The sequence below is a fragment of the Oncorhynchus nerka genome, linkage group LG5 (genome assembly GCF_034236695.1).
Source record: "Oncorhynchus nerka isolate Pitt River linkage group LG5, Oner_Uvic_2.0, whole genome shotgun sequence".
NCBI classification, from domain to species: Eukaryota; Metazoa; Chordata; class Actinopteri; order Salmoniformes; family Salmonidae; genus Oncorhynchus; species Oncorhynchus nerka.
Window position 1 is genome coordinate 31,460,368 of NC_088400.1, and position 72,089 is coordinate 31,532,456.

The following is a 72,089-nucleotide window of genomic DNA, read 5'->3' on the forward strand; positions in this document are numbered from 1 at the left end:
TAGCTTATTACTGAGATGGTAGCTCATTACTGTATTACTGAGATGGGAGCTCATTACTGTATTACTGAGATGGTAACTCATTACTGCATTACTATTACTGTATTACTGAGATGGTAGTTCATTACAGTATTACTGAGATGGTAGCTTATTACTGAGATGGTAGCTCATTACTGTATTACTGAGATGGGAGCTCATTACTGTATTACTGAGATGGTAGCTTATTACTGAGATGGTAGTTCATTACTGAGATGGTAGCTTATTACTGTATTACTGAGATGGTAGCTTATTACTGAGATGGTAGCTCATTACTGTATTACTGAGATGGTAACTCATTACTGTATTACTATTACTGTATTACTGAGATGGTAGTTCATTACTGTATTACTGAGATGGTAGCTTATTACTGTATTACTGAGATGGTAGCTCATTACTGTATTACTGAGATGGTAGCTCATTACTGTATTACTGAGATGGTAGCTTATTGCTGAGATGGTAGCTCATTACTGTATTACTGAGATGGTAGCTCATTACTGTATTACTGAGATGGTAGCTTATTACTGAGATGGTAGCTCATTACTGTATTACTGAGTGTTCCAAGATGGCGTAGCAGTCGGACGTGTGTTTTGTCTTGTCCCGTCCTGTATAGTGTAAATATAGTTTTTTCCTCGTTTTTTTTCTGTATATATTTCGTACATATTTTAATCTCACTTTCCAACTACAGGCTGAATATACTCTCCTGCAACCCGCATCACCCAATGTGGTACGGATCTGCTTTTTCTATACTTTAGAATCGGAACCCTCATCAGAAGCTAGCCAGCTAACTAGCTACTAGCTAGTAGCTAGCCACTGCTAGCGGTCTTCAACGCTAACTAGGACACCAGCGCGACATCTACCCAAAGCATATCAGACTGCTTTTTCTCTACCACATCTCCGGATTCCTACCGCAAGCTCTGAACCTTTACACCGGATCATCGCAACTAGCTAGCTGCAATCTGAGTGGCTACTCCTGGCTAACGTCTCTGTCCCAGAGCAAGCACCAGTTAGCCTGGAGCTAGCCTCGAGCTAAGCCCATCTCCCGACTAGCCGAAGAGGTCCAACAATACCTATTTTGCCAATTGGCCTGGACCCTCTACTGCCGACACGGAGCCCCGCCGATCCATCACGACTGGTCCGCCGACATAATCGTCCGAGGGGTTTCAACAGGCTTTTCCACTGCGACATCGCCAAAGATCCATCTGCTGGCCAAGGCCCGCGAGCTTTCTGAATCGCTGTATCTCCAGCTCACCGCATGAAGAGGAATAAACAGACTCACCCCATCGCGACGTCCCCAAAGGTTAACTCTCTAGCCCTCGCTATCTCCCTGCTTGCTAATTCGGCCTGCTAACGGCTAGCTTGTCAAGCTCCGGTCCGCTAACTGCTACCTTGTCTAGCTCGGGCCTACGAACTGTTAGCTTGTTAGCACAGGCCTGCTAACCGTCTGAACCACCGCGTCCCAATCACTCTCTGACCCCATTTACTTTCTATCTCTTTTTGATTTTTAATTTGTTTATACCTTCCGGAAACCTGCCTCACCCAATGTGATACGGAATCGCTATTACTTTTACTCTTATTTTTATTTTTATGACACACTCAAGAACCTCCAGACGCTAACCAGCTAACTAGCTACAAGCTATTTAGTCATTGTTAGTTTTTTAAAACCTGGATAACACTCGCCAGCCCAGCCTCCCTGCCCATCCACCGCTGCCCCTGGACACTGATCTCTTGGCTACATAGCTGACGCACGCTGGACTGTCCATTAATCACGGTACTCCTTTCTGCTTGTTTGTCTTACCTGTCGGCCCCGTTGCCTAATCAACGCCATTTTACCTGCTGTTTGTTGTGCTAGCGGATTAGCCTCGCCTACTGTTTTTAGCTAGCTTTCCAAATTCAACACCTGTGATTACTGTATGCCTCGCTGTATGTCTCTCTCAGATGTCAATATGCCTTGTATACTGTTGTTCAGGTTAGTTATCATTGTTTTAGTTCACAATGGAGCCCCTAGACCCACTCTGCATACCCCTGTTACCTCCTTTGTCCCACCTCCCACACATGCGGTGACCTCACCCATTACAACCAGCATGTCCAGAGATACAACCTCTCTCATCATCACCCAGTGCCTGGGCCTACCTCCGCTGTACCCGCACCCCACCATACCCCTGTCTGCGCATTATGCCCTGAATATATTCTACCATGCCCAGAAACCTGCTCCTCTTATCCTCTGCCCCCAACGCTCTAGGCGACCAGTTTTGATAGCCTTTAGCCGCACCCTCATACTACTCCTTCTCTGTTCCGCGGGTGATGTGGAGGTAAACCCAGGCCCTGCATGTCCCCAGGTACCCTCATTTGTTGACTTCTGTGATCGAAAAAGCCTTGGTTTTATGCATGTCAACATCAGAAGCCTCCTCCCTAAGTTTGTTTTACTCACTGCTTTAGCACACTCTGCTAACCCTGATGTCCTTGCCGTGTCTGAATCCTGGCTCAGGAAGGCCACCAAAAATTCAGAGATTTTCATACCCAACTATAACATCTTCCGTCAAGATAGAACTGCCAAAGGGGCGGAGTTGCAGTCTACTGCAGAGATAGCCTGCAAAGTAATGTCATACTTTCCAGGTCCATACCCAAACAGTTCGAACTACTAATTTTGAAAATTACCCTCTCCAGAAATAAGTCTCTCACTGTTGCCGCCTGCTACCGACCACCCTCAGCTCCCAGCTGTGCCCTGGACACCATTTGTGAATTGATTGCCCCCATCTAGCTTCAGAGTTTGTTCTGTTAGGTGACCTAAACTGGGATATGCTTAACACCCGGCAGTCCTACAATGTAAGCTAGATGCCCTCAATCTCACTCAAATCATCAAGGAACCCACCAGGTACAACCCTAACTCTGTAAACAAGGGCACCCTCATAGACGTCATCCTGACCAACTGGCCCTCCAAATACACCTCCGCTGTCTTCAACCAGGATCTCAGCGATCACTGCCTCATTGCCTGTATCCGCCACGGAGCCGCAGTCAAACGACCACCCCTCATCACTGTCAAACGCTCCCTAAAACACTTCTGTGAGCAGGCCTTTCTAATCGACCTGGCCGGGTATCCTGGAAGGACATTGACCTCATCCCGTCAGTTGAGGATGCCTGGTCATTCTTTAAAAGTAACTTCCTCACCATTTTAGATAAGCATGCTCCGTTCAAAAATGCAGAACCAAGAACAGATACAGCCCTTGGTTCACTCCAGACCTGACTGCCCTCGACCAGCACAAAAACATCCTGTGGCGGACTGCAATAGCATCGAAGAGTCCCCGTGATATGCAACTGTTCAGGGAAGTCAGGAACCAATACACGCAGTCAGTCAGGAAAGCTAAGGCCAGCTTCTTCAGACAGAAGTTTGCATCCTGTAGCTCCAACTCCAAAAGTTCTGGGACACTGTGAAGTCCATGGAGAACAAGAGCACCTCCTCCCAGCTGCCCACTGCACTGAGGCTAGGTAACACGGTCACCACCGATAAATCCATGATTATCGAAAACTTCAATAAGCATTTCTCAACGGCTGGCCATGCCTTCCGCCTGGCTTCTCCAACCTCGGCCAACAGCCCCGCCCCCCCGCAGCTCCTCGCCCAAGCCTCTCCAGGTTCTCCTTTACCCAAATCCAGATAGCAGATGTTCTGAAAGAGCTGCAAAACCTAGACCCGTACAAATCAGCTGGGCTTGACAATCTGGACTCTCTATTTCTGAAACTATCTGCCGCCATTGTTGCAACCCCTATTACCAGCCTGTTCAACCTCTCTTTCATATCGTCTGAGATCCCCAAGGATTGAAAGCTGCCGCAGTCATCCCCCTCTTCAAAGGGGAGACACCCTGGACCCAAACTGCTATAGACCTATATCCATCCTGCCCTGCCTATCTAAGGTCTTGAAAGCCAAGTCAACAAACAGGTCACTGACCATCTCGAATCCCACCGTACCTTCTCCGCTGTGCAATCTGGTTTCCGAGCCGGTCACGGGTGCACCTCAGCCACGCTCAAGGTACTAAACGATATCATAACCGCCATCGATAAAAGACAGTACTGTGCAGCCGTCTTCATCGACCTCGCCAAGGCTTTCGACTCTGTCAATCACCATATTCTTATCGGCAGACTCAATAGCCTCGGTTTCTCGGATGACTGCCTTGCCTGGTTCACCAATTACTTTGCAGACAGCGTTCAGTGTGTCAAATCGGAGGGCATGCTGTCCGGTCCTCTGGCAGTCTCTATGGGGGTGCCACAGGGTTCAATTCTCGGGCCGACTCTTTTCTCTGTATATATCAATGATGTTGCTTTTGCTGCGGGCGATTCCCTGATCCACCTCTACGCAGACGACACCATTCTATATACTTTCGGCCCGTCATTGGACACTGTGCTATCTAACCTCCAAACGAGCTTCAATGCCATACAGCACTCCTTCCGTGGCCTCCAACTGCTCTTAAACGCGAGTAAAACCAAATGCATGCTTTTCAACCGATCGCTGCCTGCACCCGCATGCCCGACTAGCATCACCACCCTGGATGGTTCCGACCTTGAATATGTGGACATCTATAAGTACCTAGGTGTCTGGCTAGACTGCAAACTCTCCTTCCAGACTCACATCAAACATCTCCAATCGAAAATCAAATCAAGAGTCGGCTTTCTATTCCGCAACAAAGCCTCCTTCACTCACGCCGCCAAGCTTACCCTAGTAAAACTGACTATCCTACCGATCCTCGACTTCGGCGATGTCATCTACAAAATGGCTTCCAACACTCTACTCAGCAAACTGGATGCAGTCTATCACAGTGCCATCCGTTTTGTCACCAAAGCACCTTATACCACCCACCACTGCGACTTGTATGCTCTAGTCGGCTGGCCCTCGCTACATATTCGTCGCCAGACCCACTGGCTCCAGGTCATCTACAAGTCCATGCTAGGTAAAGCTCCGCCTTATCTCAGTTCACTGGTCACGATGGCAACACCCATCCGTAGCACGCGCTCCAGCAGGTGTATCTCACTGATCATCCTAAAGCCAACACCTCATTTGGCCGCCTTTCGTTCCAGTACTCTGCTGCCTGTGACTGGAACGAACTGCAAAAATCGCTGAAGTTGGAGACTTTTATCTCCCTCACCAACTTCAAACATCAGCTATCCGAGCAGCTAACCGATCGCTGCAGCTGTACATAGTCTATTGGTAAATAGCCCACCCATTTTCACCTACCTCATTCCCATACTGTTTTTATACTGTTTTTTTATTTTTTATTTATTTACTTTTCTGCTCTTTTGCACACCAATATCTCTACCTGTACATGACCATCTGATCATTTATCACTCCAGTGTTAATCTGCAAAATTGTATTATTCGCCTACCTCCTCATGCCTTTTGCACACATTGTATATAGACTGCCCATTTTTTTTCTACTGTGTTATTGACTTGTTAATTGTTTACTCCATGTGTAACTCTGTGTTGTCTGTTCACACTGCTATGCTTTATCTTGGCCAGGTCGCAGTTGCAAATGAGAACTTGTTCTCAACTAGCCTACCTGGTTAAATAAAGGTGAAATAAATAAAAAATTTAAAAAAGATGGTAGCTCATTACTGTATTACTGAGATGGTAACTCATTACTGTATTACTGAGATAGTTGCTCATTACTTTATTACTGAGATGGTAACTTGTGACTGTATTACTGAGATGGTAGCTCATTACTGTATTACTGAGATGGTAGCTTATTACTGAGATGGTAGCTCATTACTGTATTACTGAGATGGTAGCTCATTACTGTATTACTGAGATGGTAGCTCATTACTGTATTACTGAGATGGTAGCTTATTACTGAGATGGTAGCTCATTACTGTATTACTGAGATGGTAGCTCATTACTGTATTACTGAGATGGTAGCTCATTACTGTATTACTGAGATGGTAACTCATTCCTTTATTACTGAGATAGTAGCTCATTTCTTTATTACTGAGATGGTAACTTGTGACTGTATTACTGAGATGGTAGCTCATTACTGTATTACTGAGATGGTAGCTCATTACTGTATTACTGAGATGGTAGCTCATTACTGTATTACTGAGATGGTAGCTTATTACTGAGATGGTAGCTCATTACTGTATTACTGAGATGGTAGCTCATTACTGTATTACTGAGATGGTAGCTCATTACTGTATTACTGAGATGGTAACTCATTACTTTATTACTGAGATAGTAGCTCATTTCTTTATTACTGAGATGGTAACTTGTGACTGTATTACTGACATGGTAGCTCATTACTGTATTACTGAGATGGTAGCTCATTACTGTATTACTGAGATGGTAGCTCATTACTGTATTACTGAGATGGTAGCTTATTACTGAGATGGTAGCTCATTACTGTATTACTGAGATGGTAGCTCATTACTGTATTACTGAGATGGTAGCTTATTACTGAGATGGTAGCTCATTACTGTATTTCTGAGATGGTAGCTCATTACTGTATTACTGAGATGGTAACTCATTACTTTATTACTGAGATGGTAACTTGTGACTGTATTACTGAGATGGTAGCTCATTACTTTATTACTGAGATGGTAACTTGTGACTGTATTACTGAGATGGTAGCTCATTACTGTATTACTGAGATGGTAGCTCATTACTGTATTACTGAGATGGTAGGTTATTACTCAGATGGTAGCTCATTACTGTATTACTGAGATGGTAGCTCATTACTGTATTACTGCGATGGTAGCTCATTACTCTATTACTGAGATGGTAGCTCATTACTGTAAGGAGACCAGCCATTCCCAACAGTCCCATTATATAAATTGTGGGCCTTGAGGATGATTATTGCATGTAGTAAATATGTAATGGATATGGTGAAATTATACTTTTGGATAACTATGTGAATGTTTCTGGTTCATTATTTTCATCTTCCAGATCTATGTCATAGACAGCGCAGACAAACAGCCATTTGAGGAGACGGGACTGGTAAGGATGGCACACCTCAGATCTATAATAGATGTCTGTAATAGCAGTCTGTAATAGCTATCAGTAGTAGCTGTCTATAATAGATGTTTGTAATAGCTGTCTGTAATAGCTGTCTATAATAGCCATCTGTAATAACTGTCTAGCAGATTTGATGACATTCATTGTCTTATCATGTCTAATTGCTATCATTACCTACTGTCAATAATCTGCATCTGTACGTCTCTGTCTCTCTTTCGCTCTCTATTTTGTCTCTATCTCTATCTCTCTCCCACTCTCTCTCCCTCTCTGTCTCTGTCTCTGTCTCTGTCTCTCTCTCTCTCTCTCTCTCTCTGTCTCTCTCTCTCTCTGTCTCTCTCTCTCTCTCTCTCTCTCTCTGTCTCTCTCTCTCTCTCTTTCTTTTCTCTCTCTTCCTCTCTTTTGGAGCTGGAATATCTGATTGATGAGCAGAATCTAAAGGGCGTGCCAGTGCTCATCTTTGCCAATAAACAGGACCTGGTCACTGCTTCGCCCACTGAAGGACTCAACCTGCACACGTATCAGGACCGCCAGTGGCAGATCCAGGCCTGCTCAGCAGTGTCCGGGGAAGGAGTACAGGTCAGTGTTAATCACACAGTATAAATGGAATTAGACCGAGTTATTGACTGGTTGATTACAGTGCATTAAGGTGCGCTTAAGCCAGAATCAGGAAATCAATGCATTCTTCAGGAAGGATTGTGTAACACAAATGAGTTTTACATTAGGATGAGGATACATATGTAAGGTAGAACACCTAAAATGCAATATCATTGTGAAGAACTTCCTGGTTGATAATATTTGAATTTGAACCTATTTCCTTTTACTCTCTCTCTCTTTCTCTCTCTCTCGCTCTCTGTATCTCTCTCTCTCCCATCTCTCCCTCTCCCTCTGTCTCTCTCTCCTCCTCTCCCTGTCCATCACAATAGCATGACATGAACTGGATTTGCAATAACATTGTAAAGAAGAAATAAACCAGCCCTACTGTACCAATCCTCTTTTTCACCAGAAAGAAACACACCCACCTCTTTTATTTTTTTACATTGACTGTTTTATTACTGCACTGTGTGTGAGATACCTTATTTTAAAGAGTGCTCCAATGAAAGATTTTGGCCTTAAAATTTGAACGAATGGTTTGTTTTTATATTTACAAATAGGCCCTATATTTGATTATACTGTAATGAAATGATCTACTTGCCTTAAGTTGGCTTTGTTCTCCATTTATGTGCATATCCTTTCTGTTTTACCCTATATCTGGAAGCTTCCAAACACAAGGCGAGAACTGACATAAAGTCATATTGTTTGAGTCAGTCAGGTAAACACCAGAGTAATGTGTATGTATAAAGTCTGTATGAAGACATTTTTTACATTTAAAGCGCTAGTTATATTTTCTTCTCAGTCTGTTTGGTTTTAAATCCTCTGTCAAGTGGTAAAAGTGTCAATCTTTTTCACTCCTGCTCATGGAACACCTCAGAGTTTTTAATGATGAATAGCCCGTCTCTCCGATATACTGGTACACAATATCGTGGACGGAGGTCTTCACACCCCACTCTCATGGAGGAATTTGGCTATGTCACACACCTTCTTGTTGACTATACTATACGACTATACACCCCTCGTTTGCCCATCACAGTCGCCAGGGCAACCATGAGAGATAAACTCTCGCTATGTTTGGTTCTGAGGTCAACGAATATGATCTCTTTCTCAGTGCCTGTCATATGGTCTGGTACCATTGCCACCTTCCGGCCTCCAACGGTGACCACCTCCTGCAGGAGACTTCCTCTGTCTTTACCCACCACAGCCTTCACTTCCTATGGACAGATGGCTGCCAGGATACCCCCAGGCTTGGAGGCCCAAAAGGCCTTGTTGTCATACAGGCCCATGATGGCTATGTCCTGCACAAACTAGACCCACCACTCCCTCCACTCTGTTAATGAATTGTTTAATGATAGTTGTTTTGACTGTTCAGCTGTATATGGCTGTGTTGTGTTGACCAGCTACGCTAAGTACAAGGCAAATCTTAATTGCTAGCAAAATGGCTAATTATGTGTTACCATAGCAATATAATATTTGATAAAGGAATTTCCATAGCAACCTGTATGCCGATTTGATTAGCCTACCGCTTATAAAAGATAACCTTCTGTGTCTGACTAATAATATCTATTCTTGCAACATCCTGCTTGGTCACATGATATTGAAGTGAACCTGTGTTACCTACAGATGGCAGTATTGTAGTGGCTGAAAATAAAGTCATGCCATCACAACCTGTGATGTGACCAATTGAAATGCAGGGAGAATGTGGTTGTGACACATCACAAACAGAAACATCACAAGATTAGCCTGTTGAATCACACATGAATCTTGGCAAGCCTTCGTGGTGATGACTCAGAGAAAAGCTACATTTCTTAAACCTAATCCCATATCTCACATATAATGACCCCGGAGGAGATGGCTGTCGTTTTACAGGCTCCTAACCAATTGTGCTATTGTGTGTTTTTTTGCATCCTTTGTAACTTATTTTGTACGTAATGTTTCTACCACCGTCTCTTATGACCGATATGAGATGACTCAACTCGTACTGGACGAAAATATTTTCTTTAACAATTCATACGCTAGGATGAACTGCAGATAATGGGCAAGGCCAAAATCCCCGTCATTCGCATGAAGAAGAGACAGAGATTTCGGGGACGTAGGCCGGGGTGGGTAATCCGCCTCTACCATCAGTCCTATTAGCCAACGTGCAATCATTGTTAAATAAACTGGATGATCTCCGATCAAGACTATCCTACCAACGGGACATTAAAAACTGTAATATCTTATCTTTCACAGTATCGTAGCTGAACAATGCCATGGATAACATATAGGTAGTTGGGTTTTCCGTGCATCGGCAAGATAGAACAGCTGCCTCTTGTAAGACAAGAGGTGGTGGTCTGTGTCTATTTGTCAATAACAGCTGGTGCACAAAATCAAATATTAAGGAAGTCGCTAGGTTTTGCTTGCCTGAGGTAGAGAATCTCACGATAAGCTGTAGACCACACCAAAGTTGTTATCTATATTTTTCGCAGCTGTCTATTTACCACCACAAACTGATGCTGGCACTAAGCTGTATAAGGCCATAAGCAAACAAGAAAACACTCATCCAGAGGCGGCGCTCATAGTTGCCGCAGACTTTAATGCAGGGAAACTTACATTTGTTTTACCTCATTTCTACCAGCATGTTACATGGGGGAAAAAACTATAGACCACCGGTAGGCCACGCGTACAAAGCTCTCCCTCGTCCTCCATTTGGCAAATCTGACCATAACTCTATCCTCCTGATTCCAGCTTACAATCAAAAACTAAAGCAGGAAGTACCAGTGACTTGCTCAAAAGGGAAGTGGTCAGATGACGCAGATGCTAAGCTACAGGACTGTTTTTCTAGCACAGACTGGAATATGATCCAGGATCCTTCCGATGACATTGAGGAGTATACCACATCAGTCACTGGCTTCATCAATAAGTGCATCGAGGACATTGTCCCCACAGTGACCATAAAAACATACCCAAACCAGAAGCCATGGTTTTAATGCAGCATTTGCACTGAGCTAAAGGGTAGAGCTGCCACTTTCAAGGAACGGGACTCTAACCCGGACGCTCATAAGAAATCCTGCTATGCTATAGACAGCCTATAGGGAGGAGGTCAGAGGCCTGGCTGTGTGGTGCCAGGATAACAACCTCTTCCTCAACGTGATCAAAACAAAGGAGATGATCGTTGACTACAGGAAAAGGAGTGCCGAGCACACCACATTCTAATCGACAGGGCTGTGGTGGAGCGGGTTGAGAGCTTCAAGTTCCTTGGTGTCCACATCACCAACAAACTATCATGGCCCAAACACACCAAGACAGTTGTGAAGAGGGCACGACAACGCATATTCCCCCTCTGTAGTTTGAAAAGATTTGGCATGGGTCCTCAGATCCTCAAAAAGTTATACAGCTCCATCAAGAGCTGGTTGCATCACTGCCTGGTATGGCAACTGCTCGGCCTCCGACTGCAAGGAACTACAGAGGGTGGTGCGTACGACCTAGTTCATAACTGAGGCCAAGCTTCCTGCCATCAAGGACTTCTATACCAGGCGGTGTCAGAGGAAGGCCCTAAAAATTGCAGAAGACTCCAGCCACCCTAGTCATAGACTGTTCTCTCTGCTACCACACGACAAGCAGTACCGGAGCGCCAAGTCTAGATCCAAAAGGCTTCTTAACAGCTTCTACCCCCAAGCCATTAGACTCCTGAACAGCTAATCAAATGGCAACCTGGACTATTTGCATTTCACTGTGACACATGTGACAAATACATTTGATTTGATTTGATTGAACAGTCCAATCTACATGAATGTAGGTTTGATCAAATTGGAAGGGAAACATTATCTATAATCTGTCTTCTGCAAATGAAGGTGATTTTGTTGTGTGCAGAAGAGAGACTGCTACCTGTTGGTTTTGATTTGAAAGCTTCAGCATAATGTTGCTGTCTCTTGGCATGATCCTTTTCCACAACATGTGATTAAGTTGTGACGTCGCGCCTCGCATCGAGAAGGGGGTATCTGCATCCCAATATGGCAAGCGGAGTATTGGCGACGGGTTAGACGGTTTTGATTGAACTGTGTTTGTTTTCTTCCATTCCGTACAGCGAGAGTTTGGACTTCTGTTTCAAAGCGACAGGATAAGTCAGTCATACTTCATTGTTAGTTTTCCACAAATAATTATACATTTTCAGTTATAAAACTGACAATTGTTTATTTTTTATTACAGTACTGATGAAGGGGTGTACTGTTGCTTCATGCATTGCATGCGTGTGCTTACTGTCACCCTTATATTGACTGTTATGTAGTAGTGGGAGGCACTGTAAAGGCACTGTAGCACAGCCCAATCAGCCTTGAGGGGCAACAAATCTGCCCAATTAGTTGATTCACTTTCCATACAGCCACTCCTTTCGATACAACCACTCGCCCATACTCCGGTCACCATATTGGGCTGCAGCTACCCATACTTGGAGAGAGGAAGGGTTGTCATGGTAACCTTCCTCATTGGCCCCTTCACTTCTTCCGCCTCCTTCTTTTTATCCCACCATCCCCACCTCCCCTCATCTTCTATTTCTCTTTCGCTCCACACAGGAAAACAAAACAGTATCAGCCTCCCACACAAAGAGGCTGGACACCTCTGCAGATGAACATTGAAGTGAAGTGGACATTACTGGTAAGAACAGAGACAGAGGATGAAAGTGAAAGTGAGGGTGTTTGTGCTTTTTCTCTGTCCACCGACAAAAGTGAACCCCCTGCTAGAGGAGGGGGATGGCAGGGTGCTTCACCTACTGCAGAGATTCTTTTCTGCTTCTAGACTTAGGGCTCTACTCAGTCTGTAAAATTGAAGCGTTACAGAATCCGCATTGAAATGTAAAGGTAATTTCATATGCAGTGTTTACCTTGAATGCGGTCTCTGCTAAAGCGGGAACATTGCCTTCAAATTTCCATCACACTGTAAAGCTGAATTTCTGCGACACAGATTGAGTAGAGCCCCTAGTCTACATTAAGTGAGCAGTACAGTAGCATTATTTGCCAGAGTGCTCCTGGTGCTGATTGTGAATTGCATTAGAGATCTTCCTAAAATGGATGGCATTGATATTTGCTCATTGTCATTGTTTGTTGTAACCAATAAAGAGGTAGTCGGGAAGAGTGTAGTTCATCTGAAGTCCAGACTGTCTCACTGTTGAGATGTGTGAAGCCACGAATGCATGAAGAATTACAAACACTCTCTCCTTCAGGGACAGTGGCTGCATTATCATTGACACTGCAACTCTGACAGCCAAGACAGCAAACCAACCAGTCAGCCATGACAGCGGTCCCCTACCTTACCTCCAGCGACCCTCTGTCAGCTGCCATGACTTCTAATCCCGTCTTGACCCTGGTCATCCCCATGACCCCGACCCCTTACCCCTGGATGGAGGAGGAGCACATGCAGGTACACACCATCCTGATTGTCATCATCTTCTGTGTGGTCTGCTTCCTGCTCCTGGTAGCCTTCTTCTACGCTTTCTGCATCCGTTGCACACTGAAGCCATCCCCCAAAGACTCCCGGCCTGCCCACAGCTGCAGTCTGGAGCGTGAGGATGCCACCTTCTGCCGCAGCTCCTCCGACTGCCAGTCGGTTGGGAACGTGGTCTGAATGGAGGCGAGTACGTGAGAGAACTAGAGAGGAAGGCTGAGAAGAGAGGAAGGCTGAGAAGAGAGGAAGGCTAAGAGGAGAGGAAGGCTGAGAAGAGAGGAAGGCTGAGAAGAGAGGAAGGCTGAGACAAGAGGAAGGCTGAGAAGAGAGGAAGGCTGAGAGGAGAGGAAGGCTGAGAAGAGAGGAAGGCTGAGAAGAGAGGAATTCAGTATGTGTGTATGTCAATGAAAACAATCTCCATTAGACTCTCTCCAGTTATGCCGTCACCTTGTTTTATTTCCACACAGTGTTGACATGTTGTTCTGTTCAGTTAGTGCAGTAGGCGATGTCGTTCTGTTCAGTAGGCGATGTTGTTCTATGTTGTCTGTCAGTGTTGTGCTGTTCAGTTAGTGCAGTAGGCGATGTCGTTCTGTTCAGTAGGCAATGTTGTTCTATGTTGTCTGTCAGTGTTGTGCTGTTCAGTTAGTGCAGTAGGCGATGTTGTTCAGTTCAGTTTTATTATTTTTTATTTGCATTTTTTAAAACTCATTTCACCAGGTAACGACCTGTGGAATAGTTACAGAGGAGTAAGGATAAATGAGACAATTGTAAGCTGAGGATGATTAGGTGATTAGAGCAGTAGCCTGTTCAGTTTGTGCAGTAGGCTATTAATTGTTTTATCTTTTTATGTTCAGTTCGTGCAGTAGACTTGTTGTTTTATGTATTTTCTGTTCAGTTAGTGCAGTAGACTATATTGTTTTATAGTTTTCTGTTCAGTTAGTGCAGTAGACTTGTTGTTTTATAGTTTTCTGTTCAGTTAGTGCAGTAGACTTGTTGTTTTATAGTTTTCTGTTCAGTTAGTGTAGTATACTTGTTGTTTTATAGTTTTCTGTTCAGTTAGTGCAGTAGACTATGTTGTTTTATAGTTTTCTGTTCAGTTAGTGCAGTAGACATGTTGTTTTATAGTTTTCTGTTCATTTAGTGCAGTAGACTATGTTGTTTTATAGTTTTCTGTTCAGTTAGTGCAGTAGACATGTTGTTTTATAGTTTTCTGTTCAATTAGTGCAGTAGACTATGTTGTTTTATAGTTTTCTGTTCAGTTAGTGCAGTAGACTTGTTGTTTTATAGTTTTCTGTTCAGTTAGTGTAGTATACTTGTTGTTTTATAGTTTTCTGTTCAGTTAGTGCAGTAGACTTGTTGTTTTATAGTTTTCTGTTCAGTTAGTGCAGTAGACTATGTTGTTTTATAGTTCTGTTCAGTTAGTGCAGTAGACTATGTTGTTTTATAGTTTTCTGTTCATTTAGTGCAGTAGACTATGTTGTTTTATAGTTTTCTGTTCAGTTAGTGCAGTATACTTGTTGTTTTATAGTTTTCTGTTCAGTTAGTGCAGCAGACTATGTTGTTTTATAGTTTTCTGTTCAGTTAGTGCAGTAGACTATGTTGTTTTATAGTTTTCTGTTCAGTTAGTGCAGTAGAGTATGTTGTTTTATAGTTTTCTGTTCAGTTAGTGCAGTAGAGTATGTTGTTTTATAGTTTTCTGTTCAGTTAGTGCAGTAGAATTGTTGTTTCATCGTTTTCTGTTCAGTTAGTGCAGTAGACTATGTTGTTTTATAGTTTTCTGTTCAGTTAGTGCAGTAGACTTGTTGTTTCATAGTTTTCTGTTCAGTTAGTGCAGTAGACTTGTTGTTTTATAGTTTTCTGTTCAGTTAGTGCAGTAGACTTGTTGTTTTATAGTTTTCTGTTCAGTTAGTGCAGTAGACTTGTTGTTTTATAGTTTTCTGTTCAGTTGTGCAGTAGACATGTTGTTTTATAGTTTTCTGTTCAGTTAGTGCAGTAGACTTGTTGTTTTATAATTCTCTGTTCAGTTAGTGCAGTAGACTTGTTGTTTTATAGTTTTCTGTTCAGTTAGTGCAGTAGACTTGTTGTTTTATAGTTTTCTGTTCAGTTAGTGCAGTAGACTTGTTGTTTTATAGTTTTCTGTTCAGTTAGTGCAGTAGACTTGTTGTTTTATAGTTTTCTGTTCAGTTGTGCAGTAGACATGTTGTTTTATAGTTTTCTGTTCAGTTAGTGCAGTAGACTTGTTGTTTTATAATTCTCTGTTCAGTTAGTGCAGTCGGCTCTGCGTGAGGAAGAAGACTCAGTCATGTAGCAGGAGCTAACATTGAAAGGCAGAATACGGTTAGAGTTCAAAATGAACTAGCTACTGTGCATTCGGAAATAATTCAGACCCCTTTACTTTTCCCACATTTTGTTACATAACAGCCTTATTCTTAAACGGATTAAATAAATAAAAATCCTACTCAATCTACACACAATACCACATAAAGACAAAGCGAAAATAGGTTTTTAGAAATAAAAAAAACTGAAATACCTTATTTCCATACTTTTTCAGACACTTTGCTATGAGACTTGAAATTAAGCTCAGGTGCATCCTGTTTCCATTGATCATCCTTGACATGTTTCTAAAACACTCCACAAATTTCTTGTTAACCAACTATAGTTTCTACTTTGTGCATGACACAAATCATTATTTCCAACAATTGTTTACAGGCAGATATTTGGCTTTAGAAGCTTCTGATAGGCTAATTGACATCATTTGAGTTAATTGGAGGTGTACCTGTGGATGTATTTCAAGGCCGACCTTCAAACTCAGTGTCTTTTTGCTTGACATAATGGGAAAATCAAAAGAAATCAACCAAGACCTCAGAAAGTTGCAGGCCTCCACAAGTCTGGTTCATCCTTGGGACCAATTTCCAAATGCCTGAAGGTACCACGTTCATCTGTACAAACAATAGTACGCAAGTATAAACACCATGGGACCACACAGCCGTCATACTGCTCAGGAAGGAGACGCGTTCTGTCTCCTAGAGATGAACGTACTTTGGTGTAAAAAGTGCTAATCAATCCCAGAACAACAGCAAAGGACCTTGTGAAGATGCTGGATTCAACAGGTACTAAAGTAACTATATCCACAGTAAAACAAGTCCTATATCGACATAACCGAAAGGCCGCTCAGCAAGGAAGAAGCCACTGCTCCAAAATCGCCATAAAAAAGCCAGACTACGGATTGCAACTGCATATGGGGACGAAGATTGTACTTTTTGGAGAAATGTCCTCTGGTCTGAATAAAAAAATATATAGCTGTTTGGCCATAATGACCATTGTTTCGTTTGGAGAAAAAAGGGATAGGCTTGCAAGCTGAAGAACACCATCCCAACCGTGAAGCACGGGGTTGGCAGCATCATGTTGTGGGGTGCTTTGCTACAGGAGGGACTGGTGCACTTCACAAAATAGATGGCTTCATGAGGATGGAAAAGTATGTGTATACTGTATGTTGAAGCAACATCTCAAGACATCAGTCAGGAAGTTAAAGCTTGGTCGCAAATGGGTCTTCTAAATGGACAATGGCCACAAGCACAGCATAAGTTGTGTCAAAATGGCTTAAGGACAACAAAGTCAAGGTATTGGAGTGACCATCACAAAGCCCTGACCTCAAACCTATAGAAAATCTGTGGGCAAAACTGAAAAAGCGTGCGAGCAAGGAGGCCCACAAACCTGACTCGGTTACACCAGCTCTGTCAGGAGGAATGGGCCAAAATTCACCCAACTTATTGTGGGAAGCTTGTGGAAGGCTCCCCGAAAAGTTTGACCCAAGTTAAACAATTTAAAGCCAATGCTACCAAATACTAATTGAGTGTATGTAAACTTATGACCCACTGGGAATGTGATTAAATAAATAAAAGCTGAAATAAATCATTCTCTCTACTATTATTCTGACATTTCACATTCTTAAAATAAAGTGGTGATTCTAACTGACCTAAAACAGGGAATTTTTACTAGGATTAAATGTCAGGAATTGTGAAAAACTGAGTTTAAATGTATTTGGTTAAGGTGTATGTAAACTTCTGACTTCAACTGTGTATATATAGACAGCCTTCATTTCTCAGAACAAGAATAGACTGACGAGTTTCGGAAGAAAGTGCTTTGTTTCTAGTCATTTTGAGCCTGTAATCGAACCCACAAATGCTGAAGCTGCAGATAATCAACAAGTCTAAATAAGGCCAGTTTTATTGCTTCTTTAAACAGCAAAACTGTTTTCAGCTGTACTAACATAATTGCAGAAGGGTTTTCTAATGATCAATTAGCCTTTTAAAATGATCAACTTGGATTAGCTAACACAGCGTGCCACTGGAACACAGGAGTGATGGTTGCTGATAATGGGCCTCTGTACACCTATGTAGATATTCCATTAAAAATCTGCCGCTTCCAGCTGCAATAGTCATTTACAACATTAACAATGTCTACACAGTATTTCTGATGGACAAAAAAAACATGATTTTCTTTCAATAACAAGGACATTTCTATGTGACCCCCAAACTGTTGAACGGTTGTGTATACATTTACACAATAAATATATGGGGGATTGGAAAGTATATATTTTCCTTTATTATGTTCCCCTAAGCCTACCACACCTCCCATAATTGGAGTAAACTTCAGCTTAAATAATGGCCACAATTGATTTCAAGAATTTTTGCGTAATGTGGTTGCATCATATTTCTTTGCATACTTTCAGTTGAAGCTTGCATTGATGCATTGAGTAGTGCCTTCCGTGCTCCATTTCGAAAACTTCAATTTGGACACATACTCCGACCCTCCCGTGCTCGGAGCACAGTAGTATTCATTTTGAGAAACCCACAGACACACACACACACACACACACACACACACAGTGTGAGTAAGTGATAAGAAGTGTTGGTTTAAATGGACAGCTGGGATGTTGATCATTAAAGTTGCAGAGAGCAGACGGTCAGAGAGCCTTTGGTGAGAAGGTGAGTCACTGCTGCCACCTGATGATCGGCTAGCTGGCTCACAAACCTTTAGCAGTCATTGACTTTAGCACTTAATTTAATGCACAGACTCATAGACAGACCAGTGATGACAGTTAAAGCCCCAACTCCAAGCTAGCGTTTGTGAATGACAGTTTAGGGTGATGTTGATTAAAATAGTTCACACAATAATATATTTGTTCCCTTGTTCTCAGATTCTCTCAGAAACCTTTGCAACAAATTGGTTCAACGGCAGGGAGTATCATGTTACAAAAACATCTGATTACAGAATATAATAATGTTTTGATGGCAGTGATTTGGAAATAATGTCAATTATGATGGCCTTCGTCCTCCAGCTGTGTTGTAAGTGAGATGGCCATAAACAGAATCTCTCTCTCTCTCTGATGCAGTGTGGACTGTGTCGCCATGGAGACTGTAGCATGGCTTTTTATGACCCAATACCCCAGCCGCCACCATGTCACAGATGTTGTGGGCGTGGTCTTCTCAGGAGCCCCTGCCACCACCATGCATGCATCACCTATGGTCTCAAACTAGGAGGAGAGCAAAGGGTTAACCTATTACACACACGCACACGTAGTCCTGACCTCACAGGTGTTGACAGCAGGCTCTTCCTTGCGCAGTCTCTTGGCCACGGGTTTGGGGATCATCCCGTATAGCAGATCCTCGGTCTTCTTCGTTGCCAAGTCCAGCATCTTCATACTGTCCTCCACTTCTTCTGTTCCTCCAATCACCACATGGGGCGACAGAGAGGAGTAACAGCACTGAGTCAATCTGACCATAGACGTACCGTTGGTCGCACCCTATTCCCTTTATAGTGCCAGTACCAGGGCTCTACTGGACTCATGCATACTCAGGTCGTTGATATAGAGACCGGTTTTAAACATGGCACTCAGACTCTCCATACTGTAGAAGTACACACACAGATCCCAGAGCTATTACCTTTAGTTCAGTGAGCTAACACTGTCTAGAGATAAACATGAACATGCCTATGTTATTACCAGTATGCAGAAATGAACACCTGTAAACAGAGAGAGAGGAAAAACCAGTGTAAAGGATTGTGCATCTGCATTGCTCTGTGGAGTTTTAGGCTGGGAATCTGTAACACTTTGTGATGTTAAAAGGGCTTTATTAAATAAATGTGATTGATTGAGTGTGGGTGTATTAAGGTAACTTGATTAAGTAATGTTGTATCTTGTAATGTCACAGGAGGCTGCTGAGGGGAGGACGGCTCATAACAATGTCTGGAAAGCAGTAAATGGAATGGTATCAAACACACTGAAGCCAGGTGTTTGATGTGTTTGATACCGTTCCATTGATTCCGTTTCAGACATTACTATGAGCCCATCCACCCCAATTAAGGTGCCACCGGCCACCTGTGAATGTACTCCAGAGAAGAACAATCACTGGCCAATTAGCTGTAAAAGAACCAGACTGCCTGATTAAAACCTCATTGGCAGCTAATGATGTGCATAGTACATGATGTGTGCTCCCTCTCCGGCCTCTAGGTCACCAGGCTGCTCGTTAGGGCGCACACCTGTCACCAGCTGTACGCACATAATGACACTCACCTGGAGTCCATCACCTCCTTGATTACCTGCCCTTTATAAGTCACTCCCTGTGGTGTCTTCCCCAGTCGTCATTGTTCCTGTTTCATGTCGGTGCGCTGTTTGTGTGTCTTGTTTTGGTCATATATTTAAGTATTCACTCCCAGAACTTTCTTCCCGACTCTCAGTGTACATCGTTACAGTGTGCTATGTTGAGGTACTAATTTTGAAGCGCTGCCAATTTTGAAGAGCATCAGAAACAGAGATAATTGGTGTTGTATAAAAATTATGATTATGATTAACTAACGCTATTCAAGAGAAAAGGGGTAACCAACAATGATATTGGTAACCAACAAGATATTGGAATAAATGCATGGAAGTAACTCAATATGATTAGATTTTTGATGTGTGTAATAATAATAATTAGGTGGGTGATTATACAGTATGTGTCCTATAGTGCGTATTTATACATGAGTGAACTGGATTTGTGTTTTTTTTTTCATATCCCAACTCCTCCTGAGACACCCTGACACCCTCAGAGAGTGGGGTCACGGCCAGGGTCTGCCATTAACAAAGGCTCAATGGCATATTGACAGATTTTTCACCCTGTCGGCTCGGGGATTCGAACTAGCTACCTTTTTGGTTACTACCCCAGCGCTCTAACTGCTAGGCTACCCGCCGCCCGGTGTGTGTCTCTTACACAGGGGTTCCCAGGAAGATGATGGACTCCGACTCAGTCATGTATCTCATCTGACCCTTCGGTTTCAGACAACGGCTGCTATCACTGCATCAAAAACACACAAACACACATTAAGGCAGCCCCCCCTCACCTCTCTGATTCAGAGGGGTTGGGTTAAATGTGGAAGACACATTTCAGTTGTAGAACTGACTAGGTATCCCCCTTTCCCCAGGGTAAGGTTAGTGTTGGTGTGAGAGTGTTTCTCAATCCTGGAGCTGGGGACTCAAAGGTGTGCACATTTTTGTTTTTGCCCTAGCACTAACACAGTCAGGAAGGCATCATTGATCCTCCTCCCATCCAGGTCAGGGAAGACTGGCCATGCCAGAGCCCACGTGGTGCCCTACCATGACCTACATAGAGCACACAGAGATCAATGAAATACGCTAGCTTTTGGCATAGATAGCTAAGCTTTTAACATGGATAGCCTTAAGCATGGATAGTTACGCTTATAGAATGGATAGCTAAGCTTATAGAATGGATAGCTTTTAGCATAGATAGCTAAGCTTTTAACATGGATAGCTTTAAGCATTTATAGTTAAGCTTTTAGCATGGATAGCTTTAGTGTGGCTTTAGCACACTGATACAGTACAGTAATTGTGTGTTAATAAATATTAATTTGTTACTCAAATTACTAACAAAGTACTTTGTTCCTTTACAATGAGGCAATGCTGATGATAGCAAATATCCAGATGATATCAGAGTGGTCTTCAGGGGAGGAGAAGACTGATGGTTTACCTGTCTTAGGGGGGGGGCTGCCTAGTGCTTGCTTCATTGCCGTGACTCCCTCGCTGCTTCCACCTGTTCCCATGGGAGGTGATCCCTTCCGGCCAGGATCTCCTCCCACGTCCAGGATCCTTTGCTGTCCAGGATGTCCTCCCACGACCAGTCCTCCTGACCACGCTGCTTGGTCCGTTTGTGGTGGGATCTTCTGTAACGTCGGAAGGAGGTGCAGCATGGTAAGTGTTCATGATTCTTTATTTACTCAGAACACCAAAACAACATAAGAATAACGAACGTCACATTCTGTAGGCTTCACAGAGCTAACAAAAAACAAGATCCCACATTCACCAAAAGGAGAATGACAACTTATATGTGATCCCCAATCAGAGGCAACGATAAACAGCTGATTGGGAACCACACTCGGCAAAAAACAAAGAAATAGAAAACATAGAAATAAAGAAACTAGAATGCCCACCCTAGTCACACCCTGTCCTAACCAAAATAGAGAATAAAAGCCTCTCTATGGCCAGGGTGTGACAACATCCATCTTTAGGAGACAGTACGCGTCTCCTTCCTGAGCGGTATGACGGCTGTGTGGTCCCATGGTGTTTATACTTGCGTACTATTGTTTGTTCAGATGAACGTGGTACCTTCAGGCATTTGGAAATTGCTCGCAAGGATGAACCAGACTTGTGGAGGTCCACATTTTTGTTCTGAGGTCTTGGCTGATTTCTTTTGATTTTCCCATAATGTCAAGCAAAGAGGCACTGAGTTTGAAGGTAGGCCTTGAAATACATCCACAGGTACACCTCCTAATGACTCAAATTATGTCAATTATCCTATCAGAAGCTTCTAAAGCCATGACATAATTCTCTGGAATTTTCCAAGCTGTTTAAATGCATAGTCAACTTAGTGTATGTCAACTTCTGACCCACTGGAATTGTGATACAGTGAATTATGAGTGAAATAATCTGTCTGTAAACAATTGTTGGAAAAATGACTTATGTCAGTAGATGTCCTAACTGACTTGCCAAAACTGTAGTTTGTTAATACGAAATGTGTGGAGTGGTTGAAAAACGAGTTTTAATGACTCCAACCTAAGCGTCTGTATTTTTTACTTCAACTGTGGATGAAATCCATGATTATCAATTTTATGACTTCAGACTTACAAATCTGACATTTATGAATCTAATGCAGGTTGATTTGTTTAAAAAGTGTTTCTGACCTCATGGTGACGTGTGAGTAGTCCCCTGTTCAGACAGCACCTCCACGTGGATGTCTGTGTCGTAGAACTGTTTCTCCATCTGCCTCAACTGGCCTATGGTGTAGTGCAGGTAGCCTGTATGCTTACTCCTACAGGACACAGAGGGAAGGGGAGGGGAGGGGTGAGAGCGTCGTTGGTGAATGGTTGGTGGAGTAATACTGTTATCTCTCTCATCTCTCTCTCTTTCTCCTCTCTCTCTCTCTTCTCTCTGTCTTCTCTCTCTTCTCTCGCTCTCTCTTTGTTCTTCTCTCTGTCTCCTCTCTCCCTCTCTCTCTCCTCTCTCTGTCTCCTCTCTCTCTCCCATCTCTCTCTCCTCTCTCTTTCTCTCCTCTGTCATTTACATTTCAATTTAAGGGGAATTGTATGGGAAACATATGTTTGCATTGCCAAAGCAAGTGAAATAAATAAACAATACAAAATTAGCAGTAAACATTACAATCACAAAGACATTGTCCTATTAAGTCCACATACAGTGCTACAATGATGTGTAAATAGTTAAAGTACAAAAGGAAAATGAATTAAAAAATATATATATAACTTGTTTCTACAATGGTTTCCCTTTTCCTGTGGAAACAGATCATAAATCTTCCTGCTATGATTGCACACTGTAGTATTTCACCCAATATTATATGGGAGTTTATCAAAATTGGATTTGTTTTCAAATTCTTTGTGGGTCTGTGTAATCTGAGGGAAATATGTGTCTCTATGGTCATACATTTGGCAGGAGGTTAAAAAGTGCAGCTCAGTTTCCACCTAATTTTGTGGGTAGTGTACATATAGCCTGTCTTCTCTTCAGAGCCAGGTCTGCCTTCGGCGGCCTTTCTCAATAGCAAGGCTACACTCACTGAGTCTGTACATAGTTAAATTTCAGGTATTCTGCCACATGTACTCTCTGTTTAGGGAGAGTAAATAGCATTCTAGTTTGCTCAGTTGTTTTGTGAAGTCTTTCCAATGTAATTATCTTTTTGTTTTCTCATGATTTGGTTCGGTCTAATTGTGTTGCTGTCCTGGGGCTCTGTTTGTGTTTGTGAACAGAGCCCCAGGACCAGCTTGCTTAGGGGACTCTTCTCCAGGTTTATCTCTCTGTAGGTGATGTATTTGTTATGGAAGGTTTGGGAATCGCTTCCTTTTAGGTGGTTGTACAATTTAACGTCTCTTTTCTGGATTTTGATAATTAATGGGTATTGGCTTAATTCTACTCAGCATGCATTATTTGGTGTTTTACGTTGTACACAGAGAATATGTTTTACAGAACTCTGCATGCAGTCTCAATTTGGTGGTTGTCCCATTTTGTGAATTCTTTATTGGTGAGCAGACCCCAGACCCCACAACCACAAAGGGCAATTGGTTCTATAACTGTTTCAAGTATTTTTAGCCAGATCCTAATTGGTATGTTGAATTTTATGTTCCTTTTGATGGCATATAAGGCCCTTCTTGCCTTGTCTCTCAGATCGATCACAGATGTGTGGAAGTTACCTGATGTTTAGGCGGAGGTATGTATCGTTTTTGTGTGCTCTAGGGCAACAGCGTCTAGATGGAATTTTTATTCATGGTCCTGCTAACTGGACCTTTTTTGTAACACCATTATTTTTGTCTTACTGAGATTTACTGTCAGGGCCCAAGTCTGACAGAATCTGTGCAGAAGATCTAGGTGCTGCTGGAGGCCCTCCTTGGTTGGGGACAAAAGCATCAGATCATCAACAAACAGTAGACATTTGACTTCAGATTCTAGTAGGGTGAGGCCGGGTGCTGCAGACTGTTCTAGTGCCCTCACCAATTTGTTGATATATATGTTGAAGAGGGTGGGGCTTAAACTGCATCGCTGTCTCACCCCCGGCCTTCTGGAAAGAAATGTGGGTGTTTTTTGCCAATTTTAACTACACACTTGTTGTTTGTGTACATGGATTTTCTGTCGTATGTTTTTCCCACAACAAACTTTCCATAAATTTGTATTGAACACCCTCATGCCAAATTGAGTCTAAATCTTTTTTGAAATCAACAAAGCATGAGAAGACTTTGCCTTTGTTGTAGTTTGCTTGTTTGTCAATGTGCAGGGTGAATACGTGGTCTGTCGTACGGTAATTTGGTAAAAAGCCAATGTGACATTTGCTCAGTTCGTTGTTTTTTGCTGAGGAAATGTATGAGTCTGCTGTTAATGATAATGCAGAGGATTTTCCGAAGGTTGCTGTTGACGCATATCCCATGGTAGTTATTGGGGTCAAATTTGTCTCCACTTTTCTGAATTGGGGTGGTCAGTCCTTGGTTCCAAATATTGGAGAAGATGCCAAAGCTAAGGATGATGTTAAAGAGTTTAAGTATAGCCAATTGGAATTTGAGGTCTGTATACCATCAACCCCAAAGGCCTTTTTGGGTTGGAGGGTTTGCATTTTGTCCTGTAGTTCATTCAGTGTAATTGGAGAATCCAGTGGGTTCTGGTACTCTTTAGTAGTGGATTCTAAGATTTGTATTTGATAATGTACAGTGCCTTGCGAAAGTATTTGGCCCCCTTGAACTTTGCGACCTTTTGCCACATTTCAGGCTTCAAACATAAAGATATAAAACTGTATTTTTTTGTGAAGAATCAACAACAAGTGGGACACAATCATGAAGTGGAACGACATTTATTGGATATTTCAAACTTTTTTAACAAATCAAAAACTGAAAAATTGGGCGTGCAAAATTATTCAGCCCCTTTATATTCAGTGCAGCTAACTCTCTCCAGAAGTTCAGTGAGGATCTCTGAATGATCCAATGTTGACCTAAATGACTAATGATGATAAATACAATCCACCTGTGTGTTATCAAGTCTCCGTATAAATGCACCTGCACTGTGATAGTCTCAGAGGTCCGTTAAAAGCGCAGAGAGCGTCATGAAGAACAAGGAACACACCAGGCAGGTCCGAGATACTGTTGTGAAGAAGTTTAAAGCCGGATTTGGATACAAAAAGATTTCCCAAGCTTTAAACATCCCAAGGAGCACTGTGCAAGCGATAATATTGAAATGGAAGGAGTATCAGACCACTGCAAATCTACCAAGACCTGGCCGTCCCTCTAAACTTTCAGCTCATACAAGGAGAAGACTGATCAGAGATGCAGCCAAGAGGCCCATGATCACTCTGGATGAACTGCAGAGATCTACAGCTGAGGTGGGAGACTCTGTCCATAGGACAACAATCAGTCGTATATTGCACAAATCTGGCCTTTATGGAAGAGTGGCAAAAGAAAGACATTTCTTAAAGATATCCATAAAAAGTGTCATTTAAAGTTTGCCACAAGCCACCTGGGAGACACACCAAACATGTGGAAGAAGGTGCTCTGGTCAGATGAAACCAAAATTGAACTTTTTGGCAACAATGCAAAACGTTATGTTTGGCGTAAAAGCAACACAGCTCATCACCCTGAACACACCATCCCCACTGTCAAACATGGTGGTGGCAGCATCATGGTTTGGGCCTGCTTTTCTTCAGCAGGGACAGGGAAGATGGTTAAAATTGATGGGAAGATGGATGGAGCCAAATACAGGATCATTCTGGAAGAAAACCTGATGGAGTCTGCAAAAGACCTGAGACTGGGACGGAGATTTGTCTTCCAACAAGACAATGATCCAAAACATAAAGCAAAATCTACAATGGAATGGTTCAAAAATAAACATATCTAGGTGTTAGAATGGCCAAGTCAAAGTCCAGACCTGAAAGAACTGAAAACTGCTGTTCACAAATGCTCTCCATCCAACCTCACTGAGCTCGAGCTGTTTTGCAAGGAGGAATGGGAAAAAATTTCAGTCTCTCGATGTGCAAAACTGATAGACATACCCCAAGCGACTTACAGCTGTAATCACAGCAAAAGGTGGCGCTACAAAGTATTAACTTAAGGGGGCTGAATAATTTTGCACGCCCAATTTTTCAGTTTTGGATTTGTTAAAAAAGTTTTAAATATCCAATAAATATCGTTCCACTTCATGATTGTGTCCCACTTGTTGTTGATTCTTCACAAAAAAATACAGTTTTATATCTTTATGTTTGAAGCCTGAAATGTGGCAAAAGGTCGCAAAGTTCAAGGGGGCCGAATACTTTCGCAAGGCACTGTATATGTTTTTGCTGTTTGTTCATTGTTATAGAGCCGAAAAGATTGGAGAAGTGGTTTAACCATACATCTCTGTTTTGGATAGATAACTCTTCATGTTCTTGTTTGTTTAGAGTTTTCCAATTTTCCCAGAAGTGGTTAGATTCTATGGATTCTTCAATGACATTGAGCTGATTTCTGACATGCTGTTCCTTCTTTTCCGTAGTGTATTTCTGTATTGTTTTAGTGATTCACCGTAGTGAAGGCGTAGGCTCAGGTTTTTTGGTTGGAAAGGTTTCTCAATTTTTTTCTTAGGTTTTTGCATTCTTCATCAAGCCATTTGTCATTGTTCATTTTATTAGGTTGTCTGTGTCACGTCTAATCAGGGTGGGTGGAATCAGGCGCAGATGGCGATATGAAAGTTTATTCTCCGGTGAACAAGAAACACGGTCAACCCAATACACACAGGGTGAACAATCCAACACAGGATAAAAGACGAACCGGAGAAATAGAACACAAGATACACCGACAGACATAGATGACAAATAAACAATCCCGCACAAAACAAGGGCGGGACAACCTACTATATATACAGACACTAATAAACTAAACAACACACAGGTGAAACCAATCAGACAAAACCAACAGATACACGAAAAGGGATCGGTACTGGCTAGTAGGCCGGTGACGACGACCGCCGAGCACCGCCCGAACGGGCAGGAGAGCCAACCTCGGCGGAAGTCGTGACAGTCTGCTTGACATTTTTAGATTTGATAGGGAAGCTGAGAGGTCAAATATGCTGTTTAGGTTTTCTACTGCCAAGTTTACACCTTCACTGTTACAGTGCAACATTTCTTTGAGGAAATTGTCTAAAAGTAATTGAATTTGTTGTTGCCTAATTGTTTTTTGGTAGATTTCCACACTTTTCTGCTTCATATCTATAGCATTTCTTTATTATAGTACATTTTATTTAGTTCCTTTGGCTTTGATGCCTGTTTTGCTGTGATTTTGCTGGGATCTGATAGGGGTGTCAGTGGACTGACTGTGAACGCTCTAAGAGACTCTGGGTTGAGGTCAATGATAAAGTATTCTACAGTACTCATACCAAGAGATGAGCTATAGGTGTACCTACCATAGGAGTCCCCTCGAAGCCTAACATTGACTATGTACATACCCTGGATCCGACAGAGCTGCAGGAGTTGTGACCCGTTTTTGTTGGTTATGTTGTCGTAGTTGTGCCTAGGGGGCATATGGGGGAGGGAATGGGGTCACCTCCAGGTAGGTGTTTGTGTGTGCTGAGGGTGTCGGGTTCTTGTCCAGTTCTGGCATTTAGGTCGCCACAGACTAGTACATGTCCCTGAGACAGGAAATCTCCCCCTCTAGGAGGGAGAAGCTGTCATCGTTAAAATATGGGGATTCTAGTGGGGGAATAAAGAACATTTCTAGCCAGATGTAAAATGTTCCTGTTTTGACTAATTTAATAGAGTGGGTTAGGTCTGTTCAATCAATCAATCAAATTTATTTATATAGCCCTTCGTACATCAGCTGATATCTCAAAGTGCTGTACAGAAACCCAGCCTAAAAACCCAAACAGCAAGCAATGCAGGTGTAAAAGCACGGTGGCTAGGAAAAACTCCCTAGAAAGGCCAAAACCTAGGAAGAAACCTAGAGAGGAACCAGGCTATGTGGGGTGGCCAGTCCTCTTCTGGCTGTGCCGGGTAGAGATTATAACAGAACATGGCCAAGATGTTCAAATGTTCATAAATGACCAGCATGGTCGAATAATAATAAGGCAGAACAGTTGAAACTGGAGCAGCAGCACAGTCAGGTGGACTGGGGACAGCAAGGAGTCATCATGTCAGGTAGTCCTGGGGCACGGTCCTAGGGCTCAGGTCCTCCGAGAGAGAGAAAGAAAGAGAGAATTAGAGAGAGCATATGTGGGGTGGCCAGTCCTCTTCTGGCTGTGCCGGGTGGAGATTATAACAGAACATGGCCAAGATGTTCAAATGTTCATAAATGACCAGCATGGTCGAATAATAGTAAGGCAGAACAGTTGAAACTGGAGCAAATTAGCATACCCCTTGAGTATCTTCCCTGTTTCACAGCTGGTAGATTGGTGTGTGGGACTACCAACTCTCTGTAACATAGAGGGCAACCAGTGGGTCCGTCTCCTTCATACCATGTTTCTTGTAGGATGACAATGTCTGTATTTCAATTTCTGTGATGAAGTCTGGGTTACTGCTCTTTAGGCCAAAGTCAGATGACCTCAGACCTTGTATATTCCAGGATGAGATAGTAAAAACCTTGTGTTCCATTGTGTCTAGTGTTATTTGTGTGTGGTTTAGGCCTGGACCATCACAGTAGGTGTGAGCAGAGCATGTTGATCATCTGATACATACCTCTTAGGTCACAGGATGGGGCTTGGGCAGATGTAATCGTGGGGGTTGGACCTGTTACTCTGGTCACAGCCTGGGCATTTGTCCTGCTGTCATGATGAGGTCCTTGCCACAGGGGCGGGGGGCAAGGGGTGGGCAGAAGAGGCATAGGTCTGATATGGGGGGGGGCCTATAAGAGTTTGGCCAGGGTTTGTTTGGGGTGGTCTTAGCTGGTTGGGGTGTGGCTGGTGATGCTGTGGTCTGGGTGTAGGTCCTCTTGGCATGGGTTCTCTCAGTAAAGGTCCTTCGGGAGGATGTCGCGCTGGTCTGGGAGGGGTGTCCGTTGCTCTGTTGCTCCTGTGTGAGGTGCTGAGTCTATGGTTGAGAGTGACGTCCTTCAGGGTCCTGGCAAAAGTTGGGATTGCTGCCTTGTAGAGGTGGACCTGGTCGTAAAGGCTGTTCAAGTCCAGAGTGGTGTGGTGGGCCAGGTGTGTATATATATATATATATATATATAGGTTTTGAGGCACAGTCTCGCAAAATGCCTGGATTCACCTGCTGTATGGTGGCAGGGTGAAAGAACCACTTGTGCGTTGGGGAAAGTGGAAGAAGCTTTTTGAGTGCTGTTGTCACTCTTTCCTGCTGGGCCCTCAGGTCATTTGTGCCCGTGTGAATGATGATGCGGCTGGGGGACCCTAGTCTGTCCTCGGACAACAGCTCCAGGGCATGCCTAGTGTTTGGGCACCAGAGTTTAGCCAGTTTGTGTTTGGGAAAAAGTGTACCCTCTTGAACGTATTTGCCATTTGAGTCAATGAGGAGCACAATCTCTGGCTTTTGTGTGTCCTCAGTGGATGTGGGGGGGTTGTCAGGAGGGCTATTGGAGGAGCTGACAGGAGGGCTGGTAGAACACAACCAGTCATCACAGACACAATACAGAGATATCTAAAACCCTTCTCAACACAACAGAACACAACCACTCATCACAGACACAATACAGAGATATCTAAAACCCTTCTCAACACAACAGAACACAACCACTCATCACAGACACAATACAGAGATATCTAAAACCCTTCTCAACACAACAGAACACAACCACTCAGACACAATCAGAGATATCAGAACACAACCACTCATCACAGAGATATCTAAAAACCAACAGAACACAACCAGTTCAGAGATATCTAAAACCCTTCTCAACACACAGAACACAACCAGACACAATCAAAACCCTTCTCAACAGAACACAATACAGACACAATACAGAGATATCTAAAACCCTTCTCAACACAACAGAACACAACCACTCATCACAGACACAATACAGAGATATCTAAAACCCTTCTCAACACAACAGAACACAACCACTCATCACAGACACAATACATAGATATTATTCTGAAGAACAATCAAACCATCAATTAAAAATACATATTTTGGACAGTTTCAGTTTCAGCGCTGGGCCCACCTTGAGGATCCTGTCGTAACCGAACTTCCCAGAACCAGCTCAGAGAAACATAGTCCAGGAGGGAGAGTTTCAATAGGCCAACAGTCCTCTGACATGCACCTGCAACAGAAGATTAAATGAAGGTTAACCCAAGCTCAAAGACTGGGTTCCTTATACAGTTTGGTCCATTTGATTGATGAGTTGTTCAAAATCAAATCGTTTCCTTGTTACCAAGGTCTAAAAGCAACGTGACGTTGCTCTGTATGACTTTACACTGCATTTACAAACACTTTCCTAGGGCACTGTCTAATTTTCTTTTGTTGTCTATAGCACTACCTTCTGAAGACTTCCTCTTTCCTTCCTTTCCTCCTTGCAGCCACTGTTTCATCGACAGATCCTCTAGACAATCCGTTTAAAAGGAACCTTCATAACACAAACCTTTGAGCTTCAATGAGTATTGTACTGTTGTCAGCTGTCACTTCCTGGTGGTCCTCCAGCTGACAGCAACACCCTGTATAGGGGCCAGCACTCACTAGCAGAAGACACAAGTCAAGTGGGTTTCCGCCCCTCTATGTTTTGTGCAAAAGAGTTTGATAATGTATCACTGTCTACTGTTTCAAGAAAGATTATATTTATCTATTCAAAAACATACACTAACCAAAAGGTGTCACATTTTACGTTCAGTGGTGCTAAATTAGCAGGTACAGTGTAATTACATGGTTTTACATTGTTCCATAAACTCTAGACTATATGATTTATTTGGGCAATTTTCAGTAGTTTATGTAGTTGTCAAATTCTGTCTGGGGACTATGAGTCAGGATGACTGGGCTGTTTTCTGCCAGGACAGAGAGGGGACTGTAGAGCCTTTCTAATGGTGAGACAATCCATAAGCAATCTCATGCTTGTTATGGAGAAAACATCCAGAAAAACTCTGCCATTAATCAATGTCCCAAAACAACATTTGGATTACATTGGTTACAGCTTTAGAAAAGTAGATATTCTAAAATAATGAGTAAAAAGGTTTACATGAAAACAACAGGTAATTATTTGACGACCACCTCAAGTGATGGTGATCAGCTACGCTAGAGAAAATGAATGTCTGAGCACTTGTCGCTGACAGCAGTGAGTGGAAAAACACTACTTGTAAGTAATTCAATATGGAAGCACAAGCTCCACAATGCATCAACGGTCTTCTGTGTGTCAGGGAAAATCGCTCAGTTGTTAAAATAGAACTCTGCCAGGCACTTTGACCTTTAACCCTTGACCCGCCTATGGCCTTTCCACCCCAATGATCTCATTACTTTGACTGGCACTTCACAGATTCTGCCGTCTATTACTGTGAACCACAGGTGGGCATCTTCCTGATGTCATCCTGCGTGTGTGTGTGTGTGTGTGTGTGTGTGTGTCGACATGTTTAACTATTCTTGTGGGGACCAGAAGTCCCCACAAGGATAGTAAACAAACAAAAACTTGACCAACTGGGGACATTTTGTTAGTCCCCACAAGGTCAAATGCTATTTCATGGGGGTTTAGGTTTAACCTTAGAAATAGTGTTAGGGTTAGAATTATGTTAAGGGTTAGGGTGAGGAGCTAGGATTAGTTTTAGGGTTAGGAGCTAGGGTTAGGTTTTGGATTAAGGTTAGGGTTAGGGTTAAGGTTAGTGTAAGAGTATGGGTTAGGATTAAGGGTTCGGGGTTAGGGAAAATAGGATTTTGAATGGGACTGAATTGTGTCCCCACAAGGTTAGCTGTACAATATTGTGTGTGGTTTTGTGTGTGTGTATCTATCTGTTTGTCATGTCAAGGAGCAGCTGAATGTTTGGTCTCTGTCTCTGAGGGCTCAGTGTCACTGTCTGCACTGAGTCAGCAGCTGTTCTCTCAGCACACACACACACACACACACACACACACACACACACACACACACACACACAGAGGGGATCAGATTTTTATTATCAGGGACATAGGAGGGCAGAGATGTAGATCCTTAACCTTACCCCCTACTCCCCCTACAACCCCATCTCCTTACACCCCCCTCCCATCTAGCCCCCTCGCCCCCTGGCTCTCTCACCCCTCGCCTCTGCTAAAATAACCCAGTGAGGTAAGCACCGAGGGATCACTGGTATACAAACTGTTGCCTCGCAGATCAGAAGCGTCAGAGTGGGATAGGGAAGCATCCCTGATTCAGGAGGATAAACCACACAGTGATATACTAATCTCATATCACTTCACCTTTACTGTTGAATCTGTGAGAGGAGACAGGCGAGTCAGGTAAGACTGAATCACAGCCAGCAGGATCTGGTGTTGAGCTATGAATCCTACAAGGTTTTACTCCAACTTGGCTGTTGGCCAGCACATTGTGGGGTGAAGATCTACATACCAGGTTTTACTACTGTGTTCACACAACTCATTGGTTTTCTAGCTAGCAGCCAAGCTGAGGGGGAGCAGGTGTGGGGTTATGTCTGGAACACTCATCTCAACGTGATGTTCAGGATCCCAGAAAACAAGCTCATCTCAGTGTGATGTTCAGGATCCCAGAAAACAAGCTCATCTCAGTGTGATGTTCAGGATCCCAGAAAACAAACACATCTCAATGTGATGTTCAGGATCCCAGAAAACAAGCTAATCTCAATGTGATGTTCAGAGTTCAGGATCCCAGAAAACAAGCTCATCTCAATGTAATGTTCAGAGTTCAGGATGCCAGAAAACAAGCTCATCTCAATGTGATGTTCAGAGTTCAGGATCCCAGAAAACAAGCTCATCTCCAAGGGACTTTCTAAATAAGATGGAGATAATATAATACGCTCAAACAACATTAATGAGTTCTATTCATGTTTACATACTTGACAGATTGTTCTTTTTTTTATCTGTTCAAATGATACTATGATTCATTCATGTGTATGTGCATGTTTTTGTGTTTGAGTGACAAACTGTTGCTTAATCTACAGTAGCCTACTGATCTTGTAAAATATTTAAATGGTGTATTTGAGCGAGTGTGTTTCTGAACCAGTACCTAACCTCTCTTAATCCATCCACATCACCACCTGTCCCCCACCAGAGGAAGATAATGCAATCAGCTTATGATGACCTGGCCAAGCAGAGGATGCAGCAGTCCAGGGCTTTGTGTTCAGAGGCCGGGCCAGGTAAGAACTTAGAGATACAGTGGGGTCCAAAATGACTGACTCCTTGATAAAAATGGCCATGATAAAGAGTGACAAAGTTACATAGGGTCAAATATCATACCCCCCAAGACATGCTAACCTCTCTCCATTACTAATAACAGGGGACGTTATACATCCAAGTGTGTAGTCATTGCATGCTAGGAATATGGAACCAAATGCTAGACTTTTGACTACTTTATTCATAAAAATCTTTAGGGGTGTCAATAATTGTGACCCATACCATTTTGAGATTCATTTTGTATTTCTTGTAACAGTAAATCAGTAAATTGTCTGCAATTATATTAATATAAAATAATATAATTTCCCCATTTTTTTCAGCATACAATATAGCTAAATATTTGAATTATTTATTTTATACAGTCATTATTACTCACCTTTATCAAGGGAGTCAATCATTTGGGACCCCACTGTATATTAAATTACTATTCTATTTCATTCTATGGGACATTCAACTGATTATACTTCATTGACCTCCGGGGAGGGAAATAAGCTATGAGAACAGCGGAGTTTGAATGTCTGTCAGCCTAGAGAAGGAATTGAATACAGTTGATTGAATTCCAGAGGTGGGACATTAGGTTTGCCACCAGTAGCAAACCGTTCAGACACAGGCATAGGATATACTGTAGAATGGAAATTAATCACACGTTTTAACACTCACTTAGATATATGTTAAGAAATGATTACTCACTTAGCTACATATTTTGACATGTTATTACTCACACTTATAAGTATAGATTAGTATAGGCTGGATTGACTCTGTCATCACAGCTCTGGTCTTCATCGGTAGTATAGTAAAGCATCAAAGCATTCTCCTCAGCTAAGAGCATGTGGGGGAGTAAACCCCTGAACTCAAGAAGTATACTGTAGAACTCTGGAGTTAGAAGTCTCAGAGGGCTGAACATTCCACAGGGGGCATTCCGCCTGGGTCTGTTGCTTTTCCGATGGTCTTAGCCAGTTACAGGCATTGGCATCAGACCCATCGGACTCAGCATAATGTGATCGACCCCCGGCTGGTGGGTTTTATACAGTCCCGTCAAAAGGCAACTCCTGTCGACAACGCAACCGGCATAAGGCAGGAATTCACATAACCCTTTACTGAGAGAGTGAGAGGAAAGAGAGGGAGAGACAGAGTTCCTATAAGAGCTGCTTCTTCCAAACATCCTATTTATACACCCGACACTGCACCACAACAAACATTACACACCCTTCTACTCTCAGGGGTATTCCAAAGTTGCAATAGAGTAGTACTGTGATACATTTGGCCCATAGTAGTAAACTCAACACTAGGCTTGTGGATTAGTGATGATATGAGAGTTGGAGTTATGATTTTGGTCGGGTCAGTTGATCCTCAATGAATTGTTTGGAGCGGAGAGTAAGAATAGACCTTAATATCCCACATACAGAACACTACAGGGAGCATGAGTCCTGAGGCAACCCTTGTTGCTGGGGGAAGCCGGGTTCTCTCTCTGTTGCGTCATCCACTGGGTTTCTCTGACTGACACGGGCCAGCGGGTGGACGTGCCATTGTACCAGTCAAACGGATGAATCAGATTCTATTCTCAGATCTGAGTCTGTGTCGCTTTCAGTGTCTTAGTTTCTGTGAGCATCTGTCTGTTTGTGTCTGTCAGTTCATGTCTTCCCCTGATTGATTATTTAGTGGCAAATGGGATGAGTTACCATACAATGGAAAGCACTTTGAGACCTAGTGAAAGTCATATATAATACTCTTTATTCTGTGCTTTTGTGTGTGTACCAGGAGGTCTGAACTTGGGGAAGAAGATCAGCATACCCAAGGATGTGATGATGGAGGAGTTGAACCTTCAGTCCAACCGTGGCTCCCGCATGTTCCAGGAGAGACTGAAGAGGGTGGAGAGGTTCACTCTGGAGAACCAAGTCAATGACTTATACAGCAATGTAAGAACACACACACATAGCCCTGCATCTATCCGCTAGATGCCATGCCATTTCAATGCAGAACATAATGTTCAATCTATGTTCAAAGACATTCTATTGCTATGGAAAAACAACAAGGCCATACTGTAGAGACCAGTGGAGGCTGCTGAGGGAAGAAGGGCTCATAATAACGGCTGGAACGGAGCCAATGGAATGGCCTTAAACAATATGTTTGATGTATTTGATGCCATTCCACCTACTCCGCTCAAGCCGTTACCACAAGCCAGTCCTCCCCTAACCAAGGTGCCACCAACTTCCTGTGGTAGAGACATATCCAGTGAGATATCCTGTTAGACCCACAGACCTGTCTGCCTGACGTACAGTACAGCAGCTTGTTAGCCTGTTAGACCTGTCTGCCTGACGTGCAGTACAGCAGCTTGTTAGCCTGTAAGACCTGTCTGCCTGACGTACAGTACAGCAGCTTGTTAGCCTGTTAGACCTGTCTGCCTGACGTACAGTACAGCAGCTTGTTAGCCTGTTAGACCTGTCTGCCTGACGTACAGTACAGCAGCTTGTTAGCCTGTTAGACCTGTCTCCCTGACGTACAGTACAGCAGCTTGTTAGCCTGTTAGACCTGTCTCCCTGACGTACAGTGCAGCAGCTTGTTAGCCTGTTAGACCTGTCTGCCTGATGTACAGTACAGCAGCTTGTTAGCCTGTTAGACCTGTCTGCCTGACGTACAGTACAGCAGCTTGTTAGCCTGTTAGACCTGTCTGCCTGACGTACAGTACAGCAGCTTGTTAGCCTGTTAGACCTGTCTACCTGACGTACAGTACAGCAGCTTGTTAGCCTGTAAGACCTGTCTGCCTGACGTACAGTACAGCATCTTGTTAGCCTGTTAGACCTGTCTGCCTGACGTACAGTACAGCAGCTTGTTAGCCTGTTAGACCTGTCTGCCTGATGTACAGTACAGCAGCTTGTTAGCCTGTTAGACCTGTCTGCCTGACGTACAGTACAGCAGCTTGTTAGCCTGTTAGACCTGTCTGCCTGACGTACAGTACAGCAGCTTGTTAGCCTGTTAGACCTGTCTACCTGACGTACAGTACAGCAGCTTGTTAGCCTGTTAGACCTGTTTCCCTGACGTACAGTACAGCAGCTTGTTAGCCTGTTAGACCTGTCTGCCTGACGTATAGTACAGCAGCTTGTTAGCCTGTTGGATTTATGACTCAGCTGTGTTTGATGAGGCAGGGACACCTTGGCCTGTCCCCGCTCACGGTTCCTTAGAGGATGACAACTTGGACAAGGTTATTGGAACATTAAGAAACATTGGTCAAATGACCATTGGACAAACACTCCCATGACAATGCATCTAGTAGGTCAGCTGCTAGGCATAGACCAATAAGAGCAAGATAACTGCACAGTGTTACACCTGCCATCCATGTACAGCTTTCACACAACCTACACAACAGGAAATAGTAGAGATACAGAGTTGACATGGCACTAACACAGAAAATGATTCTGTCCCTGTCCAGGGCCTACCAGAGCCCATGCCTTCCCAGACAGTAGAAGAGCCCCAGGGGGGGAAGGAGAACCAGGCATATATGATGCCTGGCAAACACAGCCTGATCACCACCCTACAGAAAACTGTGGCCAAGAAGGGCAGCCCCAATGTCATTGCCCCAGGTAGCTGGCAACATTGGAGGGGAGAGGTTGGCAGAGGTTGACATGAGGGATTAGTTACCAGGACTAGGTCACCTCTAATTCAGAGGTTGACAGGAAGGATTAGTTACCAGGACTAGGTCACCTCTAATTCAGAGGTTGACAGGAAGGATTAGTTACCAGGACTAGGTCACCTCTAATTCAGAGGTTGACAGGAAGGTTTAGTTACCAGGACTAGGTCACCTCTAATTCAGAGGTTGACAGGAAGGATTAGTTACTAGGACTAGGTCACCTTTAATTCAGAGGTTGACAGGAAGGATTAGTTACCAGGACTAGGTCACCTCTAATTCAGAGGTTGACAGGAAGGATTAGTTACTAGGACTAGGTCACCTTTAATTCAGAGGTTGACAGGAAGGATTAGTTACCAGGACTAGATCACCTCTAATTCAGAGGTTGACAGGAAGGATTAGTTAACAGGACTAGGTCACCTCTAATTCAGAGGTTGACAGGAAGGATTAGTTAACAGGACTAGGTCACCTCTAATTCAGAGGTTGACAGGACTGATTAGTTAACAGAACAGGATCACCCCTAATTCAGAGTTCCGAATATGGGGTCAGTTTTACTTCAGATGACTTTTGAGGTATGGAAATTATAAACTATGCCTTCGGGGTGAAATATCCTTTTGAGTTTCTGTTTTACCACCCATGTGGGTATATAAGAACAACTACTATAGGAGTATGCAGGAAGGACAATGTGAGGCAACTCTTTTGATTGACAGTTTGTTTATAAAGCAGTGTTTGCGAATATCTGATAACATTCTGGCTGATAGTGTTCAGTACATCAGGGTATCCATGTCCTGACCTGACACTAGGGTAGTCAAGGTATCCATGTCCTGACCTGACACTAGGTTTGTCAGGGTATCCATGTCCTGACCTGACACTAGGTTAGTCAGGGTAACCATGTCCTGACACTAGGTTAGTCAGGGTAACTATATCTTGACCTGACACTAGGTTAGTCAGGGTAACCATGTCCTGAAACTAGGTTAGTCAGGGTAACCATGTCCTGAAACTAGGTTAGTCAGGGTAACCATGTCCTGAAACTAGGTTAGTCAGTGTAACCATGTCCTGAAACTAGGTTAGTCAGGGTAACCATGTCCTGACACTAGGTTAGTCAGTGTAACCATGTCCTGAAACTAGGTTAGTCAGGGTAACCATGTCCTGACACTAGGTTAGTCAGTGTAACCATGTCCTGTCCGGACACTAGGATAGTCAGGGTAACCATGTCCTGACACTAGGTTTGTCAGGGTAACCATGTCCTGTCTTGACACCAGGTTAGTCAGGGTAACCATGTCCTGAAACTAGATTAGTCAGATCCCCAAGGATTGGAAAGCTGCCGCAGTCATCCCCCTCTTCAAAGGGGGAGACACTCTGGACCCAAACTGCTATAGACCTATATCCATCCTGCCCTGCCTATCTAAGGTCTTCGAAAGCCAAGTCAACAAACAGGTCACTGACCATCTCGAATCCCACCGTACCTTCTCCGCTGTGCAATCTGGTTTCCGAGCCGGTCACGGGTGCACCTCAGCCACGCTCAAGGTACTAAACGATATCATAACCGCCATCGATAAAAGACAGTACTGTGCAGCCGTCTTCATCGACCTCGCCAAGGCTTTCGACTCTGTCAATCACCATATTCTTATCGGCAGACTCAATAGCCTCGGTTTCTCGGATGACTGCCTTGCCTGGTTCACCAATTACTTTGCAGACAGAGTTCAGTGTGTCAAATCGGAGGGCATGCTGTCCGGTCCTCTGGCAGTCTCTATGGGGTGCCACAGGGTTCAATTCTCGGGCCGACTCTTTTCTCTGTATATATCAATGATGTTGCTCTTGCTGCGGGCGATTCCCTGATCCACCTCTACGCAGACGACACCATTCTATATACTTTCGGCCCGTCATTGGACACTGTGGTATCTAACCTCCAAACGAGCTTCAATGCCATACAGCACTCCTTCCGTGGCCTCCAACTGCTCTTAAACGCGAGTAAAACCAAATGCATGCTTTTCAACCGATCGCTGCCTGCACCCGCATGCCCGACTAGCATCACCACCCTGGATGGTTCCGACCTTGAATATGTGGACATCTATAAGTACCTAGGTGTCTGGCTAGACTGCAAACTCTCCTTCCAGACTCACATCAAACATCTCCAATCGAAAATCAAATCAAGAGTCGGTTTTCTATTCCGCAACAAAGCCTCCTTCACTCACGCCGCCAAGCTTACCCTAGTAAAACTGACTATCCTACCGATCCTCGATTTCGGCGAAGTCATCTACAAAATGGCTTCCAACACTCTACTCAGCAAACTGGATGCAGTCTATCACAGTGCCATCCGTTTTGTCACCAAAGCACCTTATACCACCCACCACTGCGACTTGTATGCTCTAGTCGGCTGGCCCTCGCTACATATTCGTCGCCAGACCCACTGGCTCCAGGTCATCTACAAGTCCATGCTAGGTACAGCTCCGCCTTATCTCAGTTCACTGGTCACGATGGCAACACCCATCCGTAGCACACGCTCCAGCAGGTGTATCTCACTGATCATCCCTAAAGCCAACACCTCATTTGGCCGCCTTTCGTTCCAGTACTCTGCTGCCTGTGACTGGAACGAACTGCAAAAATCGCTGAAGTTGGAGACTTTTATCTCCCTCACCAACTTCAAACATCAGCTATCCGAGCAGCTAACCGATCGCTGCAGCTGTACATAGTCTATTGGTAAATAGCCCACCCATTTTCACCTACCTCATTCCCATACTGTTTTTATACTGTTTTTTTTATTTTTTTATTTACTTTTCTGCTCGTTTGCACACCAATATCTCTACCTGTACATGACCATCTGATCATTTATCACCCCAGTGTTAATCTGCAAAATGGTATTATTCGCCTACCTCCTCATGCCTTTTGCACACATTGTATATAGACTGCCCATTTTGTTTCTACTGTGTTATTGACTTGTTAATTGTTTACTCCATGTGTAACTCTGTGTTGTCTGTTCACACTGCTATGCTTTATCTTGGCCAGGTCGCAGTTGCAAATGAGAACTTGTTCTCAACTAGCCTACCTGGTTAAATAAAGGTGAAATAAAAAAATAAAATAAAAAATAACCATGTCCTGACACTAGGTTAGTCAGGGTAACTATGTCCTGACACTAGGTTAGTCAGGGTAACCATGTCCTGACACTAGGTTCGTCAGGGTAACCATGTCCTGACACTAGGTTCGTCAGGGTAACCATGTCCTGAAACTAGGTTAGTCAATGTAACCATGTCCTGAAACTAGGTTAGTCAGGGTAACCACGTCCTGACTTGACACTAGGTTAGTCAGGGTAACCACGTCCTGAAACTAGGTTAGTCAGGGTAACCATGTCCTGTCTTGACACTAGGTTAGTCAGGGTAACCATGTCCTGACCTGACACTAGGTTAGTGAGGGCAACCATGTCCTGACCTGACACTAGGTTAGTCAGGGTAACCATGACCTGTCACCAGGTTAGTTAGGGTAACCATGTCCTGACACTAGGTTAATCAGGGTAACCATGTCCTGACTTGACACTAGGTTAGTCAGGGTAACCATGTCCTGACACTAGGTTAGTCAGGGTAACCATGTCCTTACACCAGGTTAGTCAGGGTATCCATATCCTGACCTGACACTAGGTTAGTCAGAGTAACCATGTCCTGACACTAGGTTAGTCAGGGTAACCATGTCCTGTCTTGACACTAGGTTAGTCAGGGTAACCATGTCATTTAATGACACTAGGTTAGTCAGGGTAACCATGTCCTGACACTAGGTTAGTCAGGGTAACCATGTCCTGAAACTAGGTTAGTCAATGTAACCATGTCCTGAAACTAGGTTAGTCAGGGTAACCACGTCCTGACTTGACACTAGGTTAGTCAGGGTAACCACGTCCTGAAACTAGGTTAGTCAGGGTAACCATGTCCTGTCTTGACACTAGGTTAGTCAGGGTAACCATGTCCTGACCTGACACTAGGTCAGTGAGGGCAACCATGTCCTGACCTGACACTAGGTTAGTCAGGGTAACCATGACCTGTCACCAGGTTAGTTAGGGTAACCATGTCCTGCCACTAGGTTAATCAGGGTAACCATGTCCTGACTTGACACTAGGTTAGTCAGGGTAACCATGTCCTGACACTAGGTTAGTCAGGGTAACCATGTCCTTACACCAGGTTAGTCAGGGTATCCATATCCTGACCTGACACTAGGTTAGTCAGAGTAACCATGTCCTGACACTAGGTTAGTCAGGGTAACCATGTCCTGTCTTGACACTAGGTTAGTCAGGGTAACCATGTCCTTTAATGACACTAGGTTAGTCAGGGTAACCATGTCCTGAAACTAGGTTAGTCAGGGTAACCATGTCCTGACTTGACACTAGGTTAGTCAGGGTAACCATGTCCTGTCTTGATACTAGGTTAGTCAGGGTAACCATGTCCTGACTTGACACTAGGTAAGTCAGGGTAACCATCTCCTGACTTGACACTAGGTTAGTCAGGGTAACCATGTCCTGACTTGACACTAGGTTAGTCAGGGTAACCATGTCCTGACCTGAAACTAGGTTAGTCAGGGTAACCATGTCCTGACACTAGATTAGTCAGGGTAACCATGTCCTGACTTGACATTAGGTTAGTCAGGGCAACCATGTCCTGACCTGACACTAGGTTAGTCAGGGTAACCATGTCCTGTCTTGACATTAGGTTAGTCAGGGCAACCATGTCCTGACCTGACACTAGGTTAGTCAGGGTAACCATGTCCTGTCTTGACACTAGGTAAGTCAGGGTAACCATGTCCTGTCTTGACACTAGGTAAGTCAGGGTAACCATCTCCTGACACTAGGTTAGTCAGGGTAACCATGTCCTTACACCAGGTTAGTCAGGGTATCCATATCCTGACCTGACACTAGGTTAGTCAGAGTAACCATGTCCTGACACTAGGTTAGTCAGGGTAACCATGTCCTTTAATGACACTAGGTTAGTCAGGGTAACCATGTCCTGAAACTAGGTTAGTCAGGGTAACCATGTCCTGACTTGACACTAGGTTAGTCAGGGTAACCATGTCCTGTCTTGACACTAGGTTAGTCAGGGTAACCATGTCCTGACTTGACACTAGTTAAGTCAGGGTAACCATCTCCTGACTTGACACTAGGTTAGTCAGGGTAACCATGTCCTGACTTGACACTAGGTTAGTCAGGGTAACCATGTCCTGACCTGAAACTAGGTTAGTCAGGGTAACCATGTCCTGACACTAGATTGGTCAGGGTAACCATGTCCTGATTTGACATTAGGTTAGTCAGGGCAACCATGTCCTGACCTGACACTAGGTTAGTCAGGGTAACCATGTCCTGTCTTGACATTAGGTTAGTCAGGGCAACCATGTCCTGACCTGACACTAGGTTAGTCAGGGTAACCATCGCCTGTCTTGACACTAGGTAAGTCAGGGTAACCATGTCCTGTCTTGACACTAGGTAAGTCAGGGTAACCATCTCCTGACTTGACACTAGGTTAGTGAGGGTAGCCATGTCCTGAAACTAGGTTAGTCAATGTAACCATGTCCTAAAACTAGGTTAGTCAGGGTAACCATGTCCTGACTTGACACTAGGTTAGTCAGGGTAACCACGTCCTGAAACTAGGTTAGTGAGGGTAACCATGTCCTGACTTGACATTAGGTTAGGCAGGGTAACCATGTCCTGACCTGACACTAGGTTAGTCAGGGTAACCATGATCTGTCACCAGGTTAGTTAGGGTAACCATGTCCTGACACTAGGTTAATCAGGGTAACCATGTCCTGACTTGACACTAGGTTAGTCAGGGTAACCATGTCCTGACTTGACACTAGGTTAGTCAGGGTAACCATGTCCTGACACTAGGTTAGTCAGGGTAACCATGTCCTTACACCAGGTTAGTCAGGGTATCCATATCCTGACCTGACACTAGGTTAGTCAGAGTAACCATGTCCTGACACTAGGTTAGTCAGGGTAACCATGTCCTGTCTTGACACTAGGTTAGTCAGGGTAACCATGTCCTTTAATGACACTAGGTTAGTCAGGGTAACCATGTCCTGAAACTAGGTTAGTCAGGGTAACCATGTCCTGACTTGACACTAGGTTAGTCAGGGTAACCATGTCCTGTCTTGACACTAGGTTAGTCAGGGTAACCATGTCCTGACTTGACACTAGGTAAGTCAGGGTAACCATCTCCTGACTTGACACTAGGTTAGTCAGGGTAGCCATGTCCTGACTTGACACTAGGTAAGTCAGGGTAACCATCTCCTGACTTGACACTAGGTTAGTCAGGGTAACCATGTCCTGACTTGACACTAGGTTAGTCAGGGTAACCATGTCCTGACCTGAAACTAGGTTAGTCAGGGTAACCATGTCCTGACACTAGATTAGTCAGGGTAACCATGTCCTGACTTGACATTAGGTTAGTCAGGGCAACCATGTCCTGACCTGACACTAGGTTAGTCAGGGTAACCATGTCCTGTCTTGACATTAGGTTAGTCAGGGCAACCATGTCCTGACCTGACACTAGGTTAGTCAGGGTAACCATCGCCTGTCTTGACACTAGGTAAGTCAGGGTAACCATGTCCTGTCTTGACACTAGGTAAGTCAGGGTAACCATCTCCTGACTTGACACTAGGTTAGTGAGGGTAACCATGTCCTGAAACTAGGTTAGTCAATGTAACCATGTCCTGAAACTAGGTTAGTCAGGGTAACCATGTCCTGACTTGACACTAGGTTAGTCAGGGTAACCACGTCCTGAAACTAGGTTAGTGAGGGTAACCATGTCCTGACTTGACACTAGGTTAGTCAGGGTAACCATGTCCTGACTTGACACTAGGTTAGTCAGGGTAACCATGTCCTGACACTAGGTTAGTCAGGGTAACCATGTCCTTACACCAGGTTAGTCAGGGTATCCATATCCTGACCTGACACTAGGTTAGTGAGAGTAACCATGTCCTGACACTAGGTTAGTCAGGGTAACCATGTCCTGTCTTGACACTAGGTTAGTCAGGGTAACCATGTCCTTTAATGACACTAGGTTAGTCAGGGTAACCATGTCCTGAAACTAGGTTAGTCAGGGTAACCATGTCCTGACTTGACACTAGGTTAGTCAGGGTAACCATGTCCTGTCTTGACACTAGGTTAGTCAGGGTAACCATGTCCTGACTTGACACTAGGTAAGTCAGGGTAACCATCTCCTGACTTGACACTAGGTTAGTCAGGGTAACCATGTCCTGACTTGACACTAGGTTAGTCAGGGTAACCATGTCCTGACCTGAAACTAGGTTAGTCAGGGTAACCATGTCCTGACACTAGATTAGTCAGGGTAACCATGTCCTGACCTGACACTAGATTAGTCAGGGTAACCATGTCCTGACACTAGGTTAGTCAGGGCAACCATGTCCTGACCTGACACTAGATTAGTCAGGGTAACCATGTCCTGTCTTGACATTAGGTTAGTCAGGGCAACCATGTCCTGACCTGACACTAGGTTAGTCAGGGTAACCATGTCCTGACCTGACACTAGGTAAGTCAGGGTAACCATCTCCTGACTTGACACTAGGTTAGTGAGGGTAACCATGTCCTGACTTGACATTAGGTCAGTCAGGGCAACCATGTCCTGACCTGACACTAGGTTAGTCAGGGTAACCATGACCTGTCACCAGGTTAGTTAGGGTAACCATGTCCTGACACTAGGTTAATTAGGGTAACCATGTCCTGACTTGACACTAGGTTAGTCAGGGTAACCATGTCCTGACACTAGGTTAGTCAGGGTAACCATGTCCTGACACTAGGTTAGTCAGGGTAACCATGTCCTGTCCTGACACTAGGTTAGTCAGGGTAACCATGTCCTGTCTTGACACTAGGTTAGTCAGGGTAACCATGTCCTTAAATGACACTAGGTTAGTCAGGGTAACCATGTCCTGAAACTAGGTTAGTCAGGGTAACCATGTCCTGACACTAGGTTAGTCAGGGTAATCATGTCCTGACACTAGGTTAGTCAGGGTAACCATGTCCTGAAACTAGGTTAGTCAAGGTAACCATGTCCTGAAACTAGGTTAGTCAGGGTAACCATGTCCTGACTTGACACTAGGTTAGTCAGGGTAACCATGTCCTGAAACTAGGTTAGTCAGGGTAACCATGTCCTGTCTTGACACTAGGTTAGTCAGGGTAACCATCTCCTGACCTGACACTAGGTTAGTCAGGGTAACCATGTCCTGACACTAGGTTAGTCAGGGTAACCATGTCCTGACTTGACGCTAGGTTAGTCAGGGTAACCATGTCCTGAAACTAAGTTAGTCAGGGTAACCATGTCCTGATACTAGGTTGGTCAGGGTAACCATATCCTGACAATAGGTTAGTCAGGGTAACCATGTCCTGAAACTAGGTTAGTCAGGGTAACCATGTCCTGTCCTGACACTAGGTTAGTCAGGGTAACCATGTCCTGACCTGACACTAGGTTAGTCAGGGTAACCTTGTCCCGACACATAGGTTAGTCAGGGTAACCATATCCTGACACTAGTTTAGTCAGGTTAATCATGTCCTGATACTAGGTTAGTCAGGGTAACCATAACTTGACACCAGGTTAGTGAGGGTAACCATGTCCTGTCTTGACACTAGGTTAGTCAGGGTAACCATGTCCTGATACTAGGTTAGTGAGGGTAACCATGTCCTGTCCTGACACTAGGTTAGTCAGGGTAACCATGTCCTGTCCTGACACTAGGTTAGTCAGGGTAACCATGTCCTGACCTGACACTAGGTTAGTCAGGGTAACCTTGTCCCGACACATAGGTTAGTCAGGGTAACCATATCCTGACACTAGTTTAGTCAGGTTAATCATGTCCTGATACTAGGTTAGTCAGGGTAACCATAACTTGACACCAGGTTAGTGAGGGTAACCATGTCCTGTCTTGACACTAGGTTAGTCAGGGTAACCATGTCCTGATACTAGGTTAGTGAGGGTAACCATGTCCTGTCCTGACACTAGGTTAGTCAGGGTAACCATGTCCTGTCTTGACACTAGGTTAGTCAGGGTAACCATGTCCTGTCTTGACACCAGGTTAGTCAGGGTAACCATGTCCTGATACTAGGTTAGTCAGGGTAACCATGTCCTGATACTAGGTTAGTGAGGGTAACCATGTCCTGTCCTGACACTAGGTTAGTCAGGGTAACCATGTCCTGATACTAGGTTAGTCAGGGTAACCATGTCCTGACACTAGGTTAGTCAGGTTAATCATGTCCTGATACTAGGTTAGTCAGGGTAACCATGTCCTGATACTAGGTTAGTGAGGGTAACCATGTCCTGTCCTGACACTAGGTTAATCTTTGACAGCCAGCTTGTTTATTGTGCTGGATTGATACCAAGTTTAACACTTGTTATTGTAGCCAGGACCAACATCAGATCAGACAAGTTTATGTAGATGTGTAAGTCCTAAGTGCTTTCAGGGACTGTCTTGAGTCTTGTCAGATCTTTAACCTCTCACCTCAGGCTACGGGAGCCCCTTGAAGGAGATCCCCCATGAGAAGTTCAACCTGACAACCAGGTCCTACTGTTCCCCCTGGAGGGAAGCCCTGGGTGACAGTGACAGGCTCCTGTTGACTCTCAGCACCCAGCTCCCACGGGGGGCCACACTACAGCCGGCCAACTACAGGTGCTTCAACAGGTCAGTCTCACCACCTCACTAACCCACAGGGGGCCACACTACAGCCCGCCAACTAGAGATGTAACCCTGACAACAAAAGGTGCAGCCAGATCAAACGTAGAGACCCGGCCCACTAACTTGAGGTGTAACGCTGACAACAACTAGGCTAGACTAAAGGACCTCTGACGACTTCACACTTCAAAGGCAGGACAATATTATGCATTGTTTTCTTTGGAAAGACAACCAATCTCAAACCCCCATCGTCAAATAAAGCCGCAGATGACCGAAGCATGCTATCAAATTAATAACACAATTATCTCGATTTAGCTTCTCTCGGCGCCCGTCCATGTTTCCACTCCCTTTGAAAAGTAATCCCGTCTCTGGCTCGCACCTCCTTGGACTGTGACTGTCCGGCATTTGGCTATTTTAAAGCAGGCTCCAGAAAGAAGGGGAAGAGTCAGTCCCTTAAAGACCGATGGTGCACGAAGGGGCTCCTCTTACCATGGCACACACAGTGTGAGGCAACTCCCAGAATAAAGGCAACACGTCACACTTCATTAGTGCACTGCCACTCATGTGGTGCCAGTCATTCAGTAACTGAAGCACACATGGATGGATTGGTTTACTCCTTTAATTAACGAGGTATGTGGGTTTAATTGAGTATAATCTAAAGTAAGTCTGAGTCACACAAACTCTGTAGGCCACAGCGCTCCATCTATAGTCAAATGATTCCTGAATTATTTCAGACCTAAAATGTCACTAGTCCAGGCCAGGCAGGGTCATTAGAGCTGTGTGGATGACTGGGCATCACATAACAATCTAAAAGCTTCCACTTTAGATCTGACTGTTGAGTGAGAAAGATCTGGTACCCAGCGGATGTATTTGAGGTTATGTAAGGCTGGATATACCGAGTCATTCCCTTCCTCAAAGATACACTCAAACACTTACAACACATTCATCCCTCTTTCTCTCAGAGCGGCCACACCTTTTGGAGGCCCACAGCAGCAGAGTAAGAGGGTGATCCCAGTGAATGGGTTCGAACTGTTGGACTCACAGCACCTCCCTGGTACGACCCTGGACCGCATGTGTAAACGGCCCAACTTCAACAGAGCACCACGGGGATGGGGTCATGACTACTCCCCTGAATCCACCGACCTGTGATTGGCCCACTGCTCACCCACGTCCTTCAAACTTCTGGTGACATCACAGGCTAAAAGACTGAAGCATTAATCTGCTCTTATTACCCATCCTCATCCCTCTGGATTCAAAGATGACCTATCCGGATTAGGAAGAAGTTGCCCCTAAATACAGATATTTTCATCTGTTTAATAGTTAGGATAAGGGTAGATCTGTGGTTAGGGGCAACTTGTAACTCGAGTGATCCCTGTTATTGAGTCACTCCTCCTTTCTTTCATCTTAATGCCCTCTTACCCATCCTCACTCCTCCATTCACCTCACCACTTGCCTCCCTTCCCATCCCCTGTTCACTCATCCCTCCCTCTTTCAGACCCCCCCCCCCTGTTTATAAAGGACTGACAGTGTGATCTTGATTAATGTAAATGTAAATGATAGAGTACTTGTTTTAATGGCATAAGCGGACAACATACGTGAAACATTACAATAATAAAATTGTATCAAAGTGAGAAACAAATCCATAATATGAATGAGAATCTAAAAATGTTCCTCTCAAGAGATCGACTCTGCAGGATGCTTGGCACATTTCAACAACTCTTATGATGTACACTAAATACACCGATCCATGACGGGTGGGTATACAGATTACATTATGCACCACCACGCACAAAACACAGTAGCCCTTAAAACTTAAAAGAATACACTTTTGATACCAAATTCCTAGATTGAGTTGGATTTGATTTCACGCCTTTAGTTGTTTGCTGTTAACTCAAATCCACTGCTGAGTTATGGTTAAACTGAGTGAGTGGGCAGACATTTTGTAACACCCTTGTTAACCTCAAGACGTTGCCCCTGGAAGCAGATCCCAGGTCAGTTATGTGTTTTTCCCCCTAATAACTATGGCGAGGATTGGGGGAAGGTAAGCTGATCCTAGATCTGTACATAAGACAAACGTCTACCCAGAGCAATTATCTCGACCACAGTGCTGTTTGGCATAGCGAAGTACCGACATGGCAACTAGACGCAGTGGCGGGCAGCGTGGGCTCCCATGCGCTGGAGATCCTGGGAAGGGTAGTGGATGTGTCCTGGGGATCTCATACCCATGAAGGGGGAAGAGGGGGACCCATGGAACCCATGTGAAACATAGGACCACCAAAACCTGAAGGGGAGAAGAGATACGCACAACAGAATCACAGCAGGGTCAACACAGAGGTAGCTCAGTGATATAGCACAAGTATAGCCAGCAGTTTCCCCTAACCATCATAGGACAAAGGAGAGACTGGTACCTGGAGGTAGTGGGGGGCAAGGAGTTGTTCACGACATTAGGAGAGGTACTGGGGGGCAAGGAGATGTTAATGACATTAGGAGAGGTACCAGGAAGTAGGGAGAGGTTCATGACATTAGGAGAGGTATTGGGGGGCAAGGAGATGTTAATGACATTAGGAGAGGTACCGGGAGGTAAGGAGAGGTTCATGACATTAGGAGAGGTACCAGGAGGTAGGGAGAGGTTCATGACATTAGGAGAGGTATTGGGGGGCAAGGAGATGTTAATGACATTAGGAGAGGTACCGGGAGGTAAGGAGAGGTTCATGACATTAGGAGAGGTACCAGGAGGTAGGGAGAGGTTCATGACATTAGGAGAGGTATTGGGGGGCAAGGAGATGTTAATGACATTAGGAGAGGTACCGGGAGGTAAGGAGAGGTTCATGACATTAGGAGAGGTACCAGGAGGTAGGGAGAGGTTCATGACATTAGGAGAGGTACCGGGAGAGGTTCATGAAATTAGGAGAGGTACCGGGAGGTAGTGAGAGGTTCATGACATTAGGAGAGGTACTGGGGGTCAAGGAGAGGTTCATGACATTGGGAGAGGTACCGGGAGGTAGGGAGAGGTTCATGACATTGGGAGAGGTGCCGAGAGGTATGGAGAGGTTCATGACATGAGGAGAGGTACCGGGAGGTAGGGAGTGGTTCATGACATTAGGAGAGGTACCGGGAGGTAGGGAGAGGTTCATGACATTAGGAGAGGTTCATGACATTAGGAGAGGTACCGGGAGGTAGGGAGAGGTTCATGACATTAGGAGAGGTACCGGGAGGTAGGGAGAGGTTCATGACATTAGGAGAGGTACTGGGAGGTAGGGAGAGGTTCTTGACGTTAGGAGAGGTTCATGACATTAGGAGAGGTACCGGGAGTTAGGGAGAGTTTCATGACATTAGGAGAGGTACCGGGAGGTAGGGAGAGGTTCATGACATTAGGAGAGGTACCGGGAGGTAAGGAGAGTTTCATGACATTAGGAGAGGTACCGGGAGGTAGGGAGAGGTTCATGACATTAGGAGAGGTACCGGGAGGTAGGGAGAGGTTCATGACATTAGGAGAGGTACCAGGAGGTAGTAGGGAGAGGTTCATGACATTAGGAGAGGTTCATGACATTAGGAGAGGTACCGGGAGGTAGGGAGAGTTTCGTGACATTAGGAGAGGTACCGGGAGGTAGGGAGAGGTTCATGACATTAGGAGATGTTCATGACATTAGGAGAGGTACCGGGAGGTAGGGAGAGTTTTGTGACATTAGGAGAGGTACCGGGAGGTAGGGAGAGGTTCATGACATTAGGAGAGGTACCAGGAGGTAGGGAGAGGTTCATGACATTAGGAGAGGTACAGGGAGAGGTTCATGACATTAGGAGAGGTACCGGGAGGTAGGGAGAGGTTCATGACATTAGGAGAGGTTCATGACATTAGGAGAGGTACCGGGAGGTAGGGAGAGGTTCATGACATTAGGAGAGGTACCGGGAGGTAGGGAGAAGTTCATGACATTAGGAGAGGTACCAGGAGGTAGGGAGAGGTTCATGACATTAGGAGAGGTACCGGGAGGTAGGGAGAGATTCATGACATTAGGAGAGGTACCGGGAGGTAGGGAGAGGTTCATGACATTAGGAGAGGTACCGGGAGGTAGGGAGAGGTTCATGACATTAGGAGAGGTAGGGAGAGGTTCATGACATTAGGAGAGGTACCGGGAGGTAGGGAGAGATTCATGACATTAGGAGAGGTACCGGGAGGTAGGGAGAGTTTCATGACATTAGGAGAGGTACCAGGAGGTAGGGAGAGGTTCATGACATTATGAGAGGTAACAGGAGGTAGGGAGAGGTTCATGACATTATGAGAGGTACCGGGAGGTAGGGAGAGTTTCATGACATTAGGAGAGGTACCAGAAGGTAGGGAGAGGTTCATGACATTATGAGAGGTACCGGGAGGTAGGGAGAGTTTCATGACATTAGGAGAGGTACAGGGAGGTAGGGAGAGGTTCATGACATTATGAGAGGTACCGGGAGGTAGGGAGAGGTTCATGACATTATGAGAGGTACCGGGAGGTAGGGAGAGGTTCATGACATTAGGAGAGGTACCGGGAGGTAGGGAGAAGTTCATGACATTAGGAGAGGTACCGGGAGGTAGGGAGAGGTTCATGACATTATGAGAGGTACCGGGAGGTAGGGAGAGGTTCATGACATTATGAGAGGTACCGGGAGGTAGGGAGAGGTTCATGACATTAGGAGAGGTACCGGGAGGTAGGGAGAAGTTCATGACATTAGGAGAGGTACCGGGAGGTAGGGAGAGGTTCATGACATTAGGAGAGGTACTGGGGGTCAAGGAGAGGTTCATGACATTAGGAGAGGTACCGGGAGGTAGGGAGAGGTTCATGACATGAGGAGAGGTACCGGGAGGTAGGGAGTGGTTCATGACATTAGGAGAGGTACCGGGAGGTAGGGAGTGGTTCATGACATTAGGAGAGGTACCGGGAGGTAGGGAGAGGTTCATGACATTTGGAGAGGTTCATGACATTAGGAGAGGTACCGGGAGGTAGGGAGAGGTTCATGACATTAGGAGAGGTACCGGGAGGTAGGGAGAGGTTCATGACATTAGGAGAGGTACTGGGAGGTAGGGAGAGGTTCTTGACGTTAGGAGAGGTTCATGACATTAGGAGAGGTACCGGGAGTTAGGGAGAGTTTCATGACATTAGGAGAGGTACCGGGAGGTAGGGAGAGGTTCATGACATTAGGAGAGGTACCGGGAGGTAAGGAGAGTTTCATGACATTAGGAGAGGTACCGGGAGGTAGGGAGAGGTTCATGACATTAGGAGAGGTACCGGGAGGTAGCGAGAGGTTCATGACATTAGGAGAGGTACCGGGAGGTAGGGAGAGGTTCATGACATTAGGAGAGGTTCATGACATTAGGAGAGGTACCGGGAGGTAGGGAGAGTTTCGTGACATTAGGAGAGGTACCGGGAGGTAGGGAGAGGTTCATGACATTAGGAGAGGTACCGGGAGGTAGGGAGAGTTTTGTGACATTAGGAGAGGTACCGGGAGGTAGGAAGAGGTTCATGACATTAGGAGAGGTACCGGGAGGTAGGGAGAGGTTCATGACATTAGGAGAGGTACCGGGAGGTAGGGAGAGGTTCATGACATTAGGAGAGGTACAGGGAGAGGTTCATGACATTAGGAGAGGTACCGGGAGGTAAGGAGAGGTTCATGACATTAGGAGAGGTACCAGGAGGTAGGGAGAGGTTCATGACATTAGGAGAGGTATTGGGGGGCAAGGAGATGTTAATGACATTAGGAGAGGTACCGGGAGGTAAGGAGAGGTTCATGACATTAGGAGGTACCAGGAGGTAGGGAGAGGTTCATGACATTAGGAGAGGTACCGGGAGAGGTTCATGAAATTAGGAGAGGTACCGGGAGGTAGTGAGAGGTTCATGACATTAGGAGAGGTACTGGGGGTCAAGGAGAGGTTCATGACATTGGGAGAGGTACCGGGAGGTAGGGAGAGGTTCATGACATTGGGAGAGGTGCCGAGAGGTATGGAGAGGTTCATGACATGAGGAGAGGTACCGGGAGGTAGGGAGTGGTTCATGACATTAGGAGAGGTACCGGGAGGTAGGGAGAGGTTCATGACATTAGGAGAGGTTCATGACATTAGGAGAGGTACCGGGAGGTAGGGAGAGGTTCATGACATTAGGAGAGGTACCGGGAGGTAGGGAGAGGTTCATGACATTAGGAGAGGTACTGGGAGGTAGGGAGAGGTTCTTGACGTTAGGAGAGGTTCATGACATTAGGAGAGGTACCGGGAGTTAGGGAGAGTTTCATGACATTAGGAGAGGTACCGGGAGGTAGGGAGAGGTTCATGACATTAGGAGAGGTACCGGGAGGTAAGGAGAGTTTCATGACATTAGGAGAGGTACCGGGAGGTAGGGAGAGGTTCATGACATTAGGAGAGGTACCGGGAGGTAGGGAGAGGTTCATGACATTAGGAGAGGTACCAGGAGGTAGGGAGAGGTTCATGACATTAGGAGAGGTTCATGACATTAGGAGAGGTACCGGGAGGTAGGGAGAGTTTCGTGACATTAGGAGAGGTACCGGGAGGTAGGAAGAGGTTCATGACATTAGGAGAGGTACCGGGAGGTAGGGAGAGGTTCATGACATTAGGAGAGGTACCGGGAGGTAGGGAGAGGTTCATGACATTAGGAGAGGTACAGGGAGAGGTTCATGACATTAGGAGAGGTACCGGGAGGTAAGGAGAGGTTCATGACATTAGGAGAGGTACCAGGAGGTAGGGAGAGGTTCATGACATTAGGAGAGGTATTGGGGGGCAAGGAGATGTTAATGACATTAGGAGAGGTACCGGGAGGTAAGGAGAGGTTCATGACATTAGGAGAGGTACCAGGAGGTAGGGAGAGGTTCATGACATTAGGAGAGGTACCGGGAGAGGTTCATGAAATTAGGAGAGGTACCGGGAGGTAGTGAGAGGTTCATGACATTAGGAGAGGTACTGGGGGTCAGGAGAGGTTCATGACATTAGGAGAGGTACCGGGAGGTAGGGAGAGGTTCATGACATTGGGAGAGGTGCCGAGAGGTATGGAGAGGTTCATGACATGAGGAGAGGTACCGGGAGGTAGGGAGTGGTTCATGACATTAGGAGAGGTACCGGGAGGTAGGGAGAGGTTCATGACATTAGGAGAGGTTCATGACATTAGGAGAGGTACCGGGAGGTAGGGAGAGGTTCATGACATTAGGAGAGGTACCGGGAGGTAGGGAGAGGTTCATGACATTAGGAGAGGTACTGGGAGGTAGGGAGAGGTTCTTGACGTTAGGAGAGGTTCATGACATTAGGAGAGGTACCGGGAGTTAGGGAGAGTTTCATGACATTAGGAGAGGTACCGGGAGGTAGGGAGAGGTTCATGACATTAGGAGAGGTACCGGGAGGTAAGGAGAGTTTCATGACATTAGGAGAGGTACCGGGAGGTAGGGAGAGGTTCATGACATTAGGAGAGGTACCGGGAGGTAGGGAGAGGTTCATGACATTAGGAGAGGTACCAGGAGGTAGGGAGAGGTTCATGACATTAGGAGAGGTTCATGACATTAGGAGAGGTACCGGGAGGTAGGGAGAGTTTCGTGACATTAGGAGAGGTACCGGGAGGTAGGGAGAGGTTCATGACATTAGGAGATGTTCATGACATTAGGAGAGGTACCGGGAGGTAGGGAGAGTTTTGTGACATTAGGAGAGGTACCGGGAGGTAGGGAGAGGTTCATGACATTAGGAGAGGTACCAGGAGGTAGGGAGAGGTTCATGACATTAGGAGAGGTACAGGGAGAGGTTCATGACATTAGGAGAGGTACCGGGAGGTAGGGAGAGGTTCATGACATTAGGAGAGGTTCATGACATTAGGAGAGGTACCGGGAGGTAGGGAGAGGTTCATGACATTAGGAGAGGTACCGGGAGGTAGGGAGAAGTTCATGACATTAGGAGAGGTACCAGGAGGTAGGGAGAGGTTCATGACATTAGGAGAGGTACCGGGAGGTAGGGAGAGATTCATGACATTAGGAGAGGTACCGGGAGGTAGGGAGAGGTTCATGACATTAGGAGAGGTACCGGGAGGTAGGGAGAGGTTCATGACATTAGGAGAGGTAGGGAGAGGTTCATGACATTAGGAGAGGTACCGGGAGGTAGGGAGAGATTCATGACATTAGGAGAGGTACCGGGAGGAAGGGAGAGTTTCATGACATTAGGAGAGGTTCATGACATTATGAGAGGTACCGGGAGGTAGGGAGAGTTTCATGACATTAGGAGAGGTACCGGGAGGTAGGGAGAGTTTCATGACATTAGGAGAGGTACCAGGAGGTAGGGAGAGGTTCATGACATTATGAGAGGTAACAGGAGGTAGGGAGAGGTTCATGACATTATGAGAGGTACCGGGAGGTAGGGAGAGTTTCATGACATTAGGAGAGGTACCAGAAGGTAGGGAGAGGTTCATGACATTATGAGAGGTACCGGGAGGTAGGGAGAGTTTCATGACATTAGGAGAGGTACCAGGAGGTAGGGAGAGGTTCATGACATTATGAGAGGTACCGGGAGGTAGGGAGAGGTTCATGACATTATGAGAGGTACCGGGAGGTAGGGAGAGGTTCATGACATTAGGAGAGGTACCGGGAGGTAGGGAGAAGTTCATGACATTAGGAGAGGTACCGGGAGGTAGGGAGAGGTTCATGACATTATGAGAGGTACCGGGAGGTAGGGAGAGGTTCATGACATTATGAGAGGTACCGGGAGGTAGGGAGAGGTTCATGACATTAGGAGAGGTACCGGGAGGTAGGGAGAGGTTCATGACATTAGGAGAGGTACCGGGAGGTAGGGAGAGGTTCATGACATTAGGAGAGGTACTGGGGGTCAAGGAGAGGTTCATGACATTAGGAGAGGTACCGGGAGGTAGGGAGAGGTTCATGACATGAGGAGAGGTACCGGGAGGTAGGGAGTGGTTCATGACATTAGGAGAGGTACCGGGAGGTAGGGAGTGGTTCATGACATTAGGAGAGGTACCGGGAGGTAGGGAGAGGTTCATGACATTAGGAGAGGTTCATGACATTAGGAGAGGTACCGGGAGGTAGGGAGAGGTTCATGACATTAGGAGAGGTACCGGGAGGTAGGGAGAGGTTCATGACATTAGGAGAGGTACTGGGAGGTAGGGAGAGGTTCTTGACGTTAGGAGAGGTTCATGACATTAGGAGAGGTACCGGGAGTTAGGGAGAGTTTCATGACATTAGGAGAGGTACCGGGAGGTAGGGAGAGGTTCATGACATTAGGAGAGGTACCGGGAGGTAAGGAGAGTTTCATGACATTAGGAGAGGTACCGGGAGGTAGGGAGAGGTTCATGACATTAGGAGAGGTACCGGGAGGTAGGGAGAGGTTCATGACATTAGGAGAGGTACCGGGAGGTAGGGAGAGGTTCATGACATTAGGAGAGGTTCATGACATTAGGAGAGGTACCGGGAGGTAGGGAGAGTTAATGACATTAGGAGAGGTACCGGGAGGTAGGGAGAGGTTCATGACATTAGGAGAGGTACCGGGAGGTAGGGAGAGTTTTGTGACATTAGGAGAGGTACCGGGAGGTAGGGAGAGGTTCATGACATTAGGAGAGGTACCGGGAGGTAGGGAGAGGTTCATGACATTAGGAGAGGTACCGGGAGGTAGGGAGAGGTTCATGACATTAGGAGAGGTACAGGGAGAGGTTCATGACATTAGGAGAGGTACCGGGAGGTAAGGAGAATTTCATGACATTAGGAGAGGTACCGGGAGGTACAGGGAGAGGTTCATGACATTAGGAGAGGTACAGGGAGGTAAGGAGAGGTTCATGACATTAGGAGAGGTACCGGGAGGTAGGGAGAGGTTCTTGACATTAGGAGAGGTACAGGGAGGTAGGGAGAGGTTCATGACATTAGGAGAGGTACCAGGAGGTAGGGAGAGGTTCATGAGATTAGGAGAGGTACCGGGAGGTAGGGAGAGGTTCATGACATTAGGAGAGGTAGGGAGAGGTTCATGACATTAGGAGAGGTACCGGGAGGTAGGGAGAGATTCATGACATTAGGAGAGGTACCGGGAGGAAGGGAGAGTTTCATGACATTAGGAGAGGTTCATGACATTATGAGAGGTACCGGGAGGTAGGGAGAGTTTCATGACATTAGGAGAGGTACCGGAGGTAGGGAGAGTTTCATGACATTAGGAGAGGTACCAGGAGGTAGGGAGAGGTTCATGACATTATGAGAGGTAACAGGAGGTAGGGAGAGGTTCATGACATTATGAGAGGTACCGGGAGGTAGGGAGAGTTTCATGACATTAGGAGAGGTACCAGAAGGTAGGGAGAGGTTCATGACATTATGAGAGGTACCGGGAGGTAGGGAGAGTTTCATGACATTAGGAGAGGTACCAGGAGGTAGGGAGAGGTTCATGACATTATGAGAGGTACCGGGAGGTAGGGAGAGGTTCATGACATTATGAGAGGTACCGGGAGGTAGGGAGAGGTTCATGACATTAGGAGAGGTACCGGGAGGTAGGGAGAAGTTCATGACATTAGGAGAGGTACCGGGAGGTAGGGAGAGGTTCATGACATTATGAGAGGTACCGGGAGGTAGGGAGAGGTTCATGACATTATGAGAGGTACCGGGAGGTAGGGAGAGGTTCATGACATTAGGAGAGGTACCGGGAGGTAGGGAGAAGTTCATGACATTAGGAGAGGTACCGGGAGGTAGGGAGAGGTTCATGACATTAGGAGAGGTACTGGGGGTCAAGGAGAGGTTCATGACATTAGGAGAGGTACCGGGAGGTAGGGAGAGGTTCATGACATGAGGAGAGGTACCGGGAGGTAGGGAGTGGTTCATGACATTAGGAGAGGTACCGGGAGGTAGGGAGTGGTTCATGACATTAGGAGAGGTACCGGGAGGTAGGGAGAGGTTCATGACATTTGGAGAGGTTCATGACATTAGGAGAGGTACCGGGAGGTAGGGAGAGGTTCATGACATTAGGAGAGGTACCGGGAGGTAGGGAGAGGTTCATGACATTAGGAGAGGTACCGGGAGGTAGGGAGAGGTTCTTGACATTAGGAGAGGTTCATGACATTAGGAGAGGTACCGGGAGTTAGGGAGAGTTTCATGACATTAGGAGAGGTACCGGGAGGTAGGGAGAGGTTCATGACATTAGGAGAGGTACCGGGAGGTAAGGAGAGTTTCATGACATTAGGAGAGGTACCGGGAGGTAGGGAGAGGTTCATGACATTAGGAGAGGTACCGGGAGGTAGCGAGAGTTCATGACATTAGGAGAGGTACCGGGAGGTAGGGAGAGGTTCATGACATTAGGAGAGGTTCATGACATTAGGAGAGGTACCGGGAGGTAGGGAGAGTTTCATGACATTAGGAGAGGTACCGGGAGGTAGGGAGAGGTTCATGACATTAGGAGAGGTACCGGGAGGTAGGGAGAGTTTTGTGACATTAGGAGAGGTACCGGGAGGTAGGAAGAGGTTCATGACATTAGGAGAGGTACCGGGAGGTAGGGAGAGGTTCATGACATTAGGAGAGGTACCGGGAGGTAGGGAGAGGTTCATGACATTAGGAGAGGTACAGGGAGAGGTTCATGACATTAGGAGAGGTACCGGGAGGTAAGGAGAATTTCATGACATTAGGAGAGGTACCGGGAGGTACAGGGAGAGGTTCATGACATTAGGAGAGGTACAGGGAGGTAAGGAGAGGTTCATGACATTAGGAGAGGTACCGGGAGGTAGGGAGAGGTTCTTGACATTAGGAGAGGTACAGGGAGGTAGGGAGAGGTTCATGACATTAGGAGAGGTACCAGGAGGTAGGGAGAGGTTCATGAGATTAGGAGAGGTACCGGGAGGTAGGGAGTGGTTCATGACATTAAGAGAGGTACCGGGAGGTAGGGAGAGTTTCTTGACATTAGGAGAGGTTCATGACATTAGGAGAGGTACCGGGAGGTAGGGAGAGATTCATGACATTAGGAGAGGTACCGGGAGGTAGGGAGAGGTTCATGACATTAGGAGAGGTACCGGGAGGAAGGGAGAGTTTCATGACATTAGGAGAGGTTCATGACATTATGAGAGGTACCGGGAGGTAGGGAGAGTTTCGTGACATTAGGAGAGGTACCGGGAGGTAGGGAGAGATTCATGACATTAGGAGAGGTACCGGGAGGTAGGGAGAGATTCATGACATTAGGAGAGGTACCGGGAGGAAGGGAGAGTTTCATGACATTATGAGAGGTACCGGGAGGTAGGGAGAGGTTCATGACATTAGGAGAGGTACCGGGAGGTAGGGAGAGGTTCATGACATTAGGAGAGGTACAGGGAGAGGTTCATGACATTAGGAGAGGTACCGGGAGGTAGGGAGAGGTTCATGACATTAGGAGAGGTACCGGGAGGTAGGGAGAGGTTCATGACATTAGGAGAGGTACAGGGAGAGGTTCATGACATTAGGAGAGGGACCGGGAGGTAAGGAGAGGTTCATGACATTAGGAGAGGTACCGGGAGGTAGGGAGAGATTCATGACATTAGGAGAGGTACCGGGAGGAAGGGAGAGTTTCATGACATTAGGAGAGGTTCATGACATTATGAGAGGTACCGGGAGGTAGGAAGAGTTTCATGACATTAGGAGAGGTACCGGGAGGTAGGGAGAGTTTCATGACATTAGGAGAGGTACCAGGAGGTAGGGAGAGGTTCATGACATTATGAGAGGTACCGGGAGGTAGGGAGAGGTTCATGACATTATGAGAGGTACCAGGAGGTAGGGAGAGGTTCATGACATTATGAGAGGTACCGGGAGGTAGGGAGAGTTTCATGACATTAGGAGAGGTACCAGGAGGTAGGGAGAGGTTCATGACATTATGAGAGGTACCGGGACGTAGGGAGAGGTTCATGACATTATGAGAGGTACCGGGAGGTAGGGAGAGGTTCATGACATTAGGAGAGGTACCGGGAGGTAGGGAGAAGTTCATGACATTAGGAGAGGTACCAGGAGGTAGGGAGAGGTTCATGACATTAGGAGAGGTACCGGGAGGTAGGGAGAGGTTCATGACATTAGGAGAGGTACTGGGGGTCAAGGAGATGTTCATGACATTAGGAGAGGTACCGGGAGGTAGGGAGAGGTTCATGACATTAGGAGAGGTACCGGGAGGTAGGGAGAGGTTCATGACATTAGGAGAGGTACTGGGGGTCAAGGAGAGGTTCATGACATTAGGAGAGGTACCGGGAGGTAGGGAGAGGTTCATGACATTAGGAGAGGTACCGGGAGGTAGGGAGAGGTTCATGACATTAGGAGAGGTACCGGGAGGTAGGGAGAGGTTCATGACATTAGGAGAGGTACTGGGGGTCAAGGAGAGGTTCATGACATTAGGAGAGGTACCGGGAGGTAAGGAGAGGTTCATGACATTAGGAGAGGTACCGGGAGGTAGGGAGAGGTTCATGAGATTAGGAGAGGTGCCGATGAGGTATGGAGAGGTTCATAACATGAGGAGAGGTACCGGTAGGTAGGGAGAGGTACCGGGAGGTAGGGAGAGGTTCATGACATTGGGAGAGGTGCCGAGAGGTATGGAGAGGTTCATGACATGAGGAGAGGTACCGGGAGGTAGGGAGAGGTTCATGACATTAGGAGAGGTACAGGAGGTAGGGAGAGGTTCATGACATTAGGAGAGGTACCGGGAGGAAGGGAGAGTTTCATGACATTATGAGAGGTACCGGGAGGTAGGGAGAGTTTCATGACATTATGAGAGGTACCGGGAGGTAGGGAGAGGTTCATGACATTAGGAGAGGTACAGGGAGAGGTTCTTGACATTAGGAGAGGTACCGGGAGGTAGGGAGAGGTTCATGAGATTAGGAGAGGTACCGGGAGGTAGGGAGTGGTTCATGACATTAGGAGAGGTTCATGACATTAGGAGAGGTACCGGGAGGTAGGGAGAGATTCATGACATTAGGAGAGGTACCGGGAGGTAGGGAGAGGTTCATGACATTAGGAGAGGTACCGGGAGGAAGGGAGCGTTTCATGACATTATGAGAGGTACCGGGAGGTAGGGAGAGGTTCATGACATTAGGAGAGGTACCGGGAGGTAGGGAGAGATTCATGACATTAGAGAGGTACCGGGAGGAAGGGAGAGGTTCATGACATTAGGAGAGGTCCTGGGGGTCAAGGAGAGGTTCATGACATTAGGAGAGGTACCGGGAGATAGGGAGAGGTTCATGACATTAGGAGAGGTACCGGGTGGTAGGGAGAGGTTCATGAGATTAGGAGAGGTGCCGAGAGGTATGGAGAGGTTCATGACATGAGGAGAGGTACCGGTAGAGTAGGGGAGAGGTTCATGTAGGAGAGGTACCGGGAGGTAGGGAGAGGTTCATGACATTAGGAGAGGTACAGGGAGGTAGGGAGAGGTTCATGACATTAGGAGAGGTACCGGGAGGTAGGGAGAGGTTCTTGACATTAGGAGAGGTACAGGGAGGTAGGGAGAGGTTCATGACATTAGGAGAGGTACCGGGAGGTAGGGAGAGGTTCATGAGATTAGGAGAGGTACCGGGAGGTAGGGAGTGGTTCATGACATTAAGAGAGGTACCGGGAGGTAGGGAGAGTTTCTTGACATTGGGAGAGGTTCATGACATTAGGAGAGGTACCGGGAGGTAGGGAGAGATTCATGACATTAGGAGAGGTACCGGGAGGTAGGGAGAGGTTCATGACATTAGGAGAGGTACCGGAGGAAGGGAGAGTTCATGACATTATGAGAGGTACCGGGAGGTAGGGAGAGTTTCGTGACATTAGGAGAGGTACCGGGAGGTAGGGAGAGATTCATGACATTAGGAGAGGTACCGGGAGGAAGGGAGAGTTTCATGACATTATGAGAGGTACCGGGAGGTAGGGAGAGGTTCATGACATTAGGAGAGGTACCGGGAGGTAGGGAGAGGTTCATGACATTAGGAGAGGTACAGGGAGAGGTTCATGACATTAGGAGAGGTACCGGGAGGTAGGGAGAGGTTCATGACATTAGGAGAGGTACCGGAGAGGTAGGGAGGTAGGGAGAGGTTCATGACATTAGGAGAGGTACCGGGGAGAGGTTCATGACATTAGGAGAGGTACCGGGAGGTAGGGAGAGGTTCATGACATTAGGAGAGGTACCGGGAGGTAGGGAGAGATTCATGACATTAGGAGAGGTACCGGGAGGAAGGGAGAGTTTCATGACATTAGGAGAGGTTCATGACATTATGAGAGGTACCGGGAGGTAGGGAGAGTTTCATGACATTAGGAGAGGTACCGGGAGGTAGGGAGAGTTTCATGACATTAGGAGAGGTACCAGGAGGTAGGGAGAGGTTCATGACATTATGAGAGGTACCGGGAGGTAGGGAGAGGTTCATGACATTATGAGAGGTAACAGGAGGTAGGGAGAGGTTCATGACATTATGAGAGGTACCGGGAGGTAGGGAGAGTTTCATGACATTAGGAGAGGTACCAGGAGGTAGGGAGAGGTTCATGACATTATGAGAGGTACCGGGAGGTAGGGAGAGGTTCATGACATTATGAGAGGTACCGGGAGGTAGGGAGAGGTTCATGACATTAGGAGAGGTACCGGGAGGTAGGGAGAAGTTCATGACATTAGGAGAGGTACCAGGAGGTAGGGAGAGGTTCATGACATTAGGAGAGGTACCGGGAGGTAGGGAGAGGTTCATGACATTAGGAGAGGTACTGGGGGTCAAGGAGAGGTTCATGACATTAGGAGAGGTACCGGGAGGTAGGGAGAGGTTCATGACATTAGGAGAGGTACCGGGAGGTAGGGAGAGGTTCATGACATTAGGAGAGGTACTGGGGGTCAAGGAGAGGTTCATGACATTAGGAGAGGTACCGGGAGGTAGGGAGAGGTTCATGACATTAGGAGAGGTACCGGGAGGTAGGGAGAGGTTCATGACATTAGGAGAGGTACCGGGAGGTAGGGAGAGGTTCATGACATTAGGAGAGGTACTGGGGGTCAAGGAGAGGTTCATGACATTAGGAGAGGTACCGGGAGGTAAGGAGAGGTTCATGACATTAGGAGAGGTACCGGGAGGTAGGGAGAGGTTCATGAGATTAGGAGAGGTGCCGATGAGGTATGGAGAGGTTCATAACATGAGGAGAGGTACCGGTAGGTAGGGAGAGGTACCGGGAGGTAGGGAGAGGTTCATGACATTGGGAGAGGTGCCGAGAGGTATGGAGAGGTTCATGACATGAGGAGAGGTACCGGGAGGTAGGGAGAGGTTCATGACATTAGGAGAGGTACAGGGAGGTAGGGAGAGGTTCATGACATTAGGAGAGGTACCGGGAGGAAGGGAGAGTTTCATGACATTATGAGAGGTACCGGGAGGTAGGGAGAGTTTCATGACATTATGAGAGGTACCGGGAGGTAGGGAGAGGTTCATGACATTAGGAGAGGTACAGGGAGAGGTTCTTGACATTAGGAGAGGTACCGGGAGGTAGGGAGAGGTTCATGAGATTAGGAGAGGTACCGGGAGGTAGGGAGTGGTTCATGACATTAGGAGAGGTTCATGACATTAGGAGAGGTACCGGGAGGTAGGGAGAGATTCATGACATTAGGAGAGGTACCGGGAGGTAGGGAGAGGTTCATGACATTAGGAGAGGTACCGGGAGGAAGGGAGCGTTTCATGACATTATGAGAGGTACCGGGAGGTAGGGAGAGGTTCATGACATTAGGAGAGGTACCGGGAGGTAGGGAGAGATTCATGACATTAGGAGAGGTACCGGGAGGAAGGGAGAGGTTCATGACATTAGGAGAGGTCCTGGGGGTCAAGGAGAGGTTCATGACATTAGGAGAGGTACCGGGAGATAGGGAGAGGTTCATGACATTAGGAGAGGTACCGGGTGGTAGGGAGAGGTTCATGAGATTAGGAGAGGTGCCGAGAGGTATGGAGAGGTTCATGACATGAGGAGAGGTACCGGTAGGTAGGGAGAGGTACCGGGAGGTAGGGAGAGGTTCATGACATTAGGAGAGGTACAGGGAGGTAGGGAGAGGTTCATGACATTAGGAGAGGTACCGGGAGGTAGGGAGAGGTTCTTGACATTAGGAGAGGTACAGGGAGGTAGGGAGAGGTTCATGACATTAGGAGAGGTACCGGGAGGTAGGGAGAGGTTCATGAGATTAGGAGAGGTACCGGGAGGTAGGGAGTGGTTCATGACATTAAGAGAGGTACCGGGAGGTAGGGAGAGTTTCTTGACATTGGGAGAGGTTCATGACATTAGGAGAGGTACCGGGAGGTAGGGAGAGATTCATGACATTAGGAGAGGTACCGGGAGGTAGGGAGAGGTTCATGACATTAGGAGAGGTACCGGGAGGAAGGGAGAGTTTCATGACATTATGAGAGGTACCGGGAGGTAGGGAGAGTTTCGTGACATTAGGAGAGGTACCGGGAGGTAGGGAGAGGTTCATGACATTAGGAGAGGTACCGGGAGGTAGGGAGAGGTTCTTGACATTAGGAGAGGTACAGGGAGGTAGGGAGAGGTTCATGACATTAGGAGAGGTACCGGGAGGTAGGGAGAGGTTCATGAGATTAGGAGAGGTACCGGGAGGTAGGGAGTGGTTCATGACATTAAGAGAGGTACCGGGAGGTAGGGAGAGTTTCTTGACATTGGGAGAGGTTCATGACATTAGGAGAGGTACCGGGAGGTAGGGAGAGGTTCATGACATTAGGAGAGGTACAGGGAGAGGTTCATGACATTAGGAGAGGGACCGGGAGGTAAGGAGAGGTTCATGACATTAGGAGAGGTACCGGAAGGTAGGGAGAGGTTCATGACATTAGGAGAGGTACCAGGAGGTAGGGAGAGGTTCATGACATTAGGAGAGGTACCGGGAGGTAGGGAGAGGTTCATGACATTAGGAGAGGTACCGGGAGGTAGGGAGAGGTTCATGACATTAGGAGAGGTACCGGTAGGTAGGGAGAGGTTCATGACATTAGGAGAGGTACCGGGAGAGGTTCATGACATTAGGAGAGGTACCAGGCTCCAGGTTGAAGTAGTTAGTAGAGCAGGTGGGAGAGAGAAGACGGTCAGACTTAGGCTTGCACGCACATACACAGGCTCACACATACACAGGCTCACACACACACACACACACACACACACACACACACACACACACACACACACACACACACACACACACACACACACAGGGTACAGGGTCCAGTTTGGTTCCCATCTCACTGACCCTGTCCTTGATGGCCTCCTTCCCTTTGGCTGCCTGGGACCTGGCCAGTCACAACTCATTGCAGTACAGGATTACTAGGTAGTCTGTCACATGGAGCCCAAATACCCAATAAGTCAACAAGTCTTACACTCTGCCCCATCTACAGGGTTGTCCTCATCTAGTTAGAAAGGAGGGACATGCAGTACTTTCTGTTCCTCTCCTCTTGATCTCTTACCTGCCCCACTTGACGGTAAGCCTGCGTCCATGGTTGATAATGAGCTTGTTGAAGGACTTCTAAGAGGCGAGGTCAGCCGCCTGCCATGTGGCAAACTGGATGAAGGCACACTGCTGCTTCTGGACGATGGTGGTGGTCCAGATCTCCCCAAACTGGTAGAAGCGATTCCTGTAGGAGCACACCACAACCATCTGTCACAGATCGTTGAAACTGCCCCAAATATCCTTGTCGGATATTTTGGAAGCCCCCCTACATCGAGTATGGTATCCTCGGGCGTATCCAGTTGGGGCATGGTGGAGGCTTGTTTCAGCAGCTTGTCAGCCACAGGGTCGTTGATACCATAGTAACGGTCCATAATGTTCTAGTCTGCCAGGGGATCGTCTGGGTCTGTGGGCCTCTCGTGCCTGGGGTTGAAGAGAGAGCGGGAAGGAGGAGAGTTGTCCCCAGTCAATGCAGTTTGATTTATTGCTCAACAGCACCACCATGTGAAATTTCAGCATCATTACAAGTCATTCAGACAAGAGGTAGCCAGGGCTGTATTTAGTCATTGGACTGTATAAACAAGACCCAACTGTAGCGCTTTAAAAGAGATAGAGCTATCGTTTAATGGCATTCTCACCTGTAGGGACACTTCTCTCTTGCACTCTCCCTTCACCCAGAAGGAGCAGATGTGGGGTCTATTCCTCTTGTTATAGGGCCAGCTTCAGCAGCATCTCACTGGAGCAGGGGGCCTTACCCAGGAGACCCTCCGGCCGTGTCCTGTCAGAGTTCCCTATCTGGGGGCACAGGGAGTTGGGGAGATGAGGGAGGTAAGAGGGGAAAACACTGGCTGTTGAATATGTGATCACAGAAATAACAGGGCTGCAGCCTCCTCTCCCCCTCCATACGTCTCTCTCCATATTGTTTGTAGTACTCCTTGTTTACGTCTGACTTCGGCACGTCATCATTGATGTCCAGCTCGGTGTCTGAAAACCTTTGATTTGGTACTTCTACAGGCAGCTCTAGTCAATACAAAGTAGCCGTGGCTTAAACAGGTCATTTAAACAGGTAAGACATCAGTGACGTACCATACTCCAGGTGAGGCATCAGTGACATACCATACTCCAGATCTGACATCAGTGACGTACCATACTCCAGGTGAGACATCAGTGACGTACCATACTCCAGGTCTGACATCAGCGACGTACCATACTCCAGGTGAGACATCAGTGACGTACCATACTCCAGGTCTGACATCAGTGACGTACCATACTCCAGGTCTGACATCAGTGACGTACCATACTCCAGGTCTGACATCAGTGACGTACCATACTCCAGGTCTGACATCAGTGACGTACCATACTCCAGGTCTGACATCAGTGACGTACCATACTCCAGGTGAGACATCAGTGACGTACCATATTCCAGGTCTGACATCAGTGACGTACCATACTCCAGGTGAGACATCAGTGACGTACCATATTCCAGGTCTGACATCAGTGACGTACCATACTCCAGGTGAGACATCAGTGACGTACCATACTCCAGGTGAGACATCAGTGACGTACCATACTCCAGGTGAGACATCAGTGACGTACCATACTCCAGGTCTGACATCAGTGACGTCAGACCTGGAGTATGGAGTGACGCACAGCGTCAGGTCTGATGTCAGACCTGGAGTATGGTACATCAGTGACGTACCATACTCCAGGTCTGACATCAGTGACGTACCATACTCCAGGTCTGACATCAGTGACGTACCATACTCCAGGTCTGACATCAGTGACGTACCATACTCCAGGTAAGACATCAGTGACGTACCATACTCCAGGTAAGACATCAGTGACGTACCATACTCCAGGTCTGACATCAGTGACGTACCATACTCCAGGTAAGACTTCAGTGACGTACCATACTCCAGGTCTGACATCAGTGACGTACCATACTCCAGGTCTGACATCAGTGACGTACCATACTCCAGATCTGACATCAGTGACGTACCATACTCCAGGTGAGACATCAGTGACATACCATACTCCAGGTCTGACATCAGTGACGTACCATACTCCAGGTGAGACATCAGTGACGTACCATACTCCAGGTCTGACATCAGCGACGTACCATACTCCAGGTGAGACATCAGTGACGTACCATACTCCAGGTCTGACATCAGTGACGTACCATACTCCAGGTCTGACATCAGTGACGTACCATACTCCAGGTCTGACATCAGTGACGTACCATACTCCAGGTGAGACATCAGTGACGTACCATACTCCAGGTCTGACATCAGTGACGTACCATACTCCAGGTGAGACATCAGTGACGTACCATATTCCAGGTCTGACATCAGTGACGTACCATACTCCAGGTGAGACATCAGTGACGTACCATATTCCAGGTCTGACATCAGTGACGTACCATACTCCAGGTGAGACATCAGTGACGTACCATACTCCAGGTCTGACATCAGTGACGTACCATACTCCAGGTGAGACATCAGTGACGTACCATACTCCAGGTCTGACATCAGTGACGTACCATACTCCAGGTCTGACATCAGTGACGTACCATACTCCAGGTCTGACATCAGTGACGTACCATACTCCAGGTCTGACATCAGTGACGTACCATACTCCAGGTCTGACATCAGTGACGTACCATACTCCAGGTCTGACATCAGTGACGTACCATACTCCAGGTAAGACATCAGTGACGTACCATACTCCAGGTAAGACATCAGTGACGTACCATACTCCAGGTCTGACATCAGTGACGTACCATACTCCAGGTAAGACTTCAGTGATACTCCAGGTCTGACATCAGTACTCCATACTCCAGGTCTGACATCAGTGACGTACCATACTCCAGGTCTGACATCAGTGACGTACCATACTCCAGGTCTGACATCAGTGACGTACCATACTCCAGGTAAGACATCAGTGACGTACCATACTCCAGGTGAGACATCAGTGACGTACCATACTCCAGGTGAGACATCAGTGACGTACCACCATACATCAGTGACGTAGGTGAGACAACAGTGACGTACCATACTCCAGGTGAGACATCAGTGACGTACCATACTCCAGGTGAGACATCAGTGACGTACCATATTCCAGGTCTGACATCAGTGACGTACCATACTCCAGGTGAGACATCAGTGACGTACCATACTCCAGGTCTGACATCAGTGACGTACCATACTCCAGGTGAGACATCAGTGACGTACCATACTCCAGGTCTGACATCAGTGACGTACCATACTCCAGGTCTGACATCAGTGACGTACCATACTCCAGGTAAGACATCAGTGACGTACCATACTCCAGGTGAGACATCAGTGACGTACCATATTCCAGGTGAGACATCAGTGACGTACCATACTCCAGGTAAGACATCAGTGAGTACCATACTCCAGGTGAGACATCAGTGATGTACCATATTCCAGGTCTGACATCAGTGACGTACCATACTCCAGGTCTGACATCAGTGACGTACCATACTCCAGGTGAGACATCAGTGACGTACCATACTCCAGGTCTGACATCAGTGACGTACCATACTCCAGGTGAGACATCAGTGACGTACCATACTCCAGGTCTGACATCAGTGACGTACCATACTCCAGGTCTGACATCAGTGACGTACCATACTCCAGGTAAGACATCAGTGACGTGCATACCATGACATCAGTGACGTACCATACTCCAGGTGAGACATCAGTGACGTACCATACTCCAGGTGAGACATCAGTGACGTACCATACTCCAGGTGAGACAACAGTGACGTACCATACTCCAGGTGAGACATCAGTGACGTACCATACTCCAGGTGAGACATCAGTGACGTACCATATTCCAGGTCTGACATCAGTGACGTACCATACTCCAGGTGAGACATCAGTGACGTACCATACTCCAGGTCTGACATCAGTGACGTACCATACTCCAGGTGAGACATCAGTGACGTACCATACTCCAGGTCTGACATCAGTGACGTACCATACTCCAGGTCTGACATCAGGTGAGACGTACCATACTCCAGGTAAGACATCAGTGACGTACCATACTCCAGGTGAGACATCAGTGACGTACCATACTCCAGGTGAGACATCAGTGATGTACCATATTCCAGGTGAGACATCAGTGACGTACCATACTCCAGGTAAGACATCAGTGACGTACCATACTCCAGGTGAGACATCAGTGACCATATTCCAGGTCTGACATACTCCAGGTCTGACATCAGTGACGTACCATACTCCAGGTGAGACATCAGTGACATCAGTGACGTCATACTCCAGGTGAGACATCAGTGGCGTACCATACTCCAGGTGAGACATCAGTGACGTACCATACTCCAGGTGAGACATCAGTGACGTACCATACTCCAGATCTGACATCAGTGACGTACCATACTCCAGGTCTGACATCAGTGACGTACCATACTCCAGGTGAGACATCAGTGACGTACCATACTCCAGGTCTGACATCAGTGACGTACCATACTCCAGGTCTGACATCAGTGACGTACCATACTCCAGGTAAGACATCAGTGACGTACCATACTCCAGGTGAGACATCAGTGACGTACCATATTCCAGGTGAGACATCAGTGACGTACCATACTCCAGGTAAGACATCAGTGACGTACCATACTCCAGGTGAGACATCAGTGACGTACCATACTCCAGGTAAGACATCAGTGACGTACCATACTCCAGATCTGACATCAGTGACGTACCATACTCCAGGTCTGACATCAGTGACGTACCATACTCCAGGTGAGACATCAGTGACGTACCATACTCCAGGTCTGACATCAGTGACGTACCATACTCCAGGTCTGACATCAGTGACGTACCATACTCCAGGTGAGACATCAGTGACGTACCATACTCCAGGTAAGACATCAGTGACGTACCATACTCCAGATCTGACATCAGTGACGTACCATACTCCAGGTCTGACATCAGTGACGTACCATACTCCAGGTGAGACATCAGTGACGTACCATACTCCAGGTCTGACATCAGTGACGTACCATACTCCAGGTCTGACATCAGTGACGTACCATACTCCAGGTGAGACATCAGTGACGTACCATACTCCAGGTCTGACATCAGTGACGTACCATACTCCAGGTGAGACATCAGTGACGTACCATACTCCATGTGAGACATCAGTGACGTACCATATTCCAGGTCTGACATCAGTGACGTACCATACTCCAGGTGAGACATCAGTGACGTACCATACTCCAGGTCTGACATCAGTGACGTACCATACTCCAGGTGAGACATCAGTGACGTACCATACTCCAGGTCTGACATCAGTGACGTACCATACTCCAGGTGAGACATCAGTGACGTACCATACTCCAGGTCTGACATCAGTGACGTACCATACTCCAGGTCTGACATCAGTGACGTACCATACTCCAGGTGAGACATCAGTGACGTACCATACTCCAGGTGAGACATCAGTGACGTACCATACTCCAGGTCTGACATCAGTGACGTACCATACTCCAGGTGAGACATCAGTGACGTACCATATTCCAGGTCTGACATCAGTGACGTACCATACTCCAGGTGAGACATCAGTGACGTACCATGCTCCAGGTCTGACATCAGTGACGTACCATACTCCAGGTGAGACATCAGTGACGTACCATACTCCAGGTCTGACATCAGTGACGTACCATACTCCAGGTCTGACATCAGTGACGTACCATACTCCAGGTAAGACATCAGTGACGTGCTCCAGGTGAGACATCAGTGAGGTGGTGAGACATCAGTGACGTACCATATTCCAGGTGAGACATCAGTGACGTACCATACTCCAGGTAAGACATCAGTGACGTACCATACTCCAGGTGAGACATCAGTGATGTACCATATTCAGTCTGACATCAGTGACGTACCATACTACCAGGTCTGACATCAGTGACGTACCATACTCCAGGTGAGACATCAGTGACGTACCATACTCCAGGTCTGACATCAGTGACGTACCATACTCCAGGTCTGACATCAGTGACGTACCATACTCCAGGTGAGACATCAGTGACGTACCATACTCCAGGTGAGACATCAGTGACGTACCATATTCCAGGTGAGACATCAGTGACGTACCATACTCCAGGTAAGACATCAGTGACGTACCATACTCCAGGTGAGACATCAGTGATGTACCATATTCCAGGTCTGACATCAGTGACGTACCATACTCCAGGTCTGACATCAGTGACGTACCATACTCCAGGTGAGACATCAGTGACGTACCATACTCCAGGTCTGACATCAGTGACGTACCATACTCCAGGTGAGACATCAGTGACGTACCATACTCCAGGTGAGACATCAGTGACGTACCATACTCCAGGTGAGACATCAGTGACGTACCATACATCAGTGACGTAGGTCTGACATCAGTGACATCAGTGACATCAGTGACCATACTCCAGGTCTGACATCAGTGACGTACCATACTCCAGGTAAGACATCAGTGAGACATCAGTGACCATACTCCAGATCTGACATCAGTGACGTACCATACTCCAGGTCTGACATCAGTGACGTACCATACTCCAGGTGAGACATCAGTGACGTACCATACTCCAGGTCTGACATCAGATCTGACATCAGTGACCATACTCCAGGTCTGACATCAGTGACGTACCATACTCCAGGTGAGACATCAGTGACGTACCATACTCCAGGTAGACATCAGTGACGTACCATACTCCAGATCTGACATCAGTGACGTACCATACTCCAGGTCTGACATCAGTGACGTACCATACTCCAGGTGAGACATCAGTGACGTACCATACTCCAGGTGAGACATCAGTGACGTACCATACTCCAGGTCTGACATCAGTGACGTACCATACTCCATACATCAGTGACAGGTCTGACATCAGTGACGTACCATACTCCAGGTGAGACATCAGTGACGTACCATACTCCAGGTCTGACATCAGTGACGTACCATACTCCAGGTGAGACATCAGTGACGTACCATACTCCAGGTCTGACATCAGTGACGTACCATACTCCAGGTGAGACATCAGTGACGT

The 72,089-nt window shown here is 46.2% G+C and overlaps 1 protein-coding gene across 2 annotated transcripts; it reads left to right on the top strand.

Moving 5' to 3' along the window:
• Positions 1-21,015: 21,015 nt before the first annotated feature.
• LOC115117743 (myozenin-2-like) lies at positions 21,016-48,243 on the top strand. 2 transcript variants are annotated; one of them, XM_065018520.1, is made up of 6 exons: positions 21,016-21,277; positions 33,247-33,331; positions 35,127-35,284; positions 36,796-36,946; positions 46,473-46,647; positions 47,601-48,243. In XM_065018520.1, the coding sequence occupies exons 1-6, from the start codon at positions 21,128-21,130 to the stop codon at positions 47,785-47,787; spliced, it is 906 nt and encodes a 301-aa protein (XP_064874592.1). In that variant the 5' UTR covers positions 21,016-21,127; the 3' UTR covers positions 47,788-48,243. The 2 variants fall into 2 exon arrangements, with proteins under 2 accessions (XP_064874592.1, XP_064874593.1); XM_065018521.1 differs by lacking the exon at positions 21,016-21,277 and adding an exon at positions 32,300-32,459 and having other exon boundaries at positions 47,601-48,238.
• Positions 48,244-72,089: the final 23,846 nt, after the last annotated feature.

Bases quoted from the DNA above. Each gene is read 5' to 3' on its own strand.
- LOC115117743 (XM_065018520.1), top strand. From the start codon at position 21,128: ATGGGAGGTGATCCCTTCCGGCCAGGATCTCCTCCCACGTCCAGGATC. The intron at 33,332-35,126 runs GTAAGAACTTAG...TGTGTGTACCAG, and splicing joins GTGTTCAGAGGCCGGGCCAG to GAGGTCTGAACTTGGGGAAG. The intron at 36,947-46,472 runs GTAGCTGGCAAC...CTCTCACCTCAG, and splicing joins CCCCAATGTCATTGCCCCAG to GCTACGGGAGCCCCTTGAAG.